Source organism: Pinus tabuliformis, chromosome 7 (genome assembly GCF_031772625.1).
Source record: "Pinus tabuliformis cultivar Carrire ecotype Pingquan chromosome 7, CPIR1, whole genome shotgun sequence".
In the NCBI taxonomy this organism is placed as follows: Eukaryota; Viridiplantae; Streptophyta; class Pinopsida; order Pinales; family Pinaceae; genus Pinus; species Pinus tabuliformis.
In genome coordinates, this window is record NC_142293.1 from 530,620,354 (window position 1) to 530,692,442 (window position 72,089).

The following is a 72,089-nucleotide window of genomic DNA, read 5'->3' on the forward strand; positions in this document are numbered from 1 at the left end:
AGATTCATTAGGAGCTCTTCTAATGTTTTCATATTCAGATAATATTTGTAAAGGATTTTTCTTTCTTTCCCATCTATTGATAAACAATCTATGGAAAGCAGGTAAATCAACAATATGACTAGCAGGTAAAGATTTAAACCATTTCTTGACATCTCCTGCTAGTGTTTGTGCAAATAATCTCATTTGTACATCTTCTTCATCAATTTCATGTAATTCAAAATAATCATTCATTCTATTTACATGTTGTTGTGCAATATATTGACCAGTACCATCAAACTGAAAGATTTTACTCTGGTAGTCTTGGGGCATGGCATGTACTTGAGCTGGTAAGGTTAAAGGGGCCTATCTAGCAGCCATGGCTAAGATTCTAGTTTGGCTAGGAGGTAAAGTGGTAGCACCTGAAGTTGAAATTGAAGGGATTACAGATGATCTTGAAGAGCTAGAAAATGTAGCATAAGTGCTAGAAGATGAACTTGAAGTATTTGGAGATGGAAATAAAACTCTGGGTTGAAGAGGAAGCTTGGGGATGAATGATTCTGTGGAATGAAGTGTAGTGGAAATAATAGATGAGGTGGTACTAAATAAATATGAATTTACAGACTCTGAAGGAATGGTAGAAGGCTTAGGAGTAGCAGAAATTAGGGCAGCTAATTCAACTGACTGTTGAAAATAGGCTTCATCTATGTGTCTTAAAAAATTTGAGGTTAAAGCATCAAGTTTGTCAAAAGTGTCTAGAACATGTTGATCTAAATCAGGATGCATAGTATTCTTCTTTGATTCAATAAATTAAATAAAAGTAGGGTCTATTATAGTATCATGGACTGAGGTTTCAGATTTGGTACGAAACAATGAATGCTCAAATGATAAATCAAATTGAAGATCCTCTAAGTTTGATAACTCTTTAGGAAGTGAATTTGCTTTGATTAGCTGACTAATGATTTCTTGACTTTCTACTTTATTGTTTTTTCTTAAGATTTTGTCTGGATTATCAACAATTATAGTAGGGTTTGGATCTGGATGTACCTTGGTATAGTATGTTCTTTTGGAAGCCATAATTTTAATTTTTTAATTTTCTAATGAAACCATTGACAACCCTAAAATGGCCTTAAGGTGATAAGATGATATTTAGGATTTCCTTTAAGGTTTATTAAATTGAGGACTGATTCCCCAGTATGGTCACCACTATGTTATCTCTCTAAAATTTCCATAGGGTTTTCATGTTGTGTATAAAGAAATAATAGAGGTAACCACAAACCTACTTTTGAGATCAGTATCTAGCCTTCCTAATGCTCAGAGATGGCTCTCTCTTAATGAGTTAACTTTGTTGGATTAATTGATTTTAGGCTAGTTATTTAAGCTTGGTTAGGTTTTAATTTGATTTGGTGGTGGAATCATTGATTTAGAGGGATAGATGAATGTATCTTTACCATTGGGCCATGGAGTCCAAATGTCAAGAAAACAAGACTGAATCAAGTTCTAAAGATAGTGTTCACAGGGCAAGGTAGCTGAGTAAATTCAGATCTTTTAGGCTAGATGGTGAAGTGGTTTTTTCAATTGGGGTTAAGGAGTAGTTAAGGATTCCTTAAACCGGATAATGAGGGAAATGAAAGATGTCAATCGAAACTAGGGAGAAATGAAGAATTCCCTATGCTAGATATCAGAAGAAAACATCAAAATGAATAACTGTTCAAGAAAGAGTGTACTTAAAACAAATTTTGTATTAACATTCCAGTTATTTCATTCAAATTGGAAAACATGTAACTATGTGAAATACTTAAGAAAATAACAATTTAACACATGAAAGATACTTCACTGAAGTGTTCCAACACATGAATCATGTAATGCAATGCCTTTATTACTCAGTCCAGTCTGCTGACTTGAAAATGTTACAATAAACCCTCAAGTTTTAGATCAATATAACTATAGAAATGTTCAACAATCCACACATAATACTTCAAATTATGGTGTATTTATACAAAAAACTATTACAAAATATCCTAAACTGTTTTAAGAATTATTCAAGGAAAAAGAAATATCTTCATGCAAGAAGATAGAGACAAATATGTAACTGATGCAAGTTGTCCCTCTTTTATTGTTTGTTGTTGGATTTTCTTTGATATTATGCTACTTTTTCTCTCTTGCTGTTTGCTTTCTTGTTGACTATCTCTTATACTTCCTTTTACTGATACTCTTTCATCTTTAAACTCTGTTACTCTTTACTGTTTTACCTTGACTGCGCTTGACTGCTCTATTTTACCTTTGATATTTATAGTAAATCATTCAACTTTTCCCAAGAATCTACATCTGGTAATTTAATATTTACCATTCTTCTGTAGATTTCATCAGTTTCTGTGTATTTTGCAAAAGTAGGCTTGTTTATAAAGAGATGTTTTACCTCATGCTGTAGGTAAAAGAGGTTCTCAAAAGTCTGATAAAGCACTTTTCATGTAGGAATCCCTTTCATGGAGGAATTTTTGGCTTGTTCCTTTGCCACTTCTCTGATTTTCTTATCATAGTCTTCATGCACCATCAACTTGTCATTAATCACCAATGGATTAGGTAGACCTTTCTGCCTCAAAGCATAAAATTTCACCATAAACCTGGCTATTGCTAGCTCCATTGTTTGGCATTTCTCCTCAAGTTGTACCATTAGGTTCCTCTTGGTGATTACCTTCTTTACTTCTAGTATGGTCCTAGTTCTGTCATCTATTCCAAGCTCCTACAATTCACACTTGTTCTTTGAGTTAAGAAACTAGATTATTCTTGAGACTTCTTCTAGCTTATTCCCAAGTTCAGCTCTTACCCTTTGAATTGCCTCACCAGCTTCTTTGACCAAATCATTTTGCTTGGGCAAGTGGTTCTTTCAATTTCAATTCTTTCTCTAACTTCTGTATTCTCTCAGTCAATCTATTTGACTTCTGTGTTTTATTTTTATGCATGATTTGTGCCAACTTCTTTTCATCCTCTAGACCTTTTATTTGTTCCTTAAGTCTTTTTATTTCATTGGTTTGGATGGACATATCCTACATAGCTTTGATTAATTTACCTGCTTCATCGCTAGGATGAACTTTTGCTATTGTTGAACCTGTTGTTGATGCAGTGGGAAGCGCTGTAGCTACTGGAGCTATTGTGGCCACTGAAGCTACCAAAGTAGAAGGAACTGTTGTAGTAACTGTAGGAAAAGTAGTGACAGTAACTGCTTCCATGTTGGTCTATTTCTCCTGCACTAATTATCCATCTCATTTTCCATTTCTTTTAATTGAGAATTTAACTGAAGAATGAGGTCCATCATCTCATCTTTTTAGATTTGATTCCCTCGAACTTCCTTGGTATGTGGATGTTCAAAAGGAGGCAATTTTAACTGCTTCTTCAATGCAGAAATGTCTTGATTTTTCTTTTTTATGATCTTTTATGCTGCCTTGATGTCATTTGAATTATATCCAATCTCAATAACCAAGCCTTCTAGCGATTTAATTCTGTTATCCTTTGCTTGTGAAGATGCCTTCTCTAGTTTAAACTGTGCTGTGATATTCTCTAGAGAATTTTGAAGTTTTTGTACACTCATAGCTTTGTTGGTCATAATTGAGTATATCATTTCTCTTGCTTGCTTATGAAACTCAATTTGATCTATAGGATGAACATTCTTGGCCAAAACTTCAAATTCTATCTTTTTGTAATCTGCTGATGACTTAGGATGTTGTACTGTGGGCTACAAAAAGGTCATCTGCATTTTCCCTGTTTTAAGGTCAAAAGCTGAAAGTAACCTATTATGATCATGAGGAGTCTGTTTGAAATATTTGGCATAGGTTTCAGCTTTCAATGCTTCATTTCTCAACTTGATTTCTTTATATTTCTCCTTTATGTATTTTTCTTTATCCATTGGTTTGCTTGATGAAGAGACTTCAATACTATGCTGCTTTTGAATAATATGAGTATTAGAGGTTGAAGGCTGATGAGTTTCCTCTGAAACTGCTAGAGTTGTATTCTCTTTAACCAATGTGTCAGTATCAATGATTTCAATTGTCTCAACTGTCTCTTCTTGCTCATTTACAAGATTTAGCTTAGGCTTCTTTCTGTATATAATTTCAAATTTGTCATCTGTTGTATCTTTGTTTCAGCAAGAACCTTCTTCCCTAGTGCTTTTTTCATTTTAGCCCTGTAGGGCTGGAGTATGTAGAATGGGACTAGTATCCATTTGTTTCTCCATGTCCATTAAGGTGCTTTCCAACCACTCTGACTGGTTGGCATATTTTTCAATCTCTGGCTTGGATTGATGCATAAAAGGGCTCAATTTAAACTTGAGTCTCAGTTTGTTTATGACACCTAAAGGATCATATTGCCATTTGAAACTATTACTGAACTTCATTTCCTATAAACATTTTTATGCTTCTTCTCCAACTTCCCTGTTATTACAAATAAAAGGACAAAGATGGTTCTTGATTTTAAACTGTGTTTTCTTCTTTACTGATAGAAAATTAACATCATCTGAATTTATGATCTGCCTGATATATTCTAATGCAAATAACCTCATGGGGAGATATTTGGGCAGCTTATATGGAGTGAACTGGCATCAATACACCCCAATTTTAGTGTGGTTCTGGTATAAATACTAGTCTCATGTTCTACTGTGTTTTGAAAACTGTAAAACTTTCTTTATCTCATCATTGATCCTGGGTTGATTGCTAATGCTTAGCATATTAACAACTAGGTGAACAAAGGAATCAATGAAATCTTTGAAGCTGAAATTAGTGGAATATTTTTGGATTAAGGGTGTCCAAAAGATAACAGATCTAAGATTGCCCTTAGTGTCCAACTTTTGGATGTTAACTAGAAACCCGTCTGTTTGGAAATATAGAAACATATGGAACAATACTGAAGAGTATTTGAATACTCTTTCATCTGGAAATCTAATCAATTGATCATGGATTCTATCTGCTAGGAATTGGGCAAAATTGAAAACTGTAGCTGGAGGATTGCCTGGGCAAAAGATAGAAAGGAAACCAAGTATAGGTTCATCTATATGTTCATCAGTAGTATATCCTACAATACAGGACAACATGGTTACAATCTGTTTTTCTCTCTCAGAGAAAATGGTGGCAGAGTATGGAGGACTGTCTATAGCAATATGAGCTTCTTCTAGGATGAAAGTCTGAATAATTTGAGATCTCTTGGGAAGGTCCAGCTTTAAGTACAAATCAATTAGATCTTCCATAGAAAATGGGGCTTCATTAGGCTTTGGATGGATCTACAACATTTCATTTATTGACTCTGTAGTGATTGTGAATAAAATCTGCTGGTTAGGAGAGACTATGGCTCTTTGACTTGGGAAATAGCAGAGTTGGCATAAGTGGATGATTTCAAGGAACTGGTACACTTGTGGGAACAAGTATTTGGGTAAATTAGACTCCCATAACTGAATATCATCATTCTGGTTGAGGAATTTGTCTTTACTCTAGCAGTGGAGTTTTAATAGATGGCTAGGGGAGGCTGTGTCTTTGATCTGGAAATCTCTGTCGGCCAATGGGTGGTGGTCAATATCCAGGTGAGGAGTTTGCAGAGGTTTTGCATTCAGAGTGCTTTGGGAAGCCATAGATTTGTTTGAATTTATTCAGTTTATCAGTATCTGGCTTAAGAAGTAGGCTTAGGACCTCTGGAAAGATGAATACAGTCTGCTAATAGGGTTTTGGATGCAACAGTTTAGGTCGGTAAGGTTTTTAACTTGGTTCAATTGATTAAATTTATTAGGAATATTGTGCAAAGCTTAAGTATAGGCCTTCTGGTACTTCAGGAATACTTGGAAAATGAAGATTTGGTATGCAGAAAGGTTCTCTAGGGGCAGTGGAGGCTTTTTGATGGCGTCAAATGTCTTTGTACTACTTCAAATCAGAGTCGGCAGAGGTTCTTTTTGGCAATTTTTAACAGAATAATAGTGAAAAGATTTAAAAAGGGTGGCTTATTTTGTTTTTTAACCAACAGTGGTTAATTTTGGGCGCAGGGTTAATGGGCAGTTTCATCGGATGCGAGGAGGCGGTAAGGTGGTATATCACGCACTCAAAAGTTGTATGGTGGTATTTTTTCAGAGGACACGATATAGCATGGGGTTGCCACATAGAAAAAAGGTAGGTAGGGAAAACCATGAATCTCACGTGCTTTTGTGATATTAAAAGTCGGACATCAGAGTGTGCGATATGGAATGCGAGCCGTTGGATCTGGAGGTAGGTGATTGGACGGTTATCGGGTGGCGGAGTTGTGAGGGATGAGTCGGGGTGTGGGGTCATTTTTAATTAAAATGTAATTGGAAGTAATATATGCGATGGGTTATACGGCGGAGGGTTATAACCCATATGCGAAGATTTTTAGGGATCGAGGATATCATATAGTGGGAGGGTGAAATATATAAAGTGGGAATAAATGTATAAAAACTATAGGTTAGAATAATATAAAGGGTTTGGGGAATACTAGAGCGGGTATTAGAAAAACATTTGGGATGAGTTAAAAGGGTATCGGGGAGGGTTTTTCAATGGGGCCTGATACATTTTAACTTTTTAAACTTAGGATAAGGGGGTTTTAGTGGGTTTACAAGGGAAAATGAGATGAAATAAGGGAAAAGGTAAAATGAAGGGGAAGGGATATCTTTACAAGGGGAAATGAAGAGGGAAGGGTCCTTAGGAATCAATAAGGGGAAATTAGTATGATATTAGTGATAAGAAACAAACGAATTGAAGTTTTCCATGTCTTGTGAAACTTGCTTCTGCCAACTCATCATTTACCCTAACATTTTTTCTTCATTTACTGGGTGCATTTGAGCTTGCTGACCCTCTATTTCTTTTTCTTTTGTAAGAAAACTATTTAATTATAACCTTATGACTTTCCAATGGCTCAGATTAAACTGTTGAGCTCATTATTATTGTCTACCTAACTACTAATCTTCCAATATTAAACAATTTTGCTAGATCTTTATTCTCTATCTATCAACATGAAATTTAAAGCATGAAGGAATCAAGATTAAACTATTTGACCATCATGGATTGTGGCATTTTTGAAAAGGTGCACACAATCTTATTTTGCCAAGTAAAGTAAAAAGTAGTGGCATTTTAATTTGCATCACTTTTAGAATCTATTTTTTATCTCTTTTTGTGGGGTTCATATTTTATACTCTTTTTTGATCTTTTTCTTTTATCAGCCCTTTGATTTTTATTTTAGGACTTCACCCTCTTTACATTTTTTATTTTTTAACATGGGAAAACATTTTGCAGAAAGCAAAAATATGTACAATATTACAAGACTGATCATAGCCAATTCAAAATTATGAATCCTATTATTATAGGACCCTAATAGATTCTAAACCAAAACCCTAGAAATGATTGTACCTTATAATGGAGATATGCTATACATACCTTGAGTTGCTTCTATTTACAATCTTTGAAGGGATTTCTTAAGAAAGTTTCTCAAGTCTTCCTTTTGAAGGCTCCCTATGAATCTAACCACAATCATTTCTTCTTTAGCATATACTTGTAATCCTTCTTCCCAAGAAAACACAAGGAAATGATTATAATCAAGCAACAAAAATAAAGTTAAATATATATAGAGGGAATCGACAAAATAATGAAAGAAATAATGAATACTAATCTTTTTGAGAAAAATAGAAACTCCCTCTTGATCTTGCACCAATTTATTCTTGTGATGGATTCCTTTATAAAAATGACTCAATAACTTTGTAGCAAAATCATATTAGATTTATAAACCCTAGAAATTGAAAATAGAGATTGATCCTAGAGTTAAACATAAGAGAAAATTTACAAGGCCTAAAAACAATAACCTATACTAAAAGGATATACAAGGGATAATATCCCTAAAGACTTGATAGAATAAGTCTTTGACTTCAGAATCCTCAGTTTTTTTCTTCTTTGATGGAGCTTCATCAATGGCAACAATGTCTTGATATCTTTCTCTCTTCTTGTTATTAGGACTATCAAGGCATTGGTTCTTATAATTTCCCATCTTGTGACAATGATAACATTCTATTTTAGAAAGGCAAATCTTCCCATGATTTTCTTTGATCTTTTAAACTTTTTATTTCCTCCTTTCTTCTTGAGATGTGTAGAGTAAGCATTTGAGGTATTTTCTTCATATTCTTGCTTACCTCCTATCAAGAAAAGACGAGCTTCTTATTGAGTACAAACATACCACATTTATTCAAAGGAGGGAGAATTTTTTCTACTAATTCCAACTGGAAAGGCATTCCAAGACTTTGGTAGTCCTAGAAGGGAAACAATCACAAGTTCCTTATAAGAAATTACTTGATCTACTTCTTGTAGTTCATCTCTTATACGAGAATTTTTTGCAAAGTAAGATGACAATGTATCATCTTTGGTCATTTTGATAGTTCAAGGTTCATTATTTAGACTTGCCACTTGCCCAATATTCCTGAATGTAAGTAACTTGGAGAGAGCATCATGCATTTTGAAGTATCTAACATGGAAATGTAGGGAATCAACTTGTCTTTAAATCCATCCTGTTGTAGCTGCAACAATCCCCATTTTGGCTTGGTGTTTCTTTTACAATAAATCGGGACCCTTCTCCTTCTAATCTAATTGCTTCTCATTTTGCATGCTTTTGGTCTTATTTTGCATTTGCATTAAGTGACGTTTCCTGCATTGACCCTTTTCTCGCATGACGACACTTATGTCACTTCACGTTACTATTCCTCTCCTTAGAGTGATGCTTGCATCATTGGTCTCATTTTTTCATATCACCTCATATTTTGCATTTGGTTTTGCTTGATGGCATTTACTTCACATTACCTCAATTGGCTTCACCTTTATCATCGCCTTTGGTCACTAATTCCTTATAGTGAATGATCTCGGTGTTTTGTTTGACACCTATAGTGAATAAATCCCTCTTTTGATTTTCTTGATGGGTTTCTGGTCTAGTTTTCATCTCACATGGCTCTCATAAACTTGAAATTATGTAAAAGTGATCACTCATTACTTTCAATAATTATATTTAAATATTAATATTCAAAAAATTAACATTGTAAATTTATATTTTAAAACTATTAATATCTTTTAAATATTAATATTCTAATATTAATTATTGCAGCATTGTATATATATTAAATATAATGTATATAAAATTGAAAATACAACACAATGTATATTAAATGCATATTAAATGAAACATCATAAAATAAAATTAGAGAATATAGAATTGTATATAAATATGAAATTATATTCTTAAAGAAAACACAACAAAAGAATTAAAAAAAACAAAAGACCTTTTTAATATGTCATTACTTTTGTATGACTTTTTAAAAGAACTTCAATGATTTTTTATAAACCAAAATGGAAAGATTCAAAAGTTTTATGACGCCAAACACAAGTCGACCTCTGTGTAGTTTTCATTTATTGTTATTAGATGAGTTTTAATACTTTGAACATACTAACAATACATTTTTTTTGGGCTTTCTATTTTGCAGGTAAAAAATTCGTTTTCGAATTAAACTGTTCACAACAAAAGTGATGCCAAAGAAATTTCGCTGCGAGGAGCTAGACGAGAATTTAAAGGAATGAGCTAGAGGATGTAGGATGGGGGGTGGGATGGAGTTTGAGATAACACTCTGAGCTGCATGGTGAGGAGGAAGAGCTGAGGGAGATAACACTCTAGCTGGGGGTACGTAGCAACATTGCTATGGGTAACATTCTCACTCTAAAACAAACTAAAGATCATTCTTGTGCATATTGTATATATTTGTTTAGGTAAATCTTAGACTAGGTTAACATAGGCTTGTTCTAGGACATAGGTAACTAGAAACCCAATCAAACCAGTCAAAATTTCTAGTAAATGGAAAATAATCTATTTGGGACTCTAACCAAGAAATTTTCTCACAGGTTGAGCCAGGAAATTTCCAGGCATCAACACATCCATAAATAGGTTCATGACTACAATGTCATTTTCTTTGTACTCTTTTCTAGAATCATTTATAGGTTCTTTGAATTTTCCTTATACTAATTCCAATACCTTATTCCTTGAAAGGATGGGGTCCATACTTGTCTTCCATGCTCTAAAGTTAGAGGCTCCTTGAAGTTTTTTGTCATACTTAATTGATGACACCATAAGTATACTTGTCAATGTCACACAATGAAATCTAGATATCTTTGTAGCCTTCAATAAATTTTCTTCTTCAAACTAGCTTATAAGGAACCAACGATTCTATATTACCTTTCAAGACTTCCTTCCTTAAGATGATGAGTATTATTGGTCTTCAAGCTACCTTTTTATTCTTCTACTTCACCTTAGCTTCGAAACCATGTTAGAAAATCAGAAAGGCAAAAATATTTTCTTATCTTGATAATTACTTGTGATTTATTCACAATCTTATTAACTTCTTTTATGTCTAATTTATCTTCTTATCATCAAGAAACTACCAAAACATAAGAATATGAAGATAAAAACAACAAGGAGATGGGATGTAGGCTCTCAACCAGGGAAAATCCCCTCTTCTAGAGGAAAACCAAAAAATTATCTTCTCTTCCTTTAGAACCATATCAAATGAGACAATCAAGACCTTTTGACCAAGACAAAGACCTTCTCTAATCCACCAAGTCAGCCTCCAAGATAGTCCTTCCAAGATGACAAAGATTAACTTCTAGTCAACATGAGTCACCTTTTTCAATACTGCATCAATCACAGATTTCAACCTCCTACATCAAGATTTCAGCCTCTACTGTAGACCTGAAATTTCAGCCTCTTCCTGTAACTTTAACTCCTTTAGCTTGAAATTTTTCCTTACTCCTTCATTTTTTATTTATTCTTCCTTTCTAGGCTTCTTCACACCTATTTCTACCTCTTCCAACTATAGATTGAAACTTGCTTGAATGGATGATCAAATAGTTCAAATTGCACTTATATATAGTCTCTTCAAGGTGGTCAAATTCCTTCAATGAGGACGACTTGTCTTCTTTTGAGGCCAACTTGGTGGAGGAGTGGCAAGTGACACCTTTTACATAAAAAATAATTTTCTTCTTTGATACAATGATCCCAAGAAGGGTCTAGTACATAGTGATAGGGATAATGAATCATTACACAAACCCTAGAAGCACTCAATGGGTGCTTTACCCTAGACACAAAATAAATGAGGCATGAAACCCATGCTTATATGTAATTTTTATTTGACAATAAATTTTCCTTTTCTTTATTTTGACAAATACATAAGAATTACATTATGTCATGAGCTATACAATAATTATGAAGATGGATACTCGTTACATTTCTCAACATTCAAGGTACATACCCCATCTATATGTTCACTAGGTACCTTGGATTACCAATCCTCAAATAATATTGGTCCTCTTTGACCACTCTTGTCTTGGATACCTGCCCAATCCTCAAAGAGTTTTGGTCCACTTCCAACTTGGATTTTATGTCCTCAAGGAAATCATAGGTTCTTATCCAATCCTCCATCCACCATTCTCTCTCCATGGCCTTCACTTAGATGTACGCCTAGTAGTCTTGGCCTAGTGCATGACACATGAAGAAGAGAATACAAATGTGATGTTTGTCATCACTCCCTCTCAATGAGAGAGGAGATCCCTATTCCAACTTGAATTAGGGAATATATCCTTTCTCCTTCACAAATATTAAGGATACTTCATACTCCCTCTAAAGTATTGAGGAGAGTTTTTCATTTCCTTTCAATTGGGAAGTCATAGCCACAAACTCTCTAGCTTGTTTCCGTAAGTGTATCAACTACCAGTTCTTCATGGAGATAGCTGCATGAATCCTTATTTCCTTTGTATCTCAACATATTGAGATTCTTTCTTCAACCTTGTGATAAGATCCAGGCCATCAAATTTTCATATCATTTTCCTTTAGTCATCATTAATGAAGGAATTATATTGATCCTTCTAAAACATGAAAGTGGTCCTTATTGAACATCAAATTATCCTCTTTATACTCCTACCTTTCAATCCCAAGGTGATGATGTGAACACCTTGACTACATAACCCTTCAAGGATTTTCAAAACCATTTACTAAATTCATATGTTCTTTGAATAAAGTACAATACCAACAATTGAACTTGCCTCAGTTGTCATTGTGTATTCATACAATATCCTTCTAAGTAGAAAATATGTTAACTAGATAACCAAAATCAAAATATTAATATTAGACTTACCTTATCATGATGGCCCTTTTTCATCAAAGTGTTTACTTACTTGAGTCCTTTGAGATCAACATCCATTCGCATGATTCATCTCAACACCCTACAAGAATCCTTCTCCATGCATTCATTTTTAACCAGGATGCCCATGAATCGAGCTTGATTACCAAGCTACAATATATTCTTTGGAGTTGTCATTGTTAATTCCATTTCTTTATTCCAAAGACTATACTTGATGTTGATCAACATTGTTATATTTATGCCATGCAATTTTTTAAGAGAGTCTTTATCTCTATCCATTCAGAAGCATGTCAATTTTCTTATTTTGAGCATCATGCAACAATATGGAAGACTTACTGAGCACATTTTCACAACCAACTCTTCTTGCATGATTCTTGTAGATATCATGAACCCTACCACAGGGAGGAGTTACTTAATAATATGCATACCTTTGCTTTCGTATAATCATCTAGCCATCATTTTTTTTGAATGAGATTGCTTCTTATACTTGTCAAAGATAATTTTCTTTTCCCAGGAGTAGAAACACTTTCATTATTTCCTTCATACTGTAACTTGACCATCTACATTCCTTCATCCTTCAGAAGTATTGTTCCCATACTAGATGGAATATATACTAGTCATGTCATTATGTTATTTCCAAGAAGCTTCTGAAATGATATTCTTATATAATCTTAAAGATCACTCTTTACAAAATGACTTAACATGATGATAGAAAATGCTTGGATGAACAATAATATGCAATATAATTCCAATATTCTCATTCTTTTTAAGCTAGATGATACCAATGATCTAAGGGATTAGTAAAGTGCTCAAAATTTAAAGTGTTCAAAAGTGTTTGAAACCTCTACTAGTGCTTATATCTCGATGACCTTAATCCAATGCAACTTGAATCTCTCAAAACTGATATCGTATGTCGTTGATATCACATTCTAATTAATTTCCCAAACGAGTAAAAAAAATTGCAGATTGGTTGCAGGACTACTGACTGGGCAGTCCGTATGTTGACTGGGAAGGGTGAATGCGTAGGCTAACTATACATATTGGGCCAATGTCAAGTTCACAAGTGTCCAAGTGTGGTTGGCTTTAATTTTGGTGATTTTTGATTGGTGGTTGTATTTTTGTGTTGGACCAATGGGGGAATGCCACGTGGCGTAATTGTGGGTTGCCACATGGCACCCTGGGGGTCCACTAAAATTTTGGGTTGACTCCAAACTGCAACTGGATGAATTTGAACATAGAACCTCTATTCTAGGAGCAAGGCGCCTTACCGCTAAGCCACTAGTGTCACTTAACTATATTGGTGGCACGATTCTATTTAAAGTTTATGTATTGCACATTTGGGGGATGGGGCTGGGGCTAATCCTTGGCCCCCGATCACCCCAAACCCACAGTACCTCAAGAGGGTGAGCCAGGGGCATGGGCTTAGCCCTAGCCCTAGGTTTTGGCACCAACAATCACAAGTCACGGGACCATGTACAAAGCACCAGAGCGTGAAACAAAATGGGGGCGAAGTCTTGCGGTTAAGCCCCAGTCACATGCCACCAAATAACCACAGGCTTGCACCACAGAGTGCTTAGCACAAAGTTCATATTTGGGTGTGGAGTTTATGGGATAAGCCCCATGTTTTATGCTGCAATAGAACCAACTACCGAAGGCCTAGGGGCTATGCCGACGGGGATGGGCGGTTATCCCTAGCCGCCGGACACATGGCCCCATGTGGCCCTAGTTATTTGCCCAAGGCCTTACTAGGAAATTTATTCAAGCGAAAAAATGCACCATTTTCGGCGTGATTTCCACCGATGCCAGGAAAAAATGTTTCTTAGCGCGCCCTAGAAAGGTAGAAATCGTAGATTAGTTAGCAGTCCAAAGCAGTTTATGGTTCAGTTAATAGAAGAAACTTTGGGAGAGCATAAATTCTTCAGTTTTTGGCGAAATTAAGCCAAACAAGAGCCCATCTAGGGGATTTTTACAACTATGAAACCATTGGAGACATAATATTTACATTCTGAGCACTGTAAATCCATGGAAACACAAATTTGAGAACTTAATGAAAGAGTGCCATCATTGGAAGCTGGACCAGGAGATGTAGCCCAGGAGAGGGGTGAACTCCTTTATCATTTTTGTTGTATGTGTTTTTGATATGGTATATTGTCTCTATTTTATGTTGTTAACTATTTTAAAAACCATAATTTTATGTGTTTATCAAAATAACCCATTGCCTACAATACATAAAATTTTACTTGCAATTTTTCCATCACCTTCAAGTTTATATTACATATCATTTTGGTATTAGAGCTAGGTTATTGTGAAGTTTTGATTTCGTTTGCAAGTGTTTTGTGATGCTTGCAAGGTTGAATCTTAAAAGAGGAGAAGGAGAATTTGTGGAGCAAAGGCCTCACATTGTTTCAAGAAGAAGACACACACCTTAAGCTTCAATAGTCATGGCACATGAAGAAGGCCCTGAAGGGATGTCTGAATATGAAAGAACTTTTAGAAAAGCCTTCTTTCAGATTTCTAAAATGGTAAAAGTTCTTTATCAGGAGAGGAATTCAAGGTTGTATGGAAAGAACTGAGAACCTCCAAAAGGCTATGGAGGAAAAGGAGACAAGCCTCCAAAATGGAATGGAGGGAATGTTGACAAACCACCACATTCACCTCCATCATAATCCTCATATTCATCCTCATCTTCTACTTCCTCTATCCTTTCACAAACACCTTCAAATTCTCCAAAGGGACATGGTAAAACTCCTTTGTTAAAGCTTGAAATTAAGTTTGGATTGCCTATGTACAATGGAGAGGGAAATGCTGAGAAATTAGATAATTGGATTTGTCAGATTGAAGTGTATTGTAGGATACCAAGAATCAAAGATGATGAGACTAAAATTCAGCTTGCTTCTCTTAGGTTGGAAGGTGCAACACTTATTTGGTGGGAGGCCAAAACTCAAGAGGACATGAAGAAACATGGTAAGGATTTATCCTCTTGGAATGATTTTATTGTTGCAATAAGAAGGCAATTTTATCCATTACCATACATGCAAAAAACTATTATGGATTGGCAAAAAATTAGGCAAGCTATGGGTCAAAATGTGCAAATCTGTACTCAAGAATTTAGAAAAAGATATTTTATTTTGGGTATAGATTTATCCTCTCAATACACTCTACTCAAATACATTGGAGGATTGGATAGTTCTTTGAGACACACAATTCTCATGTTTAACTGTACAAAACTAGATGAAGTTTGTGTATAGGAAACACATTTAGAAACAACAGGGAAGAATATTCTTCAAGAGGGTAGAAAAAAGCCATTCAAGGGTGGAGACAAAGAAAAGGGGAAATTAAAAGGAAAATGGAAGAAGAATGCTTTAGTCAAGAAAGAGGGAAAAAATATCACATGTAAACACTGTTCGAAAGAAGGCCATGATGAAGACCACTATTGGAAACTTCATCCTGAAATGAGACCCAAAAAATCTAACAACAAAGGGAAACAAAAGACTGTTGCAACTAAAAAACATTATTTAGGATCCGATTCTGGAGATGAAACACAGATCACAACCATGGGATTTAAAGGTAAGGACTCTATTTCAAGTACTAATTCTTCAAGTAGCCTCAATGAAACTAAACATGAAAAAGAAAGAATAAAGCTTTTCGACATTAGGTTCATTTGAAAACATACCAAGATAGATACATTGTTTGATAGTGGATCACAAGAAAACCTTATTTCTGAAGACAATGTTAAGAAATTGAATTTGGAAACCACTCCTTATCCTAAACCTTATCCTTTAGGTTGGATATGTGACAATGCGAAATTGCATGTGACAAAAATATGTAAATTGAGATTTACTATCATTGCAAACTTTATAGATGAGGTAAAGCTTGATGTTATTCCACTTGGCATTTGTGGTATTGTTTTGGGAAGCTCATATATATATATGATAGGAGATCCATATTTCATCACCATGAGAACAATTATCACTTGTTTAGATATGGGATTAAGTACATTATTAGAGCACATAGAAAGAAGTTGAATTTATCACTTGTGAATGCTAAACAAATGAAGAGGCTTGTTGATGCTAGTAAGAAATTTGTACTCTTGATGATCAAACCCAAAGAGAATGTTGAAAATGAAGCCTTCCAAGGATGTGATGCAAGAATAAAATCTTATTTGTACGAGGTTGTTAACACCTATGATGAGATGTTTCAAGAACCCAAAGGATTGCCTCCTAAAAGAGGAATCCGACATGAGATCCAATTGCAACAAGATTGTCCTCTTCCAAACATTGGCATGTACAGGATGTTTGTTATGGAGAATGTAGAAATCAAGAAATAAATCCAAGAGTTTCTTGATAAAGGGGTCATTCGAACAAGCACATCGCCATGCAGGTAACCAATTATTTTAGTACCAAATAAAGATGGTACATGGCGCATGTGTGTGGATTTCAGAGCTTTTAACAAGATTATGGTAAATAATCGTTACCCTCTTCCTCAAATTGATTATTTACTTGATAAATTGAAAGATGCTATGTATTTCACTAAGTTAGACTTGAGAAGTGGCTATTATTAGATTAGGATTGCTGAAGGAGACATATGGAAGACAACCTTCAAAAGAAAGCAAGGTTTGTTTGAATGGTTAGCTATGCCTTTTGGACTTTGTAATCCTCCTGCAACATTCATGAGAGTTATGAATGATGTCTTAAGGCCTTTTTTTTATGCTTTTGTAATTTTATACTTAGATGACATATTGATATTCATCAAAACTTGTGAAGAACATGTCAGGCATGTTAGGCAAGTATTAAGTGTCTTGAAGAAAGAAAATTTGTTTTTAAAGATGTTTAAATGTGAATTTGGAAAGACCTCGTTAATGTATTTGGGACATATTGTTGGAGGGGGTGAATTGAAGATATATCCCTCAAAAGTCAAAGTCATTGTAGATTGGCCTAAGCTCAATAATGTAATTGAGGTTAGAAGCCTTTTAGGAGAAACCCAATATTGGAGAAAGTTCATTTCTAACTTTTCTTCAATTGTAGCTCCATTACATGCCATGACAAGTGTGAAGTAGGTTTTTCAATGGGGAGGCAAACAATAAAAATCCTTTGATGCATTGAAGGAAAGAATCAACACAATTCCAATTCTTGCACTTCCTAATTTAAGAAAACCATTTAAGATCCAAACATATGCAAGTGACTATTCCATGGGACTAGTCTTGATGCAACATGGTAAGCCCATATGTTACCATTCTGAAACTTTTAATGGTGCAGTAGTTAACTATCCTACAGGAAACAATTTGCATTGGTGAAAATTGTGAAAAAGTGGAAACACTATTTGATGGGAAAGGAAACTATCATTTGCACTAAACATCAACCATTGTGATATGTGCAATCACAAAATAAGCTATAGCAAGTGAGGCATTTTAGATGGATGGGTTTCTTGCAGAACTTCCACTTGGTGATAAGGTATAAGAAAGGTATCTATAACAAGGTTGCTGACATGCTTTCTAGACCAATTGTTAGTGCTCCAATTATTCTTAAGCGTAATTCTATCATGCATGAGAGTTATGTTGAACAATATGATTTAGATGATGACTTTAAAGATGTATATGCAACTTTGTATCAAGTCAACCAAGTATAGGAATTGGATTACCATGTGCATGATAAAATTTTGTATCATCTTGGCAAGATATGCATTCCACAGGATGAAAGAGTCAACATCATAAAGGAAGCGCATACTTCTCTTATTGTTGGAGATTTTGGTGTAGGAAAGATGGTCGTTGTTATGAATAAATATATAGGAAATAATGTAAAATAATGTAAATGATAATAACAATAAATAATTATTAGTTAATTAGTAATTAGGTTGAAGAGTCATGTCTAAATGAGACATGACTCTCCATGATGAGATACATGCTTGGTATATAAGAAAACCTCTCACTCTCATTGTATCATCATTCTTATTCATACTTTTAATATATAATATTTGTATCCTCATGGATATCTTTATATTCCAAGTCTTCTAGTGTATTTAATCTAAAGAAGGAACTTTGTTCGCTTCATTTGGTATCAAAGCCACTTTTGCTGATCTCGGCCTTTGGCCATCAAGTCTTTGTAAACTTTGTTGCCATCGAGATTGAAGCGTTTCGCTACACTTTTGGGAGTTTCTCTGTCGTTGATTAGTTAGAGGTCTTTGGCCATTAAACACAGAAAAAGAAAAAAAGTACCTAAAAAAAGCAAAAAAAAAGAGAGAAAAAGAGAGTCATAAAAAAGTACACTTAAAAAAAGTAAATAAATAAAAAATTCATCAAAATTGTGTCGCATTTTTTGCATCCACCACTGCCATGTGGCCACCACATTCTTCAGGACAACCACCAATCAAATTTACCTCCACCGAGTTCGATTACACCATCCCTGTCACCCTCTACAATGTTTCCAGCCACGTCCTTTTCGTTGGTCCACCGCCCACATTTCATTTTCTTTGCAATCAATCTTTTACCCTGCTCCACCATCTACAACTACCAAACATCAACACCTTATTTTCTGCAATGACACGCAATAGCTACCAGAGTTTTTCATTTTATTGAGGCCATTGTTGTGCGTTGCATGAGAACCATCCGCAACCATAACCACAATAATGTCTACCGCAACCAAAACTCAATCGCATTAACCACCACCGCAGCAGTATTCTACACCACTGCCATCACTTGAACTGTCGCAGACTAGCCAGTAAGTGTCACCAACACTGTCTGCCATCAACAGAGTGACAAAGCTACAACCACCATTGAGTTTTACCTGCTGCAACATGAAACTTCCACTATTCGGTGGAGCTCGAGTCTGCAGTTATCCGACCATCCATACATTCTTCGTAATATCCAAACATCTATCTCCTCTCATCCGAACGTCTATCTTTCCCCTGTCGGGTTGTTCTACCGTCATCCCTGTTGGTAAAACCTACTACTGTTGCAGTGGCTATTTTCATTGCTCATCAGTTGCTGGTACAACCATTTCTAGCGAAAAATTGATAATCTCTATTGTAAAATTCGTATAAGACAAGGACAACCCCAGATAGCCATAAGTCGTGACGTTCTAGTGCAAGAGTTAGATTTATCTATTTTACTTATTTGAGAATCTCCAGTTGTCGGATATACATTTATACAAACCACCTTGTTATAACTTGAAAAATAAAACATATATGTAAGAGGATGTTCTTTATGTGCTACAAGTAAGCATAACAATATAAAGTTAGGATTGTATACTCCACTTCCATTTCCTTCCCATCCTTGGGAAAGTGTTTCTATGGACTTTGTAGGAGGACTACCTATGTCTAAAAATATCATGATTATCTTTATGTTGTGGTGGATTGTTTAAGCAAGATGTGTATTTTTATGCCTTGTAAGAAGTAGGTTACAGTTGAACAAACTACACAAATGTTCCTTAAACATGTATGGGTATAGTCGGGTTTCCCAAATCTATTATTTCTGATCGAGATTCTTGGTTTGTTGGGAACTTTTAGTCAATCTTATGAGGACACATGGACACCAAGTTGAAAAAGAGTACAAAATTTCATCCACAATCCGGTGGTCAAATAGAAGTGTGGCTTTACATTAGCAAGGAAAGGCTTAAAGGAGAATGTAAAAAATTGAAACCAATAAGGTATGGACCTTTTAAGATTCTAGAAAATATTGGTAATAATGCCTTCCAGTTGGATTTTCCTCCATATATGCAAATGTATGCAGTTGCTAATGTTGAGAACTTGATATTATATGAGCCTCCTTTGATTGATGATCAAGGAGAGTTGTTCAAATTCCTTCAATAGAATATTCTCTCCAAAATTTCTTGAAGAATTACAGCAAGACACCATCCTTGGCAGTAGAAAAAGAACTTCAAAATGAGGGAATGTGGGGAACCTTCGTGTTCGACTCAAAGGAACAAATCCAAGTAAAGCCAAATGGATTGAGATTGAAAGGGTGAAGGAACTGTACCCTCATCAGTTTATTGAATGAAAGTAGTCTTTTGGAGGTCCAAAAGTTTCCAGTGGGGAGGAGTGATCCAAGGGATCAATAAAGTGCTCAAGATTCAAAGTGCTCAAAAGCAATCAAAACCTATACCAGTGGGTAGATATCGATGACCTGAAGCCAATAAAACTTGAATTGCTCAAAACTGATATTGTATGCTCTCGATATCGCATTCTAATAGGTTTCCCAAATAGGTAAAATAAAATGTAGATTGGTTGTAGGACTACGGACTAGGAAGTTCGTATGTTGACTTGGCAGGGTGATTGTACATATTGGGCCAATGGAAGGTTGACAACTGTTTAAGTGTGGTTGGTTTGAATCTTGGTGATTTTTGATTGGTGGTTGTATTTTTCTGTTGGACCAATGGGGAATGCCACATGGCCCAATCATGGGTTGCCACATGGCACCTGGGGGTCCACTAAAATTTTAGGTTTAGGCCGAATTGCAATTGGTAGCAATTGAATGCAGAACCTCTGGTTTGGAAACAAGCTACCTTACCACGAAGCCACTCGTGTCACTTAACTGTATCGGTGGCGTGATTCTATTTAAAGTTTATGTATTTCATGTTTAGGGGACGGAGCTGGGACTAAGCCCTGGCCCCCGGTCAATCCACACCCACAGGACCATAGGTGGGTGAGCCAAGGGTGCAAGCTTAGCCCCAACCCCAGGTTCTGACACCAAAAGTCAAAATTCATAGGAACATGTACCAAGCAATTAAGCACGAAACAAAACGGGTCAGAGTCTTGCGGTCCAACCTCGGTAACATGTCGTCCCCACAGACCTCCACCACAAAGCGCTTAGTGCGAATTTTGGATTCGTGTGTGGATTTTAGGGGATAATATCCTGGTTTTATGCCGCAATATAACCAAATACCAAAGGCCCAGGGGCTATGATGACAGGGGCGAGCGGTTAGCCCTAGCCCTGGATGCATGGCCCCATGTGGCCCTAGTTTTTTGTCCAAAACCTTACTGGGAAATTTATTCAAGCGACAAAATGCACCATTTTCAGCACGATTTTTGCTGACACCTAACTAAATTGTTGCTTGTCACTGGAAAGGTGGAAATCATAGATCAGTTAACAGTCCAGTGCAGTTTGAGGTTCAGTTAGTAGAATAAACTTTGGGAGAGCATAACTTCTTGAATTTTTGGCCAAATTGGGCTAAAGAAAATCCCAACTGGGGAGTTTCAACAGTTCTGAATCCATTGTAGACATAATATTTACATTCTGAGCACTATAAATCCATCAAAACATAAATTTGAGCACTTAATGAAAGAGGCCCATCATTGGAAGATGGACCAGGAGATGAAGCCTACGAGAGGGGTGAACTCCTTTATCATTTTTGTTTGTATGTGTCTCTGATATGGTATATTGCCTCTGTTTTATGCTGTTAACTATGTTTAAAAGCCAGATTTTATGTGTTTTGCAAAGTGATCCATTTCCTACAATACATAAAATTGTACTTGCAATTTTTCCATCACCTTAAAGTTTATATTACATATCACCTAAAGCAATTAATCACTAGTAGATTCTAATTTCTCTACTTTCATATTCTTCTATCTATGATGCCATGCTTTTGTAAAAATCAATACATTTTCTAGAGAATGCAACAATGCATACTACTCTACTTTCTACTTAATAAAATAAATATAAATTTCATAAAGAACTTGATGTAGATAGAGCTTCCTTCAATAGTAAATATCCTTGGGATCTTCCCCTTTCATATTCTTATCAGGTTGTCCATTTTCTTAAGCTATATGGGCTTCACTTCTTTCCTTTCTTTTGTTATATTTCTTATTTGGACAATCCCACTTAAATTTTCCATACTCATTGCATCCAAAGCATTGAATATTGGACATATCTATCTTTCTCTTGGACTTTCAAAACTTCCACTTCTTCATCTTCTTGATTCTTGTAGCAAAGGCTTGAGACCTTTCATTTCATTTGGTGTCATAATTTGCCTTGATCCTAGATTCTTCCAAGATACATTGAGCCCATAACTCATCAAAATGTGTAGTATCCTTCTTTGAGTAGATACTAGTTGCAAAATTTCTCCAATAACGTGGTAAAGCATTTACTACACAAATAGTCATTTCAGAGTTGGAAACAATTTCCCCAAGCCCTTGCAATTGATCCCTTATTTGTGAGATATTCATTAGATAAGTGGCCATGTATTAATCCTTTGAATTCCTTATTCTATAAAGTTGATTCCTCAAGTGTATATTATGGTCTGATCTTCTTATAGAGTATAACTTTATCAACTTGTCATACATAGCCTTAGATGTCTTCAAATCAACAACAAAGACAAAAAGATGATATTTAATGGATTCAACAATTATATTTTGTTTTCTCACTTCTCCCTTCTTGTACTTTGCTAACTCTTGAGTCTTCTCTTTGTCTGGTACAACTACTTCTTTAAGGACATACTCCATGATTTCATTTTCTATGAGTGCCCAGTCAATCCTCTTCTTCCATGCAAGGAAGTTTGTTGATCCAACGAGCTTGGTTCTTTTCTTGCAGAATGTAGCCATGTTATATATTGAGACATAGAGAATAGTATGACACTTGCTTTTTAACCAAGAGTCCTCATTTTTTATGATGTTTTCAACTATCTTGATGTATTCAAGACCTTTAAGCATACTTTAGAGATGCCCTAGAATGATGGCTTCTAGGATGCCTTCAATAATGGTGTCTTCAAACAATTTTAATGAGTGGATAATGATCCAAAAATTATCTGATGCTTCCTTTCTTCAAGATGATGCACTAGAGAATATTCAACAAGAGGTTTTCCTTCCTTCCTTCAATGATAGCTTGATCCTTCTTGAGATGATGAAATCCTTGATGTAGTTACCTTTATTCTAGGTCAACAAGTCTTCTTATTCTTTATTTGTTTCCTTTTACAAATGTTTTCCTTGACAAGAAAACCCATTTTTTATGTCAACAATATGATCCTTTAGCTGCCTTCTCTTGTTAACCTTAGCTCTGATACCATGTTAGAGAATGTAGTAGGGAATCTAATAATTAAATTTCTCCTTAACCTTAATAATTTCTCATGAACTTTATTTATATTCTTTTTTTATTTATTAGATATTCCCATCAAATAATTATCAAGAAAAAAACAATAAAGACAATGGACACAAGATACAGGCTCCAAGCCATGGCAAAACCCCTCCAAGGGGAAAGCCTAGAAATAATCTCTTATCTTCTTATAGAATATTCTTCAAAAGAGAAAACCAATATCCAAACCTCAAGACCAAGATCTCCTCCTAGCACAAATTCAACCCTCCAAGTGTTGAGATTGCAACAAGATGATGGAGCTTAGTGAAAAGAGTCGCCTTCACTAAGTGGGCCCGCAGGCTATTTTTGGCGCAAGTCTATTTTTAGACTATGTCTATTTTTAGACATATGGATCATGTCTATGTTTATGGATGATTGATCAAGTTGGGAAAATAGATGGACTTCTATTTTTGATGAAAGTGTGAGTGATCAAGTCTATTTTTAGACTGGCTGTCAAAAATAGAAAAGTCAAATATTATTATCTCACAATAATATTTGGACTATAAACTTAATCTTATTCTCTTGGAGCACTTCAGTTTGAGCTACGGAAGTGGCACATGCAGCTGTCAGAAGGAAATTCGTTTTTCTTATGAGTCAGTTGAGTTGTTGCATGCATGACTTCAGTTAGAACTCAAGTGAGTTGAGTTTAGTGGACTGGAGGTACAGTTGATGGAGTTGTGTTCAGTTTAACTTAGTTAAACTGGTTGTAGTTAGTCTAACTGCAGATAGACTAATGATGAGTTGTTAAACTAATTATTAACTCATAATACAACTAAAGAATACATCAGTTAACTCAGTTGCATGTCAGTGCATGTTCAGTTCAACAGGGACAGGTGGTAGAGAATCAGATTGCTATCAGTTGTGACTATAGTTGTGCACCAGATCTTGCACAATCAAGGGATTGAGTATGCCAATGAGTTTGCTCACGTATTTGGCCCGCATTTTAGCCTTTGCTCACGTCCACAAAGAGTGAGTGACTATTTTGCAGGTGAAAAACGAGTTTGGGAAGCCATTCTCATCAGTTCTTGAGCAGGTATTGAGCAGTGGAGGCAGGCAAGCAGTGGAAGAGATTTAGAGATCAGATCTGAGCTGTATTGTGTGTAACAGAGGTGGAGATACTTGTGAGAAGTATTATGCTGTGTAATGTTACATGACTCAATCATTAATATACAGATAGTGTGGGGTTTTTAGCGAGATGCTTTCCCCGTGATACAAACTGTGTTAATGTGTGAATGCTCTTGATGTTTTATTGTTATTGATGCTGCTATATTCTTGATCAACGTAGAGGAGCTTATGTATTGTGTATGTTTTCCGCATTAGTACATGATCAGGATAATCTCCATTGAATATGTGTTAAATTATTCAAAATTTTCTACATGGTATCAGAGCAGCTTGATTTGTAGAAGAGATTTTTACAGGATATCAAGCGAGGGTTGATCGGAAGCAGTTGAGTTGGTTGCTGGTGGAATTCGAATTTGCAGCAGTGTTTTCTTGGTGACAACGCAGCAATGTCTTTCAACGGATTGCGATTGGAGTATGCTCTTGAGGGCAGCTCAAACTATATTGCATGGAAGGACAGGATGGAGGCAATATTGGATGATAACGGGCTGAAGGAATTCATAGATACGGATATCCCAAAGCCTACTGATGCTACTCAAGCTGATGCTTGGCAAAAGAAGATCGCAAAATGTCGAAGAATTCTGTTGGAGGGCGTGAAGGATCACATTGTGTCCAGCCTCCATGGAAAGGCTACTCCATATTTGATGTGGAAATCATTAACAGAATTATTCCAAAGCAAGAGCGATCAGAGGAAGCTGGCGCTCAAAGATAAACTCAGAAACATCAAATGCGAGAAGGGAGACAGTATTCCCAAGTATCTCACGAAGTTCACTCAGTGTCGAGATGAGCTGGGAAGTGTGGGGGTTACTGTCGATGATGAGGACTTGGTGAGCTTGGCTCTCCTTGGTCTTCCGAAGAGTTGGCATTCCTATCAGGACTCTGTCAATGGTCGGGAGAAGTTGCCAGGATGGGAAAGACTATGGTCAGATCTTGTGCAGGAGGAGATCAGGTGGAGTACCAGGGACGGATCTTCGTCAAAGGGAGCTGATGAAGAGAATTGTGCTTTGGCTGCCAAAGCAAAGAAAGGGAAGAGCAAGAAAGCTTCTCAGTCTGGTGCGAAAGGCAAGAAGCAGGATATGTCCAAGGTGAAGTGTTTTCACTGTCACCAGTATGGACACTATGCCACAAATTGTCTGCAGAAGAAGAAGAACAAGCAAGCTGCTGGATCTGCAGGGGGAGAGGCTTTAGCTTCTCAGTTTGAGCTTGATTTTTCATTGATCGCATGCTTGGTTTCAAGTGTGATGGGATCAGTGTGGTTTCTGGACAGTGGTGCGTCTTTTCACATGACGGGAGATAGAGATTTGTTCTCTGATCTGGAGGACAAAGATCTTGGAGTGCACATCGAGATGGGCGATGATGGTAGATACAGTGCGACCGGTATCGGTACCATTTCCTTTGAGAGGGAGTCTGGTAAACCCTTTGTATTGAAGGAAGTCATGCATGTTCCAGGATTGAAGAAGAATCTCATCTCAGTGGCGATGTTAGAAGACAAGGGGTATTATGTTGTTTTCAGCGAGGGAAAGGCCTTCCTGCGCAGCAAGACAACTGGTGAGACCCGGAAGATAGGGGTTCGAGTGAGGAACCTTTATCAGTTGCATGTAGATGGATGCGCAGCAATGGCAGGCAAGGCAGAAGGATTGGTGAGCCGGGATGATGGCGAGTTGTGGCACAGGAGATTGGGTCACCTTCACCATGGAGCCTTGAAGATACTGCAGCAGATCACTACAGGGCTTCCTAAAGGCACACTTGCGCAGTCAAATCAATGCAAGGGGTGTACTTTGGGGAAGTTTGTGAAAGCCACCTTTCACGAGAAGGATAGTCGCGCCACGACGATCCTTGAGAGAATTCACACAGACGTGTGTGGACCTTTCTCAGTTGCTTCGACAGCAAAACACAGGTATTATGTGATTTTTGTTGATGATTTCTCTCGTAAGTGCTGGATCTTCTTCATGCAGAAGAAGAGCGAGACATATTCAAAGTTCTGTGAATTCAAAGCACTGGTCGAGAAGGAGTCAGGGAAGAAGGTGAAGGCTCTTAGGAGCGATAATGGTGGTGAATACATCTCGGACGAGTTCAAGGATTTCTGCAAGGCAGAAGGGATTCGTAGAGAGCTCATAGCTCCCCATAACCCACAGCAGAACGGGGTAGCTGAGCGGAAGAACAGAACGATTGTGGGTGCTGCACAGGCAATGTTGCATGATCAGGGCCTACCCCTTCACTTGTGGGCGGAAGCATGCAATACAGCAGTTTATGTGCAGAACCGTTGTCCTCATAGGATACTTGGCATGAGTACACCCGAGGAGGCTTATTCTGGTAAGAAGCCTGATCTTTCTCATTTGAGGATTTTTGGTGCTAACGTTTACATGCATGTGACGAAGGATGCCAGAAAGAAGTTGGAGCCGACTGCAGAGGTTGGGATATTTGTGGGGTACACTGATACGCCCCACAACTATCGTGTGTATTTGCCAGACAGTGGTAAAACTGTTGTGCGACGGGATATAAAATTTCAGGAGGAGAAAGCCATGAAGTGTTCGCTTGAGAGGGAGCTACACTTGCATGCAGATGAGGAGCTATTAGTTCCTAAGGATGAGCTTCAGGACGTGGATCAGCCACAGGACGAGGTTCATGGAGTGGAAGAGACCACTCATGCAGCGCCAACCATCAGAGGGCGAAAGCGCTTGACAGAAGCTGAGCGACTGGCTCAAGATGCAGAGAAAGTTGTAGGACCACCTACAGCCCAACGCAGGCAGAGACAGTCACCTGATCGGTACACTGGATACATGGCTCTTATGAGCAAGTGTGTTGTGACTGAGCCATCCTCTTTCGAGGAAGCTGTGGAGGATCCCGCATGGGTAGACGCCATGGTGGAAGAGTATGATTCTATTGTTAGAAACAGTGCATGGGAGATTGTTCCTAGACTGGAAGGGAAATCAGTGGTGGGTTCGAGATGGATCTACAAAGTTAAGCAGGCAGCTGACGGGAGTGTGGAGAAGTACAAGGCAAGATTTGTTGCCCGAGGCTTTTCACAGATTGAGGGGATCGATTATGAGGAGACCTTTGCACCTGTCGCAAGGTATTCTTCCATACGGACGATTCTTGCTCTCTCAGCGCAGATGGGATGGCACATTCATCAGATGGATGTGAAGACTGCGTTCCTCAACGGAGTCATTGAGGAGGAGGTGTACATTGAGCAACCCGAAGGCTTTGAAGTCTTCAGCAGCGAGTCGCATGTGTGCAGGCTCAAGAGAGCGCTGTATGGGTTGAAGCAAGCACCACGTGCTTGGTACACACGGATAGACAGCTATTTCACAGGACTTGAATTCTCCAAGAGCGAGGCGGATCCGAACCTATACCAGATTGTGGTGGAGGGTAAGTTGCTTATCATTGTACTGTATGTTGATGATTTGATTCTAACGGGTGATGAGCTGTTGATACTGTCATGCAAGAAGGATCTTGCTACAGAGTTTGAGATGAAGGATTTGGGCCTCCTTCACTATTTCCTAGGATTGGAAATATGGCAGCGCAGTGGTGGACTGTTTGTTTCTCAGGGCAAGTATGCTCGGGAGATACTGGAGAAGTTCAACATGCATGGCTGCAAGCCTGTTGATACTCCTCTTCCTGGAGGTTGGAGGAAGGAGGATGCCACTTCGGGAGAAGAAGTGGATGCCATTGTTTATCGACAGTTGGTGGGATCGTTGATGTATTTGGTCAATACACGACCTGATATATGCTATGCAGTTAACCAGCTTTCACAAGCTATGGTTAAGCCTATCAAGCTCTTCTGGAAGGCGGGCAAGCATGTATTGCGCTACTTGAGAGGCACATCGGGATATGGTTTGTGGTACAGACAGGAGGATGAGGTGAAGCTATGTGGCTTCACGGATGCAGATTGGGCAGGGAGCCCAACAGACAGAAAGAGCACATCAGGAGGGGTCTTCAGTATCGGATCGACAGTAGTTTCTTGGTACAGCAGGAAGCAGAGATCTGTGGCACTCAGTTCAGCGGAGGCCGAGTATATGGCAACAAGTTTGGCTGCATGCGAGGCTATATGGATGAGGAAGATCCTGGTTGGTTTGTTCGGTTCTCATTTGGATCCTACTGTGATTTACTGTGATAACCAGAGTTGCATTAAACTCTCGGCTAATCCTGTATTTCATGATAGATCTAAACATATTGACATCAGGTACCATCATATCAGAGATTGTGTGCAGCGGAGGATCATGTTACTTTCGTACATTCCAACGGAGGATCAGGATGCTGATATTCTGACGAAGGCTCTCACCAGGAGCAAATTCAAGTACCACCGAGGCAGGATAGGGGTTGCTGATAATCCATATCTTGTCGAGAGGGAGTGTTGAGATTGCAACAAGATGATGGAGCTTAGTGAAAAGAGTCGCCTTCACTAAGTGGGCCCGCAGGCTATTTTTGGCGCAAGTCTATTTTTAGACTATGTCTATTTTTAGACATATGGATCATGTCTATGTTTATGGATGATTGATCAAGTTGGGAAAATAGATGGACTTCTATTTTTGATGAAAGTGTGAGTGATCACAGTGTGAGTGATCAAGTCTATTTTTAGACTGGCTGTCAAAAATAGAAAAGTCAAATATTATTATCTCACAATAATATTTGGACTATAAACTTAATCTTATTCTCTTGGAGCACTTCAGTTTGAGCTACGGAAGTGGCACATGCAGCTGTCAGAAGGAAATTCGTTTTTCTTATGAGTCAGTTGAGTTGTTGCATGCATGACTTCAGTTAGAACTCAAGTGAGTTGAGTTTAGTGGACTGGAGGTACAGTTGATGGAGTTGTGTTCAGTTTAACTTAGTTAAACTGGTTGTAGTTAGTCTAACTGCAGATAGACTAATGATGAGTTGTTAAACTAATTATTAACTCATAATACAACTAAAGAATACATCAGTTAACTCAGTTGCATGTCAGTGCATGTTCAGTTCAACAGGGACAGGTGGTAGAGAATCAGATTGCTATCAGTTGTGACTATAGTTGTGCACCAGATCTTGCACAATCAAGGGATTGAGTATGCCAATGAGTTTGCTCACGTATTTGGCCCGCATTTTAGCCTTTTCTCACGTCCACAAAGAGTGAGTGACTATTTTGCAGGTGAAAAACGAGTTTGGGAAGCCATTCTCATCAGTTCTTGAGCAGGTATTGAGCAGTGGAGGCAGGCAAGCAGTGGAAGAGATTTGGAGATCAGATCTGAGCTGTATTGTGTGTAACAGAGGTGGAGATACTTGTGAGAAGTATTATGCTGTGTAATGTTACATGACTCAATCATTAATATACAGATAGTGTGGGGTTTTTAGCGAGATGCTTTCCCCGTGATACAAACTGTGTTAATGTGTGAATGCTCTTGATGTTTTATTGTTATTGATGCTGCTATATTCTTGATCAACGTAGAGGAGCTTATGTATTGTGTATGTTTTCCGCATTAGTACATGATCAGGATAATCTCCATTGAATATGTGTTAAATTATTCAAAATTTTCTACACCAAGAAGCCCTTTAATTAGGTCAAAGTCAAACCAAGTCAACAAGAGTCAAACCCTTCCAAAACTACATCAAACTCAAAATTTCACCCCCTAGAAACTATATTTTGGGCCTACAGTCAGTCTGCAACTTCGACCCTTGGAGTAGCTCAAAATATTAGCATGTGTGAGAGAAAATTAGGGCAAAACTTGATCAAAATATCAATTTTATTTCCTTATTTATTTAGCTTCTTTTCTCCTTTCTTTTCTCATCTTCCTTCTTGAATTTTCAACTTAGATTGGATTTACCAATTTCATATTGAATTGGTTTCCAAATGAGGTTGAGAAACTTCTATTTATACTCATTTTTGGAGGTCGAATAACCCTCTTTGGGCCGACTTGTCTCTGGTAGGGTTGACTTGTGCTAGGAGGCGTATTTTGACATTCTTGATTCAAAATAATTTCTTTTACATGGTAAATTTTTCCGAGATGGGTCTTATATACATGACATTGACTCTATTGAATCATGACAATAAATTTTATGACATGAAAAACCACAGAAGCATGAAGACCAAGCTTTACCTAGAAGACTAATCAAAAGAAGCATGAAACCCATGCTTTAAAATAATATTTTTCTTCCTTCTTTTTCTTGTTATGTAATATATACATATTGACATGATAAAATGTGTTGATATTTGTAGCTTGGGAGGTACTCCAAACCCTAGTCTAGAGGGTTTTGAAGGAATTAGCACACACAATTGACTTGTGGGCTTAGAACCCAAGCCTGTGGGCTTTGTACTGAAGCATGTGGGTGTGAATCCGTGAGGTTTTTGGACATGTCATGATTTGAGTTGATAGAGGATCTTTAGAGAAACCTGGAGCATTGAAAATCACTCAAATCTGTGTTGTCTACCATGATATATGAATTTTTGAAGTTAGAGTGTGGGCTTGTGCATGAAGAATTAAGGTTGACTTAATGTTTAAAATACCTTATGATAGTTGTCAAGCCCTCTTGGACAGATTAGTGGAGCCCTTTTGTTTATCATAAATACAAGGTGACATTGGAATCATTTCTCACCATCATTGTGCAACACAAAAGCAAGTGAATGTGAGGAAAGAATAACTCACATAAGGAGGAGAATAATTCTTGTTTGGGACCCAGGTTAGTAGCTTCTTTAACGAAGGAAAGAGGAGATTTTTGGGCTCTCTTGATACGGTCTTAAGAAGTGAGTTAATCTGCAGGAAGGATGAGTCAAGGAGGAGTTGGTATGAGCTATTTTTTGCATGTTCTCTCTTCCCTAAGTAGGCCAAGAAGCTGGTTGTTCTATGGTGACTAGGTTGTGGTCCTATAATGGTTGTTTGGAGGGCTAAACAAGCCTAATTCAAGGTGCTGAAGCTGTCATATTGGGTAGTGAGTTTCTAAACTTATAGAAGGGAGAGCACTACAATAATTTGTGGGAGGTTTAGTCACAAGTTGGAGTATTGGTATAGGTTACTAGTGTTCCCTAACCAGTGATCCGTCTTGAGTTCATGAAAAACAATTTATAAATGTATGTTTCTCCTTTATTCTTGCTAGGTGTTGGGTCTAGTTTTGGACTAGATTGGATGGGTTGTTTTTCAAGTTAGTTGGCAACTAGGAGGAAGGGTTTCCTAGGTGGTTGGATTCCCTAACCAGTGGGCAAATGATACAACAATCTATTGGATCCTAGATTTGTGCAATAATTCCTCTATTGCAGAACAAAGGGCATATCTTTAGAGCTCTAGTTGATGATGATTGAGAAGATATGAAGGACATGATGTTTAGTGTTGTATTAGGAATTTGAGGACTGTTGGAGGGCAATGTGAGAGTGCCCAAGTGTGAAGCCCTAAGTGCAGTGTAGGGAAGGACACTTGGCTGTTAGGAGTGGTAGTTGTTGGAGCTCAAGGTTTGACCATCCAGAGGAGCAGTTTGTTGTAGCCCGTGTTCATCATTGAAAAGCGATGTTTGATGGTGATAGGTGGAAGATCTCCTACCATATGTTAGTCTTAATTGGAGAATCACAAGAATACTATAGTGGGTTGAAGGCCTTGAGTAGCTGAGGAGAAACAATGGGAAATTTTGAGTTTTTCACAAATAGAGTTCTCAAAAACTCGACATGAGCCTAGATGTGTTGATGTGTTGAAGGTATAACAGTTAGTGAGAGAGCATATTGGAGTCAAGATTTAGTGGCCAAATGGACTTGGTGCTTTGATAGACTTTTCTTGAATTTTTTTTAGAAGGAAAGGAAGTTGAATTAATGGGTATCGTAGGGAAACCGGGAAAGATAATCAGCTCTAATGGCATGACAAAGCTTCTAAATAAATAAAAACGTGGCATAATTGCACAATTATGTTCTCTAGCGGTTCCAATGTCAAAATCATCTATTTATCAAGATCTTCAAAAGGTCTTGGACAATCATTCCAAGGTATTTGAGACTCCCAAAGGCCTCCCACCTATTCGTGATCATGATCATGCTATTCATTTGATTCCAGGAAGTGTTCTGCCAAACATCAGGCCTTACAGATATCCCTATGCCCAAAAGAGTGAAATTGAACGTATGGTTGTAGAAATGCTAGAGGCTGGTATAATTCAACCTAGTCAAAATTCTTTCTTTGCTCCAGTAGTATTGGTGCACAAGAAGAATGGATCATGGTGCATGTGTCTGGATTATAGGGAGCTCAACAAACTCACTATTAAAAATAAATTTCCCATTCTTGTCATTGATGAATTATTGGATGAATTACATGGAGAAATTTACTTCACCAAGTTGGACCTTCATTCAGGATATCATCAAATCATAATGAAGACTGAAGACATTCCGAAAACAACATTTAGAACTCATGAGGGTCATTATGAATTTTTGGTCATGCCTTTTGACCTTACCAATGCACCTTCTACATTTCAAGGTTTGATGAATTCCATTTTCAAACACTTAGAAAAATTGTGTTAGTATTTTTTGATGATATACTAATCTGCAGCAAGTCTTGGAAGGATCATCTTCAACATGTTGATAGAGTGCTCAAACTATTGAAGGAGAAACAATTATATGCAAAAACCTCCAAATATTTCTTTGGAGTGCAAGAGTTGGAATATTTGAGTCATATTGTATCTCATGAAGGTGTTAAAGTAGACCCTAGCAAAATTAAAGCCATTAAGGAATGGAAAATCCCCACGTCCATAAATTATATGTGAGGATTTCTCCGGTTGACAGGGTATTATCACGAGTTTGTTAAGAATTATGGGAGAATAGTAGCACCTCTAACAACATTACTAAAGAAAGATGCATTTTCTTGGACTCCAAAAGCAACGAAAGCCTTTGAACATATTAAATAGGCAATGTGCCAAGCACGAGTCTTAGCTACGCAAGACTTCACAAAAACATTTATTGTGGAATGTGATGCCTCGGGAAATGGAATTAGTGTTGTTTTAATGCAAGAAGAAAGAACCATTTATTTTGAAAGTCGTCCAATCAAAGGAAAGTATTTACACAAAAATATTTATGAGAAGGAAATGTTGGAAATACTACATGCACTTAAGAAATGGTGACCTTACCTAATGGGAAGACACTTCAAGGTAAAAATAGATCATGATAGTCTTAAATACTTTTTAGAACAAAGATTATCTTCAGAAAAGCAGAAAAAATGGGTCACAAAGATGTTGGGCTATGACTTTGAAATCATCTACAAAAAAGGGAAGCAAAATTTTGTTGTAGATGCACTCTCAAGAAAAGATGAGGATGTGGAAGCATTGCTTAGTGCCATTTCTATTATCCAACCAGATTGGATAAATGAAGCAAGGGATGAATCGAAGAATGGCGAAGAAGTTTGGGAACTCATTCAAAGGTTACAACAAGACCCCAGTAGATCTAATACATTTAACTGGAAAAATGATTCGTTATGGTACAAAGATCGCTTATGCCTCTATAAGAATTCCCAACTCAAACAAAAGATTCTTATGGAATTGCACACCTCTCCCTTAGGAGGGCACTCAGGATTTTTAAAAACTTACCACAGGGTTAAGTAGGAATTTTTTCGGGATGGCCTTAAATCTAATATTCAAAAGTTTGTGGTGGAATGTTTGGTTTGCCAAAAAAATAAAGTTGAAACAATTAAGACCCCACGGATATTACAACCTTTATCCATTCCAATTCAACGTTGGGAGGAGTTTTCAATGGATTTTATCACAGTTTACCCAAGTCCGAAGGAAAGAGTGTCATCACTGTGGTAGTTGATAGACTTACCAAGTATGCATACTTTTGTGCATTATCTCATCCCTTTAAAGCCAGTACAGTTGCTACTACATTTATGGAAACAATTCAAAAGCTACATGGAAACTCAAAGATTATTGTAAGTGACAGAGATCCCATTTTCACTGGAAATTTTTGGACAAAATTATTTTCTTGTCTGGGTACTCAGTTAGATCATAGCTCATCTTATCATCCTCAATCTGATGGGAAAAATGAGATAGCGAACAAATGTTTGGAAGGATATCTTCGTTGCTTTATATTTTCTGATAAACAGACACAATGGGTCAAATGGTTGCCTCTAGCTGAATGGTGGTATAACACTTCCTTCCATATTGCAGAAAAAATGACCCCATTTATGACACTTTATGGATATCATCCACCCTCCATCACATCATATTTAAGAGAAAATTCTAAGGTTCAAGCAATGGAAGATCACATCAGGCATCAACAAGTTCTCCAACTCTTAAAGGATAACCTCACTTTGGCATAGAATAGAATGAAACAATAGGCATATCAACATCGTAGCCAAAGAAGTTTTGATGTAGGTCACTGGGTATTTCTATGGCTACAACCATACAAACAAATGTCCCTCAAGCAAGCCAAGAAGGATAATAAATTATCACCAAAGTATTATTGTTCGTACAAGGTGTTGCAAAGACTGGTACTATGGCATACAAATTGGAGCTTCCTACAGCTTCCCGAGTGCACCCAATTTTCCATGTTTCATGCTTAAAGAAGGTTATAGGTGACAAGCTCCCAATTCAAACAATATTGCCAGAACTTGACGAGGAAGGAAAAATCATATTGGAACCTAAAGCAGTCACAGAAACAAGAACTCAACAGCTACGAAATCGATCAATTTCATAGCATCTCATTAAGTGGAAGAACTTACCCACTAAAGATTCCACATGGGAGGATGAGAATTTTATACAGAAGCATCCAGAACTACTCAAGCATTGAGGACAACACTTTTCTGAAGGAGAGGGGCATGTTAGGTCCCTATAATACTAGTGTATTCTCTTATTATTATTGTCATTGTAGCCCCTTATTGTTATTGTTGTGCCCATGTTGTCTCCATATTGTTATTATTGTGCCCCATAGAAGCCCACTATTGTTATTGTTGTGCCCTTATATTATTATTGTTATGTTGGCTTTGACTATATTGTGACCCCTTAGACTCCTATATATAGAAACGAGGCCTTGTCATTTGTATCATTGAAGAATTGTTAATTTGTGTAATGTAAAGGAGGTTGCCCCCTCAAAGAGGCTGATTTTGAAGTCGTTGCTCTATCGTTTCTTCTATTTTGTGTACTGGTTGCATAACATTGTAGCCTTGAAATTTTGATTGATAAATTTTTTAAAACCAGCATTCTTGTTGTCGATCCTCATGCCCTCATGTAGAAAATATTGGATCACAAGTGTTTGTGGTGCAATATGTTCCAAAGTTTTAAGTGTTGGAGGACATGCGAGCCTTTTTATACTCTGGTGCATTGGGTTCAAGGCCTTTGTCCTTCAAGCCTGAGCTTGACTTGAAGCTTGAACTTGTTCTTGTACCTGTAACATGCTCCATAACCATCATATGTAGAAGATATTCAACCATGATTTTCTATATTTCCATATGGTCCTTCGAAACATGATGCTCATTGAGGACCTGCGATTTTCCCCTTTGTAGGGTGGTGAGTTTAGGATATTTATTGTTGTAGGTCTTAGGAAAAGCTTGAACTTATTCTTTTAACATATAGTATGCTACTTAGTAGCTTATCCATCATACCTTCCATTGTCATTGTAGTCCTTTGTTGACAGTTCCTAACTAAGAAACTGTGTCAAAGCATCTACGTGAAATATTTTCTTTAAACATGGTTGGTTCAAGGATAAAAACCCTGCTTTAAGGATATATTCATCATTCTTTTAAAGACTAATGAAAGTGTTGATTATCAATAGTAATAGTATATAACCTTTAAAATATATTGAAAGATGAATGAATGAAATATAAGATAAATCATATACCCATTTTGAATATTTAATTATCCAATGAGAAAGCAAAGCATATAGAAAATTATTCTATAGATAAAAATCAATACACATAAGAATTGTATAGATTGGCAACAATCAATTGATACAGAGTAAGTAAAACATATAGTCTGTTCATTTAATTAACCGAGTAATGAACATAACTTTTCTGGGGGAATTCAGGGAGGCCAATCCTCAACCTATCCTTTCCCAATTATCTACACAACCATAAATGTATAAAGAAAAATATTATAGAAAACATGATGAACTCACATATGAAACAAGTATTGTTATAAGTTGAAATCAATACCCTTTGATTAACTTTGAAAAAAAAACTCAAATATTACTAAAATTATCATTGTCTTTGGTCCAGGAATCAACCCTTTTCTAATCAAAATAATATTATATATAGATATTGTAAAAAATCCAATCTCTACATTATTACAATGAAAATATTTTTAACCCAAAATAACAACTTGGATCATTTTCAACAAAATTTTGACAAAAATAGAAAATATTCATGCTTGATTTTCTTCAACTGTACTTGATATTTGGATTTTGTTCTTGAGATATCTGAGTCTACTCTGATTACGCTCCTCTAAATGTGGATTTTCTTTAATCATCTGCCCAAAATTAGATTTCCTTCGAGATATTTCCTTTGACCTTTGAGAATTAATAAATAAGATCAATGAGTTGTTCCTATTCTTCTTCCACTTGATAAGTTAAAGCAACATTTTTCTATAAGTTACATCCACTTTAGTATATTTTTAAAAGGTTGGTTAAACTGTGAATAAATATATGATTTCATAACATATGAATAAATCATCGGATAATTTTTCAATAAGACTTTGACCAATCAAAGCTCCTTTGAATCCACCAAATTTTGATTTATCTATTGCAACCCTGTTAAGTAACCTCTAATATTCATCTTTGGATACCATTTTTCCCTATGCATTTCTAAAAGAGGGTAAACCTCTTAGTTGTAAAGTAGAGAAATTTTTATAGAACTTGTTGATTTGAACCTGCATTGAATTACACTTTTATTTCATTTGAATCGTCATATTTTTCTTAGTCATAACCTTTTTTAGTTGTATGATTGAATGAGTTTTGTCATCAATACCCTTTTCTTCTAATTCTTGTTTTGTCTTTGATTTTAATAACTTTGTGATCTTTTCATCTAGATCAGGTTTGTTTCCAAACTCATTCTTGATCTCATCTATTGCTTTTTCTACTCTCTCTAACAATTATTCTTGTTTAAACATAATTTCAATGGATGTCCAAATTTCAGACATCGTAGACATGATATCCTCATAGATTATTTCCTTGGATTGACTTAAACTTTGAACATTGTTGGCTTAACCAATATATTGTTCAAGTTATTTTTGCAACCTGGAAGTCCTTTTTAGTTCATCAATCAAATCATTATCTTACTTAATTTTATTTTGCTCATATTTTTCTAAGGATTTCTTTAATTTGTCAATTTCTTCATTTTTTAAACTGAGAGATGATAATGCTTGTGTTAAGTCCTCTATTGTATCATTTTTTCTCAGGTCACTTGTGCTAAAGAAGACATTGTACCTCATGTTTGTTCTTTTTCCTTCATTAAGTACTCCATCTCTATTTCCATTTTTTTATTTGAAAATTATACTCAATCATCATTGATAAGAACATTTATTTCTCTTTGTACAACTCTCCAACTTATTGTTCTTGTGGATGTTCAGTAGTTGGTAGATTTAATATTTTATGAAGAGATTGAATGTTTGCACTTTTGTTATTTATGATTTATTTAGCGTCATTGATATCATGAGTATCTAATCCCATCTTGATAAGTATATCCTCCAGTGATTTAATCCTAGTATCTTTTGCAAGAGAGGACATTCTCTCCATATTTAACTTAGAGATTGTATCATTTAATGAATTCTACAACTTTGACACATTAATTTTTGAACTTGTTAAAGTGGAATAGATCATCTCCCGTGTTTGTTTATGAAGATCAATCTAATCAATTAGATGGATCTACTTTGTGTTGAAATAAAATACAGAGGTCTTAAAATATTTTGTAGCCTTATCTCTTAGGACTTTTGGTTCCAGAAAGACTAATTGAAATTGACCTTTCTCAACATCTGAGGTTGAGAGAAACCTATTCTTTGTAGAATAAGTTTTCTTCCAGAATTGAGTGTAGGTAATTGACTTTAAATCTTCATTCTTCTTTTTAATCTCCAAGAATTTAGACTAAATACTTTGATTAGAAAAGGATGGAGTTGAAGAAGATTGTCCTCATGATGCTTCCTTTTGCTGAAAATTGAATACAGGCTCACTTAAGAGAATAATTTTAGAAGGTGTAGATACATTTGTAGATATAGTCTCCAATATAGCTTATTTTGTTTCCCTCACTTTCTACCTTTTATAGACTCTGAATTTTGTTCCCTCTGATTCTGAAGGAGAATGTAGAACATCCTCAAAGTCCCTTTTGAGTTATTTTTCTTTTTTCTTAGGATTTGCTAAAACATTAAGTTTACTTGGCTACCCTACCTGTTGTTCTTTTAGTAACTCTTCTAGGGTGCCTTTTTCCCATGTTTCTTTATTAGAATATTTCTCAATATCTAGTTTTATGCATGAACATATGGAGTAGAACCTTGTTGAACTTTGATAGTAGAAATCCTCTTGATTGGATCATAAGACCAGTAGGTTCCTTTGTGAATTTCATTTGTGATAATAGTGATTCAACTTCTTTATCAACTGTTCTAGTATTCACAACAAAGGGTATAATATGTGCCTTGAGTTTAAATAGAGCCTCTGTCTTTCTTGGCACAAAATGTATTTGATCTACATTAAAATTTTGTCTAATAAATTCAAGAGCAAAAATATTGACTCAAAGAAAAACCAGAAAACTATATGGAGGGATTTCACATCCATACATTCTTATATTAGTGAAAATTTTATACAAATACCAGTCACCTATCTTAGTCTGGTTACAAAGTTGAAAAATATGTTTAATATATAGTAGAATTCTTGGGACTTCCTCACTATTTAAGAGACTAAAACGTACTCACAAAAATTGGTCCACAAAATTTGTAAAGGAGAATTCTTCAAAGTATTTTCTAATTAATGATGTCCAGTGGAAAACTGACCATTGACTACCTTGCATATCCTGTTTATGTAACTGAATTTGAAGGAACTTTTCTGACTGATGATAGAGGAACAGATAAGCTAAAATTGATTAATGCTTAAATGACCTGTTAATCCCAAATTTTAAAAACCAGACATGTATGATGTTTGAAAGGAAATTACTAAAATTGAAAAAAACAAACAAACAAACAAACTTCTTTCCTTATGAAAGAGTTGACATAAAACCTAACACCACTTCATCACTTTCGAAGCATAACATGGATATAATTTTCCTTGAAATATCTGGGAAAATATTTGAAGGATAAGGAGGATTATGTTAGGGAATGTTGGTTCCTTTTGGCAAAAAGGATTCAAAAATGTAATTCCTTTGCTGAGAGGTTAACTTATGATAAATTTCTAATAAAACTTCACTGGATAATGGGTGAAGAGAGTTGGGAATGCCAACTTGAAGGGCCTATAAATTGACTCAGAGGTAATATAGAATAAAGGCTCTTCATTTTTAGCAATGATGACTCTTTTTCTTAGTAGGTACCTATTTGAACACCATACAACAAACTCAGAAAAATGATGTCTGTGGAAACATGAATTAGGGAAGAAAGTATTGTGGAAACATGAATTAGGGAAGAAAGTATTCCCAAAGAAATAACTTGTCACTGTTATCTTGGAACTTCTAAAATTCCCAATTATGTAGCTCATAAAGGTCAAATTCACATTTTGTTTCCACAATTTTAGAATCCATATCAATCAACAACATTTCATTGAATTTTACAGATGTAGAAGACAGTGGGTTCTTGGATTGTGTTTTTGTATATTTTCCTTTCTGTGAACTCATTTTTTAGTGTGAAATGAGGGAAAAATAAAATGAAATTACCCGTAGGAATGCGGTGGTTGAAACAATCTTGCAGATGATAACTTCAAACGGATCTGAAATAGTGGTGTTCTTCTTCGGCTATAATTCTTGACAAAGGAACAAAAGATAATGGTTTTTTGATAAATTAAAGCAATTCATATGGCGGAAATGTTGGGAAAAAATGAAATTGACAACAATTAATGGGAACATAACGATTTTGACAAAATAGGCGTTAAAAATATAACGATTATATCTCTGGTAATGAGGATCAATGAATATATCGGGGGGCGGCAATGAGATTTATTGAAAGATAAAATGGTAGTAACGTAAAAGAAAATTGGAGGAATTAATAACTTAGCGGAAACCGGAGGCAGTTTTGCAGGGGGATATGATGGTAAGTGGTTTAAAGCAGGGGGGTCTGCTATTAATCACAGGCTTCCATGTAATGTAAAATATTTTCAAGAAAACCATCAGTGGTAGAACCCCCCTTCACCCGTTAAACGTCGAGCAAGAGGGAGGGGCGGAGCTCCTCTATTGAATTATGGTTATTCATTTTTCAGATTATATCACTGCCATACAAAACTGCAAGTGCTTTATTTATGAATTTTTATTTCAAATTTTATTGAAATATAACCCAAAAATATAAATATATGGCATTTATATAGAATACATACCTATATTTATATACAAAGTGCAAAAAATTAAAAGTTTTGGAATATTTTCTTTGAAAATTTTGATGACAAGAAAATGTTACAACAACCATCAAGTCCTTAGCAGACCACCCTGAGTATATCATAGCCTTAAAAATGTTTCTTTTAATGCCAGTGTCATGAAAATACTTGCGGAGAGAACCAAGATGGTACCTCCTCAACTTGTCTTTTTTCTTCTTGTTTCAAGCCTCGAACAAATTTTGAATTTTGTTTTTAACCTCCAGCATGTTGTTGGTTAGTTCATCCATCATTCCTACATTACCATCAAATTATTCATGGACCAGTCTGAATATATTGTGGCGTTTAAAATGTTTCTTCTGGTGCAAGTGTTATGAGCATCCTTGGGATATAACTAGGATGATACTCCTCTTGGTTTATCATTGCTTAACTTCTTTGAGGATATTCTTAATTACCAATCACCTAGCTTCCTATGAATTGGAAAACACTAACATGATAAGAATTCTTTGGTTATGAGCATCCTTGGGATATAACTAGGATGACACTCCTCTTGGTTTATCATTGCTTAACTTCTTTGAGGATATTCTTAATTACCAATCACCTAGCTTCCTATGAATTGGAAAACACTGACATGATAAGAATTCTTTGGCATGGATTTTTTTCCTGAAATTGAACTATTGCCTTCTTTCTTATTGCCTGGATACATACTTCTCTTCCTTCTTCTTTTTCTCTAGATTGCATTCTTTGTCAATTTTGAATTCTCCATTACCTAGTTCAGTCCCTGTGTCTTCTTAACCTCTATATTTCTAACTGAGTTACCAGACTACTTGCATTTTTTCCTCTTCAAACATTGAAAACTTTAAGCTTCATGATGATGGAAGCAGCAGAGGAGTAGCACTTTTATTAATATTTAACCTTTCTCTGCCCAAATGACTGATATGCTCACCTGAAATGGATAGGTGGAAAACATATATACACATTGTAAATTAGAAAACATTGAGGATAATGTCAATAGATTACGAAAATATCCATCCTACTAAGAAAGGGTGACACTTGTGCTAGTGACTTGGGATGAATCAAGTGGCTTCCTTGTTTTCTCCAACATTGAATTCAAATGCTTACCAGAGAGATGGTTTTTGTTTTTTATTCCATTACCACCATCACAATAATTAGAGGTCTCAGCACCACACATCAGATGGAATGATGGATAATGATAAGGATATGCAACCCAATAGCCAGGGAAATTCGGGGTAATTTTAGAAGTTAGAAGATGAAATAAGATAATATTATTAATGTTCAATAAATTACCACAAATTTAGGTCAATGAGACTAATAGGTGCAATCCAATATAAATACCATGTGGGAGTGAAAATTTGATTCCTAGAGCATTTGAGTCTAGTACATTTATGTAATGATAACTGGTATTTTGTTTTTTATTGATAAGTAAATCTACTTTGGACATTTAGGTAATGATAACTAGTGTTTTGGTTTTTGATTGATAAGTAATTCTACCTTGGACTATGATGATTCCACGTGTCAGGTTTGAAGATGGGGTATAGTTTATAAGAGTTGATGCTTCAACTTCAAACCAATCATAATAAGAAGAGTCTGAGAAACAAGGAAAGGTGTTAAAACCAATGAAATCTGAGCCACTTGCTTCGAGCAATGATTAAGAAAAATAGGATAAAAGACTCCCAAAAGAAACTTGTGGCAATACTTTTTGCATAACCCTCCTAGGAGATGTTCCAAGGTTTCACGTAATATGTTTCAAATATATCAATTATTTACATTTCAAAATCCTTAAAAGAGCTAAAAAAATAGAAAATAACATGAGTGATGGTCATTTAGGTTCACTTATTTGACCAGAATTTTGTTAACAATTTTTCATTACACAATAGCAAAAACTGGCTTTGTAAAACCATTTTATTTTGCAAGAGTAAATTGCTCAAATTATGTTGTGGTATCTTAAATAAGTTTGGGTTTTTAATGCATAATTCAGTGTATGCTTAAAAAGATAATTATAAGGATTATTTCAAGAGAAATTTGTTGTATTAAGTTAATTTCATCTCCCTATGCATAGTGGCCCCAAATAAAATAGGCAATATTTTAGGCCAACACATAGCACGAAATGTATTAAAGTTGTACAGATTTTAATGCTAGCACCTCAGATGGTTTAAGAAATATTTTAGTGTTCGTGAAATTAACTCCCAAGAGAGTTTAAAATGTTTAGTAACTCATTTTGTTTATTTAATTTGAGTATTCTGAAAGATTAACCTATACACGCTAGCTTCCTGTCAAACAAGGACAAAGCCCTAGAAGATTTCCTATATTTGAATGTTTATCCAAGTTGAAATTTCTTTACTTGATATGTTGGTGTTTAGTAATGTTGAACAACTTCATATTTTGGCAATTTTTGTAGTTTGGGTTGTTTATAGATTGGTTATCTATATCAATTTTAATTAAGCTACATTGAATTGAATCTTGGATGAAGTAATAGTATTTGAAATATGTTGCATTAAGTTGGAGCATGGTTTATGTGATAAAGTAAATATTTCCTTCGGAACTTTATACAAATGTTTCTAGTTTTTTTCATATCTAGCGTTGGGTTTTTTGTAGGTATGTTTAAGTAGACTCTTTAGTTCATGGATGACTATCCAAATAAGCCACCAATAGTACGTTTTGTTTCTAGGATGTTTCATCCAAACAATAAGTTTTCTTCATCCATTTTTGAGTTCTAAATTTTAAGTGTCTCAACTCTTTGTTTTATTGAGGTTATATGCTCTTGATTTCAGAGAAGGATTTTGGAATTGAATTTCTATTATGTTTGATATTATATGTGGAAGTTTAAAAGGTAAAGTTAAGTTGATGTACTTTTCAATTTAAACTTTGACTGAAATTAGTCACATACAAAAAATGTTGCACTATCTGCCAGTTTTGTTAGAAACGGTTATTGAACCCTCTATTTTCTTCAAAAATAGTCTATGCTTTATTATTGGTGTGTCTTGCAATTTCTTAAATGCATGTGTAATGAATTTTTTTCTCACGGTTCTTATTATTCTTCCTTGCATTTAATGGTACAGTAAAAGTGGTTAGCTATGTAATATTGTCCATGATTATCAAGTGATATTGTCCATGATTGAAACATATTTCCATCCTTTTACAAGCAATTGATAGGTAATTCTAATGATAACAAAATATGTGTATATTTAACTATAGATAACCTATCAAGTATATAGAAATATCATTAAGAAGTCCTCTCTACAACAAGATTAAATGTAAAGTTTGAACCATCAGCAACCAACTAGAATAAATGACTAGAAAATAAACATGTATGTCTTCCTAAGTACCTCATAGGAACCATACAACAATATACTTCTGTAATATTCATGTTCTTCTTCTACATGGAAAATTATTTGTTTAAGTTGTGTCCACTATTCCCCTGGGTAGCATTGAATGTAAGTCGTTGAAGGCAGTCATTCCCTTCAAATGACTTTGGAGGATTTACTAATCATTTTTCCTCCAAGATCCTCACTCCTTACAACTTGTCAATTGGATTTGTCCTCTAGAAATATACCCTCACTGTCATTGTTATTAGGGTTTGGAAACTTATGTTCTCTATCCTTATTACACATGTATTGTTTATAGTACAAACAATACAGGAGGAGTGGTTTTTATAGTATTATTTACACATATATTGTTTATCTTTGATTGTTTGACTATTATGTATATCTTATTTAAATTTTCTATAAAAAAAATCATAGAATTTTGAAATTTTAAGAAACATTATTGATAATAGAGAATCATGATTTAGTCAAAATCATTTATTTATACATGAAATTGCTTGTGTTATTATTTCCTTTTTCCTGACAATTTGTGGATGATGCTTTTGAGTATTCTAAACATGACTTTAATGTATAGATTTTTTTCCATATAGGTCTAACTAGGAGTAAATTTTTCATCGAATTCAAATTTTGTATTCATATGGACATACTAGAAAAGTTGAAATATTTAACACTTGTTTTAATCATTTCTCTAACTATTTTTTATTAAATTTTTTTGACTTATAAATAAAATATCAAAGTTTCTTTGATTGTGCATGCAGTGTCCTATATCCAAGAGAATTATTTAGTGGACAACATAATTACTATTTTGTAAGTAATTAATTTAATTGCACATATAGTGGCAGCTTCCTAGATCCAAGGAGAATTATTTAGTGCACAAAATTAGGGGAATTTTGAGGTCTAAAATGGGCCTCCTAATTAAATAATAGCTAAACCAATAAAATAATTCTTAAAGGCATTTTTCAATGCTAACTTTAGATGTCCAAACACTGTTCACTGCAACCAACCAATGAGCGAGCTTAATTTTCATCATCCTCGGCCAAATGAAAATTTGACACATGGAAAAAGTTCGTCGTTGGAACTTAAAGGGCTTTTTCTTGAACGAACCTAGGTAGTCGATTGCGAGCCGACCGTTGCAGAATATGCCTGTTGGTAAGTGAGTATCAAAATATCTTCTGTATGGTGGATTATTAGCTCTGGCAAACGTTCCAAGATAATTATTATTTCTTGCATCTACCGTAGAGTCCCCAGTCCCCAAAAATAAAGAACGTAGGAACCAGGGGATAGGATTCTTTAATTCCTTGAGACGTTGGTGCTTCTTCTTCTTTTTTTCAGAGAAAAAAAACAACATAGCTTTATATTAAGAGTATATAAAGATCTTCAATACATAATTCAAGATGACTGATTTGGCATGGAAATGCCCAGACCTCTTCATAATGATGCAAACAGATTCCCATACAGGCAGATAATGCCTATCATCCTTAGCAGAAAACATTATGTCGGACCAGTTCAGAAGTGCACATGAAAGAGAATAGAGACAATATATAATACATCTCCAGGATCAGTTGATCAAGAAGCTTGATGGAGATGTGACAAAACTTTACAAGGCTGTACCAAAAAGGAGATTCCATTCAAAAACATATAAGAAGAGGGCAGCTATGCCCTGCCTATGTGAAGAGGATCCAAAACAAAAGAGATAGTGACAATCTGAAGGCAGAGACCTCATGCAGAATCACAACTCGCGGCATCAGATGGGATCACATGTTGATGTAGTAAGATATTAATGATAGGAATCATAGCAAGCCAATATGCGCTGAAGAATTGCCTGGAGAGGCTCCTTAGAGTCTTGGAAAATGTGCGCATTCCTCCAGTTCCACAGATACCAACAAGTGATAATGAACAGCGATCTCCAAGAGGGGGATTGTCTACTCCACCAGAGAAAACCTTCCTGAACAGAAGAAAAAATGATGTGAGGGAAAACAAAATATGTAGACAAATCATACCAGATTATGAGGGACGTAGGGCACTGAAAGAACATGTGCAAGTTTGATTCTGAGGCATTGAGGCACATGGAGCATCTACTTGGACCCTGCCAACTTCTCCTTTGTAGAGTCTCCCATGTAAGATTTTTGTTCCGAAATAGCAACCAGGAGAAAATGATCATCTTCATCGAGCATGCAGCTTTCCAAAAACATGGAGGAAAAAGCGGAGGAGGATTTCCAGCAGCAACAGAAATCATGTCAGCGTAAATGTTCTTGACGCTCACAGGTTTATGGATAGACCATACTAGACTATCATTTGTGCCCGTTTGGGAGATCCCCAAACAATCAAGTCTCGCTTTTACCCTCAGCCATAGAGGAAGCATCTGACGAGGTAAATGAAGCTCCTCCCCATCCTTCCAAATTGGAGAGGCACCAGACCATCCCTTAATCAACTTGTCCCACGTAAAGACTCCCAGCCTATGAAGATTATATAACAGTGGATGAGGAAATGTGAACCCCCGGCCAGATAAAATAGAGTCAAAAGCAATAAAAATGTTAGATCCAGAATATAAGGTCCAGCAAAAATTTTTCATGAAAAATGGGTGGATTTTTTGCAGGCTTTGCCATATCATCGAGCCGCTTCTGGTGCCAAGGATCCGCTTCCTGTACCAAAAGTCTACGGACTTTCCCTTCAGATATTTAGTCTTTACAAGTCTACTCCATGGCCCATCCCCATATATTCCTTTGTAGAGAGACTTACAGAGAAGAGCATTACCAAAGGAGCGGCTGTTTTTCAAGCCCCATCCACCCATACTTTTTGGAACAGAGACGGAGGCCATCTTGACGAGATGAATTTTACACTGATATGCATGACCTCCCCAAAGAAAGTTAGCAATCAACCTGTTCATCTTCTTTATAATACTGCTGGGAAGATAGAAAATGTGAGCCTAGTAGACTGATAGTTGACAGAGGACAGACTGAGCTAATATAAGTCTGCCAGCTAGTGAGAGGAATTTATATTCCCATCGTGCAATCTTCTTGTAAAACCTATCCAGTAGCCATTGCCAATCCCTAATAGTATATCCTTTTGCCTTTAAAGAGAAGCCCAAGTATTTGAATCCGTGATGTAATGTATATGGAGCTATACCCATCAGATCTGAAATCCACTGAACAATATCCAGCTTTACATCATTGCGGAACAAGAAGGATTTTTCCTTATTTATAAACAGACCTGTAGCCTTCTGGAATCTTGAGAGAATGTCATTTATGCAAGCCCAGGAGGCCCTGCAAAGCATAGCAAAGATGAGAACATCATCAACAAAAAGATCATGTGAGATGGAGATATTCTTACAGATCTTAACCGGAAGACATCTCTTATCTGCGACGGCTTTGTTAATCTGGAGACTAAGAGAGTTCATCACCAGTATGAATAGCAATGGAGAAAGGGGACATCCCTGTTGGAGTCCCCTCTCAGCTTGAAAAAAGACCGAGGGGATTCCATTCACGATCACCGAATATTTTACATTCTCCACACAAGACATGACCCAATTAACACCTTGGGATTTAAGTCCAATCTTTGCCAACAGGATTTTCAGAAAGCCCCAATCAACACAATCATAAGCTTTTTGCAAGTCAATCTTGAGGATTGCCGCATCCAAATTCTTTGATATCATTTTAAAAATGCTTTCTTGGGTCATGGCAACCGCGTCCAAGATGAATCTGCCCTTTAAAAAAGCATGTTGGTCTCTGGTGATATAGGAGTTTAGTAGAGGCTTCATTCTCTCTGTAACAATTTTTGATATAATTTTGAACATGATGTTACATAAAGAGATTGGCCGAAAATCCTGAAAGGATTCAGTCCTATGCTTCTTTGGAATAAGCGCGATGAATGTTGAGGTGGTTGCTGAGTGAATGTTTCCAGCCATTCGGGAAGCATCAACCATGCGCAGCAGATCCGATTTGAAGAGATCAAAGAAATGAAGGAAAATTCTATTGGCCAACCATTAGGCCCCGGGCTTTTATCCTTTTTGAAGGATTTCATGGCCTTTAGAAGTTCATCTTCAGAGATAGGCTTTATGAAGTCTTCATTTGCAGCATCATTAAACATTTCAGGCACAAGCTCAACACCCCAAAGGGCGTCTTGGAAGATAACCTCCCTTCTTCTGTATTGATTTTGGAAATACCGCACTGCCTCCGTCGTGATCTGATCCTGAGATATGAGTATGTTCCCCTGATCATCTCTAATGCTCCAGATATAATTTTTTTCCCTTCTTGCACTTGCGAATTTGTGGAAGAACTTAGTATTTCTGTCTCCTGCTTTTAGCCAGATGGCTCTGCTCTTGAGACGCCATGATTCCTCCTCTTTTAGAAGGATCATATTTTTCCTTTTTTCCAGCTTTCTAATCATTTTTTTCATATCAAAGGAAAGGTAATTGGGGTCGGACAACTCACAGAGGGAGTCCAGTTCCTTGCGGATGCAGTTCAATTCCTCTTTATCCGTCTTCTTTTTATTTTTTTGCCACTCTTTCGAGACTGCTTTCAACCTCTTTAACTTTTCACGGAATGGCATGAAAGGAGCCATTTCAGACTGCTGTATGTGCTTCCAATTCCCTGATATGACTTCATTAAAGGACTGGTCCTCCAAGAGTATTCTATTGAATTTAAAAGGGTATCCAGCTCTGTTTATGTTCCCATGCCAGGAAAGAAAGATAGGCCTGTGATCGGATGAATGATCTTTCCCGATTGATAATACAGGCATACCCAGAATTCCAATAATGCTAGCATGTATAATGACTCTGTCAATTCTCTTGGCTATATATGCTTGCCCGGTCCTGCAATTATCCCAAGTCGGCATCATTCTGTCAGGAGCAACGTCCGCCAAGTCCCTGTAGAGTAATTCCTTCTTTATTCTCTCAGACAGAGAGTCAAATTTCCTGCAATTCCCCCAGCATTCATCAGAATTTAGAGTCAAGCTAAAATCGCCAGCTAATAGCAGCGATTCAACCTCTAGAATGTGTGATTCGAAAAGCTTTTCCCAAAAGGGCAGTCTGTTTTTATATGGAGCATAGATATTCAGCAAGTTGAGAGAACAAGATTGTCCTCTGATTGATGCATGGATTAAGATCCCAGCACAGCATTTGTATGCTTTTTCCATAATCCAGACTGGATCCCACAGAACCACTAGGCCACCCGACTGACCATTTGCTTCAATTGCCACCATATGCCACGTGGGGAACATTTTTCTAAAGTAAACTATGGATGCAAAGCTGGGATGCATGGTCTCCTGTATGAATATGATCTTCGAATGGGCCATGTAGAAAACATCCTTTAGCGCATTAAATTTGGGGGCTGCGCCCAATCCCCTGATGTTCATAGAGACAAGGAATGTCATTTTGATGACTCACCAGCCTCGCATGCTCTAAGGGGCCGAAACTCAGGTGAATCCCGAACAAGGACTTCCACTAAGGAGAAATTTCTCACATCTTGCTCAGAAGCTACAGTTCTCCCTCTAAAATGATGACTACCCCCCTTTGATTTCTTCCTGACAGTAATATTTTTTGCGAATTGTGGACTAATGAAAAGATGGGGCGGGCTGGACGGTTTGTGAATGGTAAGCGGTTCAAGTTCCAGCGAGGTTCTATTGAGGAGACAATCAATATCACTGTCAAAATTATTAGCTAGAGAATCAAGGGAAACATTGCCCGGGGAAAGACTATGATGAGGGTCATATTCTTGAGTCTGGATAGGTTCCTTACCTTTCGAATCAGCATGACAATGTTTAACAGGAGACGGAGTGGAGGATGAAATCTGAATGGGAAGAGAACCTACGACGAAATATTTTTGATTCATATCAGGAGGAGGAGGAACGAGAATATCCTCTCGAGGTTCAGGAATTTGAGAGCATAATGGTGGCAAGATGATTGAATCTAAGCAGTCTTGTAAGTCTTTATAGGAGCAGTAAAGATCCGGCTCTAAAGATGGATCTAAAGGCTGAGACTTATGGGCCATGTTTTGAGCATGAGTCGGCAAATTTTGATGAACCTGCTTTCCGATGACCCGAATGTCCTCTTCCCGGGAATACTCAGACTCAGATCGCCTGACCCGCCTGATATTAGATTTCCTGACTTTTTGAGAGAAACGATGACTGCAATTCCTGATCAAGTGGCCTGTCTTATGACATAAAGAGCACCTAAAGGGGATTCCCCAGAAGTCTAGCCTTTGCTGGATTTTGCTATTTCCCCGTACAATCTCTAAGTGATCTGGATAACCACCTTTATACGGCTTTTCAATTAGGACCTAGGCAATTCTCTTGTCTTTCTCTCCTCTACACCAGGGGTCAACATAGACAAACTTGCCTATCGAGTTTCCTATTTTTTGAAAGAGATTCTTCCAACCATAGTTCCAAGGGCAAGTTTGGTAGTTTCACCCAAATCAGGCAATTTGAAGGAGTGTTCTTTAAAGGATCAAAGCCTATGTACCACCAAGATAGAGCTAAGAAGCTTCTTCCATAAACCCAGGGATTTTTTAAAATCATATCTACATCAAAGTCTTTTAGGAAGTGGAAGGAATACCATTCCTTCATGAGGCGGGAAATGATAGGAGTATACCCAATCAGGGGAGCCCACTTGTCCGTTAACCATTTGCGCATGTCCTGGTCATCCATCTCAGGGAATTGCCACTTCCCAACCAGCGACAATTTCTTCAGGTTGTCAATTCTTTCTGTGAGGGTGGCTCCATCCAAGCATATGGCTTTCGGAAGAGGGTCGGTCTTAACAGGATTCTTAGCCTTGTTAAAGAAAGAAGATGGGGATTCGGCTATTTTAGAGAAGGCCTTTTTAGGTTTATGAGTCCCCCTGCAAGCTGGCTTAATAATCATGTCCTCCACTGTGGCTTGCCAACCTGTAAGGCTTGGATGTTTTTTCCGATTCTCCTCAGCCTGAATAGCTGCATGTACAAGCGCTCGCGTGGCTGAAGAGTCCGAGTCATCCATTGCGATTAATGGGAGTGGGTGAGCACTAAAGCCGGCAAGTGTTGATGCCGTCAGCCACTTGTACCAAAACAAGAGATCATACTCCTATTTAATTACCTTCACCTTCCTTGATATGATCCCCGGATATAATAAAGCCCGGAGGAAAAGGCCATAAATAGAAAATACTGTTCTGATAATAATCCCTGGATGAAATAACACCCGATGAGAAAGTGAATAATAGAATAGGCCGAGGAGATCAGCACCGTAGATCCGATCCTGACAAGAGGATGTGTCAGACAGGGAAAATTAAAGGACCCAGAATGATTTCAATGGTTGTCGATGCACTACTTATCATTTCTTCCCCTCTATGTGCAATATTGTTCTCGGCCAGGTCTACGTCAGAAAGCTCAGCGTCGAATTCCACTGGTTCTTCTTCATTTTCGGTTGTATTGCTGAGAACGGCGGAGCAAAGAGCAATGGCAGTATTTTCTGAAATGCAAGATGTAAGAGCGAATCTGGCGAAGAACAACCTGAGGGATATGGATCTTAGACCAGAGGATTGCCCCATAATTCCTATCAATTGCTTGCATATTCTCCCCAGTGCTTCTGCATCATTCCCCGTTGGAATTTATAAAATCCAATGCGAACCCACTTAAATTTCAATTTGGCCGCTAACAATTTTATTTTTATTTTAATTAAAATAAAAGAGGTCTACTTATTGTTTTCAAATAAATTGAAAAATAAACAAATAAAAGTTCAACACAATCTAGCATTCAAATTTGAAATAATTTCACTAATATTCGGTAAATGAGAGAGGTACTTTAGCATTCAAAAAAGAAATATATATATATATATATATATATATATATAAAAGACAGTGTTGTTTTAAGGCTCAGCTCAACGAGTGGAATCTTTCTGGTTAAAGTGCCTCACAGATAGAGAGGTCAAGGGGTCGGGTCAATTCTCCTTGACGCCCTTAGGATTAGGCTTAGCTAGTAGGCCATGGGGCTTGATGCGGCATTAATCAGCTCAGAGATTTCCTATGAAAAGAAAACCAATGTTTATGAAATATATTTTTATTACTCAAAATCATAATAATAAAAGAGTAAAATATAATAAATACCTATATAAAATGAAATATATTTGATTTTTTAATTATATAATATTTTTCTAGATTATTATTTTGATAATTTAAAATTATTATTTATAAACAATTAAAACATATTTACATAATAAATTAAAATAAATAATATATTATTATAATTAAATTTTATGTCAAATAAATTAAATATTTAAATTTTATAATATTAATATTTAATATATAAAATCATGTTAACCAAATTTTAGATCAATATATATTTATATTATTTTAAGAGATTAGTAAAAAAAAACTTTATAAAAGATCTAGATTATAATTATTTGCTACCTCAAAATTAATGAATTTAATTAGGAATCAAGTTAATAATAAAATTATAATGTTTTCAAATATTGAAGTTATAATATTGGTTGATATTGATAAGTGATTTTGAGCAACTGCCGGATACAAAAGGGTTAATTCATGTTATATAATATTTATGTTGAAGGCATTTTTCACTGTGGGCTTTGGATGTCCAAAGATTGTTCACTGAAGCCAATGAGTGAGCATAATTTTCGTCGTCCTTGACCAAATGAAAATTTGACGCGTGGAAGTGGAAAAAGTTCATCGAAGGTCACTTTGCGTGCTTACCTGACAAGAGATGTTGATTGTTCGAGGAGAAATGTGCTCAGAGGAACAACTACTACTTGTAGTTGATCACTCATTGGACATGTGATCTGCATAAGAAGGTGGCCTTGAGAAATCCCTTTTGTGAATTGGGAGCGTGAAGATCCCTTTCCTTCTTTTGCATCGTCAAAGTCACGGTTCCTAAGAGTGAACAGGGGACAGTGTTAAACAATGAAGAGTGTGAATTTGTTCATGAAAGTATGAAATACCTATACAATGAGACTCTACATCTCTCGCGCCGTGAACTTCAGTTGTTTTCATGGTGGATTCTTGTTATCAACAACTAAACCACAACTTGACATGGAATCTGGCGAAAACTCGATACTCTCCTGGGTGATGCTGATAATTTATATGTTTTGATTCTTGTAATAGGTCTCAGTAGTTGAGCTTGTGGGAAAGACGATTAGTTTGTATTTCTCTGTCCATTGGTGCAGTCCTTGTTGAGATTTCACTCCAGAGCTTGTAAAGGTACACAACAAAATCAAGGAAAGAGGAGAATCATTTGAGATTGTTTTCATCTCTAGTGATAATGATCAAAAGGCTTTTGAATATTACTGCAAAATCATGCCATGGTTGGCTCTTCCATTTGGAGATAAAATTGAGAAGGATCTCTCGGAGCTTTTCCATGTTAGACACATCCCATCGTTGATTGTGGTGGGTCCAGATGGAAAAAATGTGACAGATAGTGCCAAAAGTGTAATGTCCGCATTTGGAGCCAAGGCATATGCCTTCACTAATGCTCATCTGAAAACATTGGAGGAGCCAGGGCTAAACCCTTCAGTGATGCTCATATGGAAACACTGGAGAAGTAATGGAAGAGCTGGGTGAGAAATTGCACAAGGAGATAAACTACAACCAACTTGATCTTTACAATAATATATATGCTTCATATTGTAAATATGATATGCTTCAAGGTCTTCTATTTTGTGTTTAAAAACACCTTGTTATGGTTGGATAGGTCTATAGATCACTGAACTATGTTGAGTGTAAGGTTACCTATAGTGTCAATAAATAATTTGAGTACTTCATAGTCGATGTTTTCGATTTTTCCATCATAGTTCATTTTGCAGTCGAGTTGACTTCCAAGCGTATATAGTTGTGGAGTTTTCCTCACATGTGCATAGTTTTAATGGTTTTCCTTTCGTTCGGTTGTCATGTTACTTTGTAACTAAGTTACGTAATCAAGTTGACTTTGAAGAATATTTGTGGAGTTTGCTTCCACATGTGGATACTATTAAAAAGTTTACTTCTTTTATAATTAATTTAGAGGCCACTTAACCATTAACTATAAGACGTGGAACTCTACATGGTCAATATTGCAACTTATCGTGCCATAGCCTTCAAAATGAAATCATAGAACATTTATGCTAGATGTTCTCCCTCGTCTATTTATCACTCTCTATCTTAGCTCATCCAAATTTTCCAAACTTATATGCACCTTGTCCATTCCATCTGCGTTAGTTCACTTTGTGTGCTCAAACCCTTACCTTGGGGTCATGCTCCAAACATTTCGTTTGTAAGTTGGTCTTGTGCAAGTGCTTAATTTATCCAATAATATGTAACATTATTATCCACACATGATGGAAACAAATTGCTTTGGGTTCGCACCATTGTATAGTGGGCCCTCTTACTCATCCCGTATAAATCAATTTTAATGGTCATCACTTCATTCATTCTGTTTGTTTAGGAAGGCATAACCACATATTTCATATATCCATAGTAACACCCCTGCTCTGAATATATGATAATGTTTGAAGCGAGATTGCATTGTTTTTAAATGAAGATAAACTCTAACAACAAGGTCATAAAACATATATTAGCAATTGCATTGAGAAATATATTGAGAATGAAATATAATCTAAATTTAAGTTTCTATATTTGCTAAAGAATGTAGCAGGGGTTAAATTTAAGAAAAAAGCGAGACTAATATAAATGTCTCAAAACAATGAAAATTTTTGTGCCACAAGGTAAATACCATATAAATTAAATTTATTTGGGTTTTTTAAAAATGAAATTAAATAAATTCCGGAAGAAGAAAAAAGACATGTATTTTTATTTTTATTATTGTTATTCTTATATTGTTACAAGAAAGTAACAAAACACAACACAGATGGAAGAAAGTAACCAAACACAACATAGATGGAATCCACGAGAGGAGCATAAAAGAATTGCCCAAAATTTTGCCGGAAATTTGTGGGGTTTATGCTTACAATGGAAAATATTGAATTAAATTTATAAGGCCCTAAATTAAATTTACAAGGCCTTGGATAAGATCAGATGAAATTTCCCAATTCCAATATCGTGGTTTCTCAAAAGCTTTGTAGAAAATCCCTCTCCATTCCAGCTCTCTGCACCTGTTCGAAGACCAGATATGTGCACCGCGTCACTTATTTAATGAGACATTCCCCCAACCAAGAAACGGTCATACTTTTTGGAAAATGTGTCTTTTCATTTAGGGTGAAACCGCGCGCCTTCACTTTCGGCACTCTTCTTCCGCACTTTGGCTAATTTTAATCAAAATTTGACAGATATTTTTAAAAATTTGAACTTGAGTTTAAATTGTTTAATTGCATAATTCGAGTACACTCACGGGTTTTCAAAGGGTGTTGAATACATTTATGCATTCAAAACTATATTTTAAACAATAAAATCTTGAAATTGTATTACTTGATTTTGGTGAATTCTGATGAAAAAGATTATTTCATCGCATTAATTAATGGAGAAGTTCAAACTTTTTCAAAAAGGGTGAATATTTCTTATTTTTCAATTTTTTTTAAATTAATTCATTGTGTTGAAGATTTTCCATTTCTAAATAGGAAAATTGTAATTTTACATTATTAAATCTTTACCATCTAAATAATTTTATATTTTCAATATTTACAATTTTTTAAAAATATTAAATCTAAAAACATGCAATTTAAATGATAAAAATATTAATGATATCATTAAAAATGGTGTTTTCATTTAAAATAAAAACATTTCATTATATCATGTCATTGAATATTATCTTTAATTTATATTATTATTAAAAAATTAATTCATATTATATTAATATAAAATAAAAATGTGTGTACTATTGGTTAGCTTAAAGTTGTTCACATAGCAATCACACCCTAGTCAATTATCTATAGAGTCAATCTAAATGTATGTTGTAGTCTATCTGTTATATGTTTTGGAGTTTTTTCAAGTATATTTTTCTAGATGAGTTTGTCTAGAATCCAACAAGGATTTGTTAGAATCACAAGCTTGAGTTGCGAATTCTCCACAATCTCCAAGTGTCCCAGGGGTTTTTCAATGTGATGAATCCATATATGCAGTAACAAATGCATTTTTAAACAATAATAGATCATGATTTGATAAAAAAAACATTTCTCTAGATTCCAACCAAAAACTCTAAAATGTAGAATAGTTAGACAATGTTGAAATTTATTAGCATTTACATATGGTAGTCCAAAGTAGTTCTAACTATACCATATGAAAACCTAAAACAACAATTAAACTTATATCCAAAAAGTTACCAAGGAGCATGGCTAAAGAGACAAAAATAAAAATAAAAACAAGCTTAGAGACATGATTCTAAAGGGCATATGAAAAGTACCTAATTAGGGAGAGGTAATGTATTCCTTTCCTTTGTTAAGTTGTTACTTCATAGGTTTATCTTTGATGATAATTGGATTGGAGCTTGTGCCTTTGGTCATGAAAGTGTTCTGGAGCTCCACTATCTTCTCTTTGTTAGAGCCTTCACCATATATACCTTGAAGTTGAGGCCAAAAGCTATTTGGTAGAGGATAGTGAATTTTAGAAAATGAAGATATTGTAAAGAGGTGATTGACTCCAATCTAAAAGAAAAAAAGTATCTTTGTATTAGGTAATTTAAGAAAGAAATTTTATATTTCTAAAATAAGTTTAAACCCTTATAAGTTTCATAACCAAACAATGTAGTAGATTGTCCCTAGAACACTATGGAATAAAATAATTTTTGATATTTTTGATACTAAAAAGGTGGAAGATGGGAAGAACTTTCACTTAAAATGCCATGTCTATTTACTCATTAAATAGATTTCCCAAATATCTATAACAATATCAACCCTCCTAACTTGTTAACTCATCAAAATTATGGAAGTGTAGTAAAGCTTCTATCCAATCATTTTTAGTATAGAAGTAACATTTTAAGAAAACCAATTAAATTTTCACATTTTTATTAAGGTATGATAAACCAAAGTTGACCTCAATAGAGAGTAATGCCATCATCATCACCATTATTTATTAAAGTGAAATAGTTAAATAAATAATAGAAATTTTTCTAGAGGTGAGAAAAATATGATGTGCCCTTGAATGTACTAGGATAGGTGTTTAATGACATATGGACATATGGATTATAAGTATTGGTTTACACATTACTACAAAGAGAAGTCCAAGCATTAATGCATCTTGAATCTTGTTCTTCATTATGTTAGTTTGGTTTACAAAATTCTAATAGACATGGGGACCATTGCTATGCATGTGTGAGGTTATTGGTTTATTTGCATGAGGAAATCTATGAGCATGGAAAGATGACACTCACTATTTAGAGTCAAAATTAAGGAGATTTGGTTACGATGATGACCATTTTTCTTCAATGTCCAAGGTAAAGGGTAAAAAAATTGAGTAAATGACTCTTGAAGGCAAAACCCTAAGAAGAATGCCAATCAAAATGGCTAAGAGCACAATAAACTTAATTCTTAAAGCTAGTAAAAAGAAAATCTATCCATTTTGATGACTAGGGTTTGCAACTCTTGGCACTTTGAACAATGCAATTCATCAACCTCACTATCAATAACTCTGACCTAGTCAATGTAAAATTTTCCAAGAACACTCGAAAAAGTCAGTTGGGAAGCAGTCTCACACACCATATCCGAAGAGTTGGCTTATCATTTGAATCCACATTCACTCCTATAATCCTCACAGGCATGATTCTCTTATACTCTTGTGAAGTATCCTAAAAAGCAACATGAGGCCCTCCCAATGCCATCGAAACCCCAAACCTCTAAGCAAATTCAATAGCCATATCTACTTTGAACTCCCCTAAAGACTTTGATAACATCAAAGCCAATAGATGTGGCCATGACAACCTTAACACCATTGGCATGTGTATTCCTGATGAAATAAAAGGAATCCTAGACCTACCCTTCAGTTCTAGGATACTATACTAGAACCCCATAGACATCCTTGGAATTACTATAATCAAAATCCTTCAAAATAACCTTCAGGACCTTCATATCAAGGGCACCTAACAGAATCGACATGGCATATGCTACAATAGTCATTTCATTGACAAGAGAAACGTTGGACATGGGCAAGTTGATGGGATCTATAATCATCATTTGGAAACTCAATAGTGGCTCCAACCTCCCCTAGGTAATCCCTGCCTGGTCAATTTTTTGTCTAGCTCTTTGAAGTTTTCCTTTGAGTTGTGTTGACTCGACTGGTGAAAGAAACAATGTGAAAACTAATCCATTTTGTCTTCACAGTTTTCCCTACCCAGCATCACAACATAATAAACCAACAATTCCCTCAATACTCAAAGAATTAATTAAGGAATTGTATAAATTTTGTGGTCATTTAGTTATTTACTTGTGTAATTTTCCATAAGTCATCTTACTCTAGGCATAACCAAATGTTGCAATGGAAAATTTCCATCACTAAGTAAGCAACCAATGAAGAATAAGGTTACTCTTTGTAATCATAGTCCCAAATACAATCATCTAAATAGCTCATTTGAAATCCTCCTTTTCTCTACATTAACTGTGTCTTAGTTCATACATTATGATTAGTGGATTCCTTCCCATTACTTTCATTTCACGCCGATAAGTTCACTCAACATTGCAACTATCAACTCAATTGTTGACATTGTTGGTGTTGTTAGATCAACTTCTCCTACATCCATCATATGCCAACATTATGGCTTACAAAATCCCAAAAAAAACTCTCGCCTTCTATGACATGTTAGGTTGCATCATCGATGTCACCTTATGGGGAGTGTAATGCCATGCTGAAGGGGATGGAATTTCTTACCTTGGCATCTCAAAATCCACTCATTCCTTCTAATCAAATGGGATCATGTCATCAAGTTAAATGAAAGGACTATTGGAACTATCCCCACTACTTTCCTTATTGTAAACCAAGATATTATCAAAACACATAAGTTCCAACAATGGTTTCAGGAAAGAGATTCCAATGCATCCTTGCCTTCGGTGAGTCGAAAATACATAGGTGTCTCTAATAGGCCCCTCAAAACAAAAATAATCGATAGACTTGTTTCAATGTCCCGCTCCAAGAAATCTCCATGGATTTTCATCTATGCTACTACTACAACAATTAACATGGAATACTTTTACTTCCTTGCATGCCCCCTTCGCATTGATGGGATGAAATGCATGGTAAAAGTTGTCCAACAAGCCGAAAACATGTGGAATTGCATGAAATGCAATGGTACCTTCCTTGAATGTGACTATCGTTATGTACTTTGTCTTGAATTGCATGACCATACTAGCCATCTAGAAAATGCCATTGCTTTCAATGATATTGCAACTAAACTCTTGGCTACAACAACAAAGGACTTTTTCCTCCTTTCAAGCGAGCTAGAATCCATCATAGACATCTCCACCAAGATCAAATGTCATCATTTATTTTTCACCCTTTCTATTAAAATATACACTTTCAACATCATTGAACGCATTCTCCAACCCTTATGCACTTTCATTTATGTTCAAAATTTATTTCATACCTTTTAAAAAATCCCAAAGAAATTGAACTCCTTTATTATGTACCTTCTACCTGCAAGGATTGCCATTGTTCTGGGACATTTATGTTAGTGTAACTTTCTTCTTAAATTTAAACTTGTGCTACATTCTTTAGAAGATATATAGTAACTCAATTTTTGATTATATTTCATTATCCATATATTTTGTTTGATTATTGCTTTCCACATTCCCTGATTTCGGCTTTCCTTTGCACCTCTCGATGCAATTGATATTATTTATGGATTTGCAATTCACTTTTTGCACCACAATCCATGTAACAATGGTTAAATTCAATTAAAAGTTGTACCAAAATAATAATAATAATAATAATTGTATTTATGTGATTATAAATAAAAATGAACTTTTTAAGAAAAAGTCATTATCATGGAACAACTAATGCATTTGTCCTTTATACTTAAATAATTTTAAATAAATTATAAATATAAATTCTTAAATTCTTAATTGTATAATATACTATTAATTAAAATTTATATTATTTAAATTATACAATTAAATTCTATAATAACATGTAATTAAGATTGGGCTTGGAGTATGCCCTAAAACTGTTTTTGCTTGGCTAAGAGCTTGTCTTCCTCGGACGTAAGGAAATAGGTTACCAGCCCAAGATGCAAAGGCATCTGACAGGAGTGATAGTTTGCCCCCTGACGGACCACCAGTGGGTTATTCCAGGTGGCGTGGTTTTCCTTGAATAATAGTGATGAGTTAGCCTGCATTCGTGGTTAGCAGCCAAAGATGGTTGTCCTCACTACTGGTTTGACAATTGAGTTATGACAGGCTTTCCCACCTTGGGAAAAACATGTAATTAAGATATTATATAAAAATCAAATAATATAATATAATAAATGTAATATATTATTTTGTGTATTAATTTTATATTACATATTGAATTGATTTGATTTATAACATAAGAATAAATAATATTAGACCTTAGACTTTTGTGATCCATATTGATAATAAGATTGTCTTTCAGATTAATCACATTATTGAGATTTGGTCGATGTTTCAAACCAACTAATGTGGTTCATCCTCGAGACAAAGGTGAAAAAAACAATCTTCCCAAATGTTTAAATAGCAGAGATGCATTCTTGCCTGGAATTAGTCGTTGGGAAAAGTTGTTAGAAATCGATTTAGTTAATGGGATAATAATAATAATAATAAGTCTTAATAATATTATATCCCATTGCTAAGTCCTAATTCTAGTCCTAGGAATAAATTAAATATATTTCAATATTTTTTTTCCTTTAATTTTAAATACAACTCAATTTAAGAAAAAAAATATTGAAATGGATTTGATTTATATTTATGAGTAGGTATTTATTTATATATGTATAGATATTAACATATAATTAATTTGAAATTGTAATATAAAATAAAATAAAATGAATATATAATTTAAAAATAAATATATGAAAATATACAAATATAATATTTAATAAAATGTGTGTAAAGACATGAAGATTGTATAGGGATATGCATTGTTTCTTTCAAAAAATATGAAATAATAATATTTCATTCAAAAAGTGTGAAATGACTTTTATTATGAGTACTTTACTTTATGACTTTAAAAGTACTTAGAGCACTATCATGGTTAACCAGGAGTTTTTATCTGTCATTGAGAATGTGACAAGTAAGTACCTTTAACTAAAACAATTCCACCTTAACCATGGGGATTATGTCATCCCCTAAAATGTGATTGGTTCTCATAAAGTAAATTTTGATTGTACATTTTCCTTTGGAGGCCCATTTTTTACCTCAAAATTTCTCTAATAATCATTACTATTTTATAATTAATTTATTGTAAATTTTTTAGTTATAATAGTATGATAAATAACGCCTAAAATTTAAGCTAATTCCTAACATGTCAAAATTTTATGATTATCTAATATGGTAGATAAAAAACTACCATATTATCAACCAGTTAATTTATTTATTTTAATTTCCAACTATGATGGTATTGTGACAATCGTCTAACCTTCATAACACATTTCATTAAATTAGTGGGGCCATTAATCTTGCGATGGATTTCCCATGCCATGTGTGTGGCAACATATTAGTAAAATTAGTGGGGTTTTCGTTCTTGTGACAAGATTTCCCAAGGCCTCGATGTTACAACTATGTCACAATCGTCACAAGGTACTTTGTAAAATTAGTGGTATCCTCAGTATTGTGATGGTATTTCCCATGGCCTGAATGTCATATTTACAACATGGTTGCAAAACATGCATTGTAGAATTAGTGGCTTCTTCAATCATGCGATGGGAGTTCCCATGACCTAAACATTGCAACATACTTTGAATAATTAGTGGGATTGTCAGTCTTGCAATAACCTTTCCCATGCCTAAACATCACAAGACCATCATAGACAGGTTGTCTGACAGTCGCAACTATGTCAAGTTTTCATCGGTCCTCCTATTGGAAAATCAAAGTTCTTATATATTATAGTTGACTTTCCTTTCTTGATAATTATGTGTGATGTTAGTTGACCTTTTGTTACTTTTTATTTCTTTTTCATCAAGTAACTATTCAAACAATGAAGATCACATAGACAAAGTATACAAGATATAGGCTTCAAGATAGGGGAAAACCCAAAAATAATACTTCTCTTCTTATAGAATCAGTTCAAAATGAGACTTCCAAGACCCAAAGACCATAGCCAAAAAATCCTCCCAAGCACCAAGCCAACCCCTCAAAAAGATCTCCTTCAAGCAAGATGAAGTCTTTCAAGATCAACGAAGACCGAACCTTCTTCAAGTTTGCTCCAAATAGGTCTCGACCTCCGCTTCAAATCTGCAACTTCAGCGTGAAATTTTCGGCCCTACACTTAGCCGAGACACCCTACTTTTTCATTAGAGAAATTTTGAGGTCTAAAATGGGCCTCCTAAGGAATATTATAAAATAATAGTGGAAATAATAAAATAATATTAGATTACATCATCATATTTTAGAGGGAAAAAAGAAAAAATTACTTTTTAAACTCGTATTTTCAACTTATCTCCCTACAATTTTACTCAAATTTCAAGCGGGAGCACTCATTGGATGCAGAATTTAATTCCTCATCCAAGGAGTACCCATGTTGCATACTTTTGATGGACCCTGTTACATGAAAAATGAGAAATACATGAAAAACGTTATGTATTTCTCATTTTACATGTAGCATGGTCCATCAAAAGTATGGAACATGGGTAATCCTTGGATGAAGAGTTAAATTATGCATCCAACGAGTGCTTCCACTCAAAATTTGACTAAAACCGTAAGGAGATAAGTTGAAAATACGAGTTGAAAAAATAGTTTTTTTATATTTTAATTTTTTTAACTTTTTACTTTTTTACTCCAAAAATAGTGAATCATTCCCCATGGTTGGCATCATCATCTTGAATCCTATTGGTTCTTATAAAGTTGATTTTGGTTATACATTTTTTTTTAGGCCTAGTTTAGACCTCAAAATTTCTCCAATGTCACGTGTATGGATAAAATTAGGTCTTTTTTCATCTATCCTTCCTTCGCTAGGTATTTCTCCTTGCTTTCATGCCCTCCACACTTGCTTTTATTCTTCTTCAATTGAAGATAAAACATTTTGTGACTCAATTCTTCAAATGAGTTGAAGTCCTCCTTATTTATAGCCTTCTTGAGAGGTCGAATAGGCTTCCTTTGGGCTGACTTGTCCTTGTTAGGGTCGACCTGGTCTTGGAGGACAAAATCGCTTTCTTGACTAAAAAATAATTATTTTCTTTTGTTACAATGAGTCCAAATGGGACTATAATACATGAAAAAAATCTTCATTGGCCTAGAAATCCCTAGAAGTAGGAAGAATGTTCATGCTTTTGTAGAAGTTTGATAGAAATTGCAAATGCTCAAGAAATTGAATTGAAATCAGGAGACACAAATTTTACTCTACTAATCTGTGGAATGAAAATCACAATTTATAACAACATGCATAAACATACACTAGGAAAAACCACAAGTACACAGTGATTTCTAGGGGAACCCAAATGGGAAAAACCCCTCTGCTACTTTGCATTAATTTAGAGGAAAAGAGAAAGAATTACAATTTCTTGCTTTGATCCTAAAGCACACCCTGCACTGCAATCCTATTCTCCTGCTTCCTAACTTTCTCTAGCCAACACTTAGCCAATTCAAGCCTCAACCAACCTCCTATTTCCTTGTGCAATCCTGGAGGAATTAGCCCCTAAAAAATAGGATAAATTCCCTATTTCCTTGCGCAATAGCTTGAGGAATTGATCACCTGCTCAGTGCAAAAGCATTGTACACTCAACAGTATACAAATATAAATACAAACATTCCTTTTCCTCCAATTCAACTAGGAAATTTGAATTCCATGCATGATTGGGTCTATGTTTAGTTGATGGAGTAGTTAACTGAGAGCTCGGTGAGTTAATAATAGTCGTAACTACACAATTGACTTTCAACTAATGACTTGACCTCAGTTAATTGAGTTAAACTAACAATAACTCAACTATATTTTGAAATCTTAGCAATCATTACATGCACAACTCTACTTCTAGCCTATAACTCGAATTTACTGAGTAAACTAGTAGACAAGGCCATGTCACACAAGTTAACTGCCTCCAATTTATTATGTTGACGTGGAAATTTGATTTACTCAATTTCACTAAGGCACAAGTCAAAATTGAGCCTTTTTCTTGCTACAATTTAAACACTCCTTCTTAGCAAGAAAAGGGCTTTCCACAACCCCAATCCAGCTCCTATAAGAATGTATTGTAATAAGACTCCCTCTCACTATTGTTGTTACTATTGCAACAACTCTAACTGAGAAGCATCCATAATACTAAACCAATTGTATCTTCAAGCTACAATTGTCTCTTAAGCATATGACTACTACTAGCCTTTGCATTGTCTACTAGGAAAACTACACTATTATGTATTCTACATTATGCCTCATGCACTGCTATCAATACTTCTTTGTGCTCCTCAAAATTTAATTGCAACTAGTTTGTAACGGTTGCTCAAGATCTGAATGCATCCAGTGACATTGATCCTTCTACTACTGAATATTGTGGGCCCCTATAGCAACGGTAATGATCCATGAGGAATAGTATAATGCAACTGCTATTGCTCTCCTATGGGCCCTGCCCAATCTTACAACTCTGGGACTAGTGCTCTACATTGCCCCACCTCACTCCTGGAGGTATGGCTACAATTTCTCCCTTTGAACTGTAAGGTTCCATCTTGAGAGCTCTATCCTTCTCTTGCTCAACCATCACATCTCTACTATGAGGAATCTATGCCTTGCTCCTCAAGGTTGCACATGCATCTTCCTCCAATTTGTAGAGGCTCTCGATCTTGACACCAATCTGCTTGATCTGACCTAAAGCAAAATGCTTGAGGTAGGCCTTCCCATTGCAAAATACTACATCATATCCTTTGTCTTTAATCCTCAATTTGTTCATCAAACCAAGTTTTATGGCTTCACTGTTATTTTTGAATAGCACAATGAGGGTCTTCCACATAGAAAAGGGAGTCTCCTTGCCATGTAAATTCGATACTGTGTGGTCTCTCACGCCCTCCAGGATGACCCTCCTAGCTCTTACGGTATCCTTCTTCCATTGGGCTAATTTTTGTGCATCAGACTACTGGGGTTTCACAATGTCATTTTTAACATATTCTAACACACTATTATCATTAAGAATTGCTTCCATTCGATCCTTCTAGGCTATGAAATTCAATCTACCCTCCATGGCATAATCTAATCTCAGTCCATTGAAATACATTCTCCCGAATCGAAAGAAAAGTTGTCACATTGAGGCTGTAATTTTGAAATTCCTGAGGGATAAATTCGAAATATTGGTTCTAATGTGATTTCAAGGCTCCGATAACATGTAGAATTTTGATAAAAATTGCAATTTCTCAAGAAATCAAACTGAAATAAGGAGCCAAAAATTCTAATCTACAAATCTTCGAAATAAAAATCATAATTTAGAACAACATGCTTAGAAATGCAACAGGAAAAACCAAAAGTACACAGTGATTTATAGGGGAACCCAGCTGGGATAAACCCCTTTTCTAGTTTGCATTAGTTTAGATGAAAAGAGAAACAATTACAATATCTTGCTTCGATCTTGAAGCACACCTTGCATTTCAATCCTATTCACTTGCTTCCTAACTTGCTCCAGACAACACATCCAATTGAAGCCTCAACCAACCTCCTATTTCCTTGCAAAATCCTGGAGTAATTAGCTCTTAAAAAATAGGAGAAATTCCATATTTCATGCATAATAGCTTGAGGAATTGATCAACTGCTCAGTGAAAAAGAACTATACACTCAACAGTATACAAATATAAATACAAACATGCATTTTCCTCCACTTCAACTAGGCAATTAGAATTCCATGCATGACTAGGTCTATTTTTGTTGATTGACTAGTTAACTGAGAGATCAGTGAGTTAACAACAGCCTTAACTACTCAACTGACCTTCAAGTTACTCAACTAATGGCTTGAGCTCAGTTAACTAAGTTCAAATAACAATAACTCAACTAGATTTCTAAATCTTAGCAGTCATTACATGCACAACTCTACTTCTAGCATATAACTTGAATATACTGAGTAAACTAGTAGAAAAGGTCATGTCACACAAGTTAACTGCCTCCAAATTGTTATGTTGATGTGGAAATTCAATTTACTCAATTTGAATAAGACACAAGTCAAAATTGAGCCTTTTTCTTGCTACAATTTCAATAGCTTTCACCTAAACCAACGCATGAAACCCATGATTTGATAAACAAAAATTATTTTTCTATTTTTATATATACAAAAATATGCAATGTCATGTTTATAAAGGTCATTATGAAGACCAAATGTATTTATAATCTCCAATGCTCTCCCTTAACTAGGGAGGTATTCATGATCCCATCATGAAGTACAAGGAATCTCATATTGAAGTATTCTCATAAAAAGAGACGGATTGATCAGCCATGTTTTAAGCATCTACATTATAACCAACATTGTTAACAAAGCCTTCACTGCCAATCTCTTCTTATATGAGAGCATAATGTTGGGAGTTTTTACGTGAGACACCACACTACCTCTAAAGGAACATACCCCATCTGGATGTTCACTAGGTATGTCCTTTTAGGACTATTCTTATCTTGGATTCCCAATCCTCAAAGAATATCAATCCTCTTTGACTACTCTTATCTTTTTTTTCCTTACCTCATCCTCAAAGAGTACCAGTCTATAAGTTCACTTCTATCATGGATTTTCTAATCCTCAATAAGTTCCAATCTCATATGCTTATCCAATCCTCTAGACCTCATTATTTCTTCATTCCCTTCAATACGACTTATGGTTGTTAGTCCTAGTCTAGTGCATGACACTAAAGAAAATAATAAGTTGTCCATCATCACTCCTTCTCAATCAAGAAAGAGATATCTACCAAACCAAGCTTGCTTCTTAAGTACTCAAGCTTCATGTTTGGTAATTTCTTTGTCCAAATATCATCTAACTATTCATTTATAGGAATATAATGTAGCTTCACGAACCCATCTCGTACCATGCTTCTGATGTAGTGGTACTTACAGTTTTATATGCATTGCCCTTGCACAAAACACTAGGTCCTCTGTCAATATTATGCATATTTCGTTGTCATAATATATACATGTAGGGCATAGTGGTCCTTCAAATAAATCTGATAGCAACTTTCTAAGCCAAATAGCTTCTCTGCAAACTTCACTTGAAATAATGTACTTGACTTCAGCTCTACTCAAAGAAAAAGTATCTTGTTTCTTACTCATCCATGAGATCATGGAAGATCCCAAAATAAAGAATCCACCTATAGTGCTTCTTCCTTTTGTCTCAATGCCACACCAATTAGAATATGTATGTCTACAAAGTTGGATTTCATTACTAACATATCTAAGGAAGTGATGCATGGTTCCATGACGATATCTTAGGATGTGTTTGGCTGTTATCCAATGGTCATGATTTGGCTCCATCTGAAATTAACTAAGGACATTTACTGCAAAACAAATGTCAAGTCTAGTATTCACAAGATACATTAAGGATCCAATCAACTATTTGTAGCAAGTAGGATCCACCAAACTAGAATATTAACTCCTCAACTTCTTTAGATTAGTAATCATAGGAGTTTTCATTGGCTTGTTATCCATCATGCCAAATTTTTGTAGTATCTTGATCACATATTTTCCTTGACCAAGATATATTTCACCTAGTTTCTACCAAACTTCTATTCCTGGATAGTAATCCATAATCCCAAGATCTTCATGTCAAATCCGGATGCCAACTGCTTCTTACATTCTTGAATTCAATGTTCCACACTTGTAACAAGTAGATAATCAACATATAAAAGTATGATCATTGGTTCATCCTTGACCACTTTGATGTAGAGGTTAGGATCTAGAAAAATCTTGACAAATCCAAGTCTAAATAGATATGCATCCATCCTAGCATACCATGCTTTAGGTTCTTTCTTTAAGACATATAGATCCTTCTTCAATCTGCAAATGTGTTTCTCCCTATTATAGACTTAAAATACTTGAGGTTTCTCAAAACTTCCTCATTAATGGTCTCCTTCAGAAAATTTGTTTTAACATCCATTTGATGAATGTTTCATCCCATAGTGGCAACCAAAGAGACAAGCAATCTAATAGTTGTATATCTAGTTGTAGGAGAAAAGGTTTCTTCAAAATCGATAACTTCTTTTTGTGAAAATCCTCTAGCCACAAATCTTGATTTGTACTTGTCAATGCTCCCATCCACAGCATGTTTTATCTTATATATCCATTTGGAAGTGACTATAGATTTATCACTTGGTCTAGGAACAATTTCCCAGACATCATTCTTCATGATTGACTAGTATTCTTCTTGCATTGCATTCCTCCACTCTTGATGTTTAGTTTCATCTTCATAGGAGGAAGTTTTAGCTTCAATGAGCTTAGTCATATAAGTTACATAACCGGAATACCTTTTAGGTCTTCTACTTTCTCTAAAGGTTCCCTTTCATGTTGCATGTCCCACTTCCTCTTGTATAGTTTTCCTCAACCAAGCAAGTATCTTACGAGTTTCTAGAATAATAACATGTTGCACAGGTTCACTAGGTCCTTAACCATCTTCTTGAATTGATGTGGGATCTTGAACATTGTCATCCTTAGAGCTTTATTCAAAGATGGGTATATCTTCTTCATCAAAATCAACTGGAATATTTTTGGATATCTTTTAAGCTATATTTTCATCAAATATAACATCCCTGCTTACTTCAATACGAAAATCCTCTTTAATGTAGATTATGTACGCCTTTAAGGAAGAACTATAACCAACAAAGATGCCTTTTGTACTAGTAGGATCCAACTTCTTCCTATTATCTTTTGGAATGTGTGTGTAAACTAGACGTCCAAATATTTGAAGATGATCCACACTAGGTTTTTTTCCTGTAAATGCTTCTTCTGGAGTCATATTGTTGAGAATTTTATGAGGACTTTGATTATGCAAGTAGACATTTGTTATGTATGTTTCTCCCCATAAGAATTGAGGGATACCTTGATCATGTAGCATGGCTCTTAGATATTCTTCAATTTTTTTTTCTTCATTTCAGCCACGCCATTTTGTTCAGGATTATAAGGAATAATTAGCTCCCTCTTAATTCCTACTTCCTTGCAAAATGATGTCATTTCTTTGGAGGTATATTCTCCACCATTATTATGTTGGATGTGGACCCTGGTTATCTTCTTGATTCAGATATCTTGCTTCATCCATGTTTGGATCCTAATCCCCAACGAGGGTGGGGGGCTTTCCCCCCACTATTGTTGCCTAGGGGGTCTGGGGCAGGGGTTGCATGTTTGGAGCCTTCCCCCCTGGCAGGGGTTCGCGGGAAACACCCCCAAAGCCAAAAATAGATGAAAATTTTCCTTGTAAAATATTGTAATTTCATAGTCAATCTGGGTTGTTCATTAGGTGAATGATCTGATGGTAGAAGTTCTGTTTAAATTAGGGTTTTTCCCTAGAAGGAAACCCCTCGGTTTATATGAGGGAATTGTTTTGTGGGTGTGTATTATTATTCTGAGCGAGAAAGAGAGGGGAGATTGTGTGAGAGAAAAGAGGAAGTTATAGTGGATCTGTTGTAGGTTGTATCTCTTCATTTTGTTATATAATATAAAAGGAAAGACTAGTTGTTTCTCCGTGGACATATCCCGAATTAGGTGAACCAATTATATATGTGTCTCTCTTGTTCTATGCATTTTTTTATGTATGTTTCAGAAATATTTTGTGTATTTCATTGCTCCATTAATTAATTTCTAACATATCAACTCTTAGAGTCTTGATCTTCCTTTCTATCAGATTATCTACTTCATTATTAAATTCTTGAAACTTTTTTAATACCTCATCTTTTTTCTTGAGGAGGTAAACCATGTTTTCCTACAAAAATCATCATAATATTGATGGCCTCCAAGATATTTTATTTCCATAGGTCCACACACATAAAAGTGTATGAGGTTTAAGATTTCCTTTGATCTGGTATCGCTTCTTGCAAAGGTTTTCTTCACATTCTTTCCTAGAGCACATCCCTTACAAACTCCTTCACGACCTTCCTTTAATTCAAGGATGTCAGTGATCATTTGATTCAAAGATGGAAATAGCATGTACTAAACGTGTCCATACCTTTTATGCCATAGTCCAGAAGTGCTAACATCTAAGTGTATAAGGGATTGAGGGAGAGGCATAAGAAGTCTATATAGTGTCCCCTGACAAATCCCAATTATCTTAGCATGTTCAATACTAGATCCCTTTCCCCAAACCAAAACTTTTCCATCAACAAAAGCAATCATGTCACCTTTATCTTCTAGTAGGGAAATAGAAAGTAATTCTTTCTTCATACTTGGTACATATAATATGTTGTTGAGGTGAATACTTCCACCAGTCTCTAGTTCCAATGAAGTAGACCTAATTCCTTTCATTGGATAGCTCTTATTGTCTCCAAGTTCGAGTGAATGAGAAGAGATTCATTTTGACAAAGTTTGGAGTTGACTAAATTCTCCTGCCATATGTCTGGAAGCTTCATTGTCAATAGTCCATACATTATCATCCTTGAATGTGCTAGAGAGAGTGAAGAAGAAACTTCCATCCATCACTTATTTTGCTAGCTTAGAGATGATCTTCAAGATGCATTCTTTTTTAGTTACAATCAGGCTCCTAATAAACTTAAAAACCTTCTTCATAAACCTTGCCATTGAAAAGAAAGTGCCAACTAAGATGTGATCTTCAATCTCGTTTTTCCACCTTAACTTTGATACCATGTTGGAAAATCAAAGTTATTGTATATTATAGTTGACTTTCCTTACTTTATAATTACTTGTGATGTTAGTTGGCCTTTTGTTACTTTTTATTTATTGTTCATCAAGTAATTACCAAAACAATGAAGATCACAAACAGACAAAGTACGCAAGATATAGGCTCCAAGCCAGGTCAAAAACCCTCCAAGGGAAAACCAGAAATAATACTTCTTTTCTTATAGGATCAGTTCAAAATGATACTTCCAAGACCTAAATACAAAAGCCAAAAAAGCCTCCCAAGTACCAATTCATCCCCTCAACAAGATATCCTTAAATAAAAATGAAGTCTTTCAAGCTCAACAAAGATCAAACCTTCTTCAATTCTACCCCAAATAGGTCTCGGCCTCCACTTTAGATCTACAAACTGCCTGATGTTAGCCTAGAAACCCTAGTTTTTCTCATGTGTGGATATAATTAGGTCTTCTTTCATCCTTCCTTTGCAAGGTATTTCTCCTTGCTTACTTTCCCTTCACACTTGCTTTTCTTCTTCTTCAATTGCATATAGAACTTGTTGTGAGTCAATTCTTCAAATGAGTCGAAGTCCTTCTTATTTATAGCCTTCTTGAGAGGTCGAATAGGCTTCCTTTGGGTTGACTTGTCCTTGTTAGGGCTGACTTGGTCTTGGAGGATAAATTTGTTTTCTTGACTCAAAAATAATTATTTTCTTTTGTTATAATGAGTCCAAATGGGACTATAATACATGAAACATTTTCTTCATTGATTTAGAAAGCCCTAGAAGCATGAAGAACATGATTTGACATAGACTAGAGCATGAAACCCATGCTTTGATAAATAAATAAATAAAATCTATTTTTATATATACAAAAATATGTAGTGTCATGTTTAAAAAGGTCATTATGAAGACCGGCTCTAGTTACATTCTCCAACACTTATGACTCCAGTTTTGATGGCACAAAGAGGACGTCTTTTCGTCGGACTTGCAATGAAATTATTGTCGAAATTACGACGATTAAGGAGATGTCAAAAAAATGACTGTAAAATGTACGTTGTTTCACAAAATCTCTTTTTTGTCACTATAGCTACAAATGGTCGTCCCAAGAAAGACAAAGAGTCATCGAAAATTGTCTCAATATTTAGTAGTGATAGATCAAGCAGCTTATATTCACCGTAAATACACTAGATAG